Raw genomic sequence first — 72,089 nt, forward strand, 5'->3', positions numbered from 1 at the left:
TGCTTATACTTCAGGGCACCATGAAACTTCCTAAAATTAAATGGAGGAGGTGTTTTTTTTGAGAGCCTCCCCCAGAAGATTAAGTACCAGTGCATTGTCTAACTTAATCTTCATCAAAGCTCCAAAAATACTTTATTCCCATTTCATAGATACAGAAACCAAGGCTGAGAGAGATGTCATTGTTGCTGGTCCCATGTAAATTGAAGTGTCAGAGGTAAGATTCAACTCTGTCCTCTGGCTTCTAAATCCAGGACCCATGGAGTAAAATCTAATTTTGCCTTTATTCCAATTTTTTTTTTTTCTGATTGAAAGTATGGACTGTTTCCCCCTCCTAATTCAGTTTGGCCCTCTTGTTCCTAGAAAAGGATTATAATTAGAGGGCATCACAATTGAATTCAGCTAATGTGATCAGCAACATGGGGGCCCCGCTGGAGCCTGTGGTCAGGCTCTGTGGAGGCGCTTCAGTCTGCTCCCTTGCTTTGGAGACCCCCTCCCCACTCTGAGGGCTGCAGGCCAGGGGCCAGGAAGAGGCAGCTGTGGGGTGCTGGCACATGCTCTAAATCCCCTAAGAAGTCAGGGCTCAGTTCCTAACTCCAGGGCTGACTTCCTGGGCCTGCACCATGTTTGCGGGCTGAGAAGGGCTCCACATTTGGTTCAGTGCTCTAGTGTCACCAATCCTTAGTATCTTTTGAACAAGGACTCTACATTTTCAAGTTCCCTGGCCCTGCAAATTATGTAGCCACTTCTGTATTCCCTCTGGGACTCTAAGACAAGTTATTTCGCTTCTCTGAGCCTCAGCTCTTCATCTGGGAAACGGGGATGAGATGTTTTACTCTCTCAGATTCTAGAGGGTGATAAATGAATGCATGCCCAAAATGCGTTTTACATTCTGAAGCCCAGGGCCAACGCCAGGGATTTGTATCAGAGTGTTGTCTTCCAGTGTCTGCACCTTCCAGCTCTCCTGGGAGGGAGCAAGAGCTGCAGAAGGACGACCACAGGAGACTGAGTGTCCAGAGCTCTTTCTCAGCCCCCTTGACCCGCATCCCAGGGCAGAGGCGTCGAACAAAGACCTAAGTCCATGGATGATCCAAGGCAGTAAATGCGCTCCGCATTCTTGGCTGGAGGTCTGGGAGGTTAGCACCGAAGCCATCACACGGGAAGCTTTAGGGTTTGAGAAAGCACCACCATTACCTATGTGTTTTCACCCCCCAGGCATGCTCCCTATTTGTTTTGAGAAGAAAATGAAAGAAACAAATTTTCTGCACAAAGTTTCCACCTGGCAAACATTTTTCCAGCTGTGAGACCTTGGACACATTTTCATCTCAGAACTGTTTTTTCTTTTGTAAAATGATGTAATAATTGCAGTTATCTCCCTGGGCTGTGGTGGGTATTAGACAAGAAAATGCAAGTAGAACTCACAGAGATTGGCCTGTAGGAAGCACTCAGTAACAGTTAGTTTTGCTTTGTCTTCTTCTTGTGATTGTTATTCATTAATAAAATTTATGCTGCTTACAGAGCTCTGTTATTTATTTATTTTTTTGAGACAGGGTCTTGCCCTATCCCTCAGGGTGGAGGGCAGTGGTGTGGTCATGGCTCATTGCAGGCTCTGCTTCCCGGACTCAAGCAATCCTCCCATCTCAGCCTCCCAAGTAATTGGGATTACAGTGGTGCACTGTAACATCTGGCTAATTTTTGTATTTTTTATGGAGACGGGGTTTTGCCATGTTGCCCAGGCTGGTCTTGAACTCCTGAGCAATCCCCATGTCTCGACCTCGCAAAATGTTGGGATTACAGGCATGAGCCACCACACCCAGCTAACTCTGTTATCTTTGACAGAGTGGATGAAGGGTTAAGGTTGGAGTGAGAAGGTGGAATTGGTCTTGTCACTCTCGGCCTGCCTAGCTCCTCTTGCTCACTTACCTCCCCCATTTTCTCACTCTGTTTATCCTCCCTGAGTATCTGGGGAGACTTGCACCCTACCACCTCCAACCCCCAACACCTGGGGAGGGAGTTCAGGTGGGAGCTGGGCTACCACACTGCAGGCTGCTTCTTTTCCCCGGAACCTTGATTTTTACTACTCAGACCTCATCTCAGTGATCTTCCTGCACTGGGATTGTGGTTAAATGTCTGTACTCAGGATCCACATGAGGGTGAGCCGCTTATGGAGGGAGAGCACTTTTCCTCCACCTCATCCCAGGCCTAGCTCGGCACGGGGCCTGCCCTGGCTGATTCCCAGTGAACACTTGTCGAATAAACAGGGAAACCGAACCTTGAAAGGAAAGGGGCGTCTGCATCTAGACAACACTTCTTCTTCTTTTTTTCTTCTTTCTTCTTTTTTTCTTTTTCTTTTTTAACCCTCTTAACCATTTCCAAGTGTACAATTCAGTGCATTAAGCACATTCGCAGTGTTGTGCAACCATCACCACCATCCGTTTCGAGAACTTTCCTTCATCCCTTACAGAAACTCTGTACCCATTAAGCAGTAACTCCACATTCTCTCCTCCCCAGCCTTTATTTTACTTTCCATCTTTATGAATTTGCCTATTCTGGATGCCTCACATAGGTGGAATTGTACAAGATTTGGCCTTTTAGATCTGGCTTCTTTCATTTAGTATGTTTTCAGCATTTATCCATGTTGTAGCAGATATCAGAATTTCATTTATTTCTAAGCCTGAATAATATTCCCCTGCATAGATTTTGGTCATTCATTTTGTTTATCCATTTAATTGTTGATGGACACTTGGGCTGTTTCTACCTTTTGGCCATTGTGATGAGTGCTGCTATGAACATTGGTGTACAAATATCTGTTTAAGTGACTGCTTTCAGTTCTTTTGGGTGAAAATTACCTAGATGTGTAATTGCTGGGTCATTGGTAATTGTATGTTTAACTTTGTGAGGAGCTACCAAACTGTTTTCCACGTGAACCGCACCATTTCACATTCCCACCAGCAATGTCTGAGGATTCCAGTTTCCCCACTTCTTCACTGACACTTGTTATTTTAGACAGCACTTTTAATCATTGGGCAAATAATTGCCTCCTTCTTCACAGGCATCTTTACTTGAAGCAGACTCTAAACCAGGAAGAGCAGGTGCAGGAAAGGAGAGGGCCTGGGGAGCCACAGTTATTTACTTTTGCTCAGAGACACTGAGGGTACCCTTGCTCTTTAGAAAATAGCTGGGACAATCTCTGGTTGAAGCTGCTGAAAGCCCATGTTCCTCTCTGCTCTTCCAGCAACAAGAGCAACAGGGAAACAGAGGACATTATATGAGTGAAGATGGCGGCCACCTTCTGATGCCATTCTTGGCTAATTCTGACTACATAATGTGGGTAAAAGTCTGTCTCCATATGACCTGCTGCAACAAGTACTGAACCATTATTCTCCTGGACAGAGGTGTGGTCAGGGTGTGTGGCTGGGACTGTCACCGTGGAGGCAAGATGAATGTACCAAGTACTCTCTATGCTGAGGACCCCATTGTTTTGGAGTTATAACACCCTAGTCGCTTTAGTCGTTCATGAGCTTCATGATGACATTGAGTCGTCTGACTACTCCCACCCTTTGTATGGGGCTCCACTGGGTGCCAAGCAGGGGCTGCTGTGTGCAGATGGTGTCCTGGGATTCTAAAAGACACAAAGTGCCCCCTGTCTCGTCAGGATCTCTTTCTGCATCAGGGACCCTCAATAGACGTTATCCAGCCCCTTTGGTGAAGCCTCAACCTCCTGGGCTCAGGCAGGTGATCCTTTCATCGCAGCCTCCTGAGTAGCTGGGACTATCAGCATGTACCACCATGCCTGGCTATTTTTTTTTTTTAATTTTTATTTTTTTGTAGAGACTAGGTCTTATTATGTTGCCAGGGCTAGTCTTGAACTGCTGGCCTTAAGCAATCCTCCTGCCTCAGCCTCCCAGTGTGCTGGGATTACAAGCATGCACCACTGTGTGTGGCCAGGATTTGCTCATATTGCTGTTCTGTTTCTGTGCCCTGCTGTGGCCTGGGTTTGAATCCTGATGGAGGCAGAGACTACGGACAAAGGGGGTGAGAGTAGAGCAGCCTGCCCAGCACTCTCCTGTACCCTTAGCCCATCCTGGGCAAACAGCTTGGGGGACACCCCTCCTGACAGTGGAGACTGGTCCCAAGGCAAGAGCATAGCAGCATGTCAGAGGGGCAGTCTCCCCCGAACCAGGGGTGTCTCTCTAGGGGCCTGCTGACCCCTCCTCTTTGCGAAGAATCAGCTCCAAGCTCCACACCCCCATGTCTGTTCCCAAAGAGACCAGAGACAAAAGGAAGATGCGTTTTCTGTTATCAAGCCACGAAATCCTTATGCTTAATTAAAATGTGCCATGGCAACCAGTGAGGTGTGTGTAGCCTGGCGTAGAGTGGCCATCACCGCCAAAGGCGATGCCCACGTGCCACCCCTTTGTTCTCGGCTCTGGGAGAGGTGACCACACTGTTCCCTTTGTGAGTATGGCCTTTGTCTGCAGCACAGGGCAGAACCGCAGAGCCTCGGTGGGGCCGATGCCTGGGGCCTTCTTTGAGCCAGTGCCCTTGCCAGGCTGGGAAGCTGGGCAGTCCCAGGGCAGACATAGCCCAGTGTGTGTCAGCTGAGGGCTGTGCTGGGGACACAGGTGTGGTAAGACATGGTCCCTGCACTCTGGATGCTGCTGAGGGAGACAGACACACAGCCAGATTGCTATGTGACAGGGCTATAAGACTTTGGTAGGGCATGAGAAGCAAGGTACCATGGAGCCTAGGCAGGGGCCTGAGGGTGGAATCAGAGGCAGCTTCCTGGAGGAGGGGTCATTCGAGTAGTTGAGGACTAGTCAGGAGAAGGGAGATGAATGTGAGTGAGATCAGAAGTGAGGAGGGAAGGGATGCTCCTGGCAGAAGGAGGAGCACAAGCCAAGGTGTGCGGTCATGGTGTGCAGGGGCCGGTGCGCAGGTCCAAGCTCCTGGACCATAAGGATCAGGAGGAAGTTGCGGGGACTGCGGAGGCTGGAGCAGGATCCTGGAGAGCCTGTGTGCCAGGCTGAGAGACCTAGATGTGATGTGTCGGCAACATGAAGAACAGAAGGTGGCTAAGTGGATCAGAGTCAGATGAGAGGCTGCTCAACCAGTGGCCACCATTGTGCCCTGGAGAAACTCAGATGGCTCCTCTGTCCCCCTGTGAGGCTGACATGTGCAGGGGCCACAGGGGGGTCCTGAGGGACAGAGGGGGCGACCTGGGAGAACACTCACTTCCATTACGGAAGGACAGCGCGAACTGCAAGCCCGGTGAGTGGCAGATCAGCAGGGCCCTAGGAAGGAGGTAGCCCGGCATCCAAGGACCAGAGCTGGTCTTGGAATCAGGTACCATTACTGCTGTGTGACCTCAGACAAGTCACTTGACCCCTCTGGGCTTTGGGTTTCTCTCCCTCTCTCTCTCTCTTTTTTTTTTTTTTCTTTTGAGACAGGTTCTTGCTCTGTAACCTAGGCTGGAGTATAGTGGCAGGATTATAGCTCACTGCAACCTCCACCTCTCAGGCTCAATCGATCCTCCTGCCTCAGCCTCCCGAGTAGCTGAGACTACACACGTGCACCACCATGCCTGGCTAGTTTTTCTATTTTTCCTAGAGACAGGTATTCATTATGCTGTCTAGGCTGTGTTTCTCATTTCTAGCGTGAAGAGGAAATGAAATCACTGGCATGAATGGTCTGTTTCATCCACTGACCATGAGTAGAGATCATCAAATATTGACAGAATGAGTGAGGGAAGGTGGTGTTGACCCACAGCACTGGGCACTCACCAGGCCCAGCAGTTTAAATTGTCAGGAGATGCCAGGAGAGTTGTGACAGCATTGGCTGCAGCAAAAGGGTCATTAGACTTGAGTTTAAAAGCTAGGAGTGTGAGGTCACTGCAACTGTCTTAATATCCTAAATTAAAATCATATTAAGGCTTCATGAATGTTCCAGCTGCTTCTTAGTTGCCTTTGAACTGCTGCATGAAGAATGGGAGGGCCTTGGGTTGTTTTTCACAGGCTCCTGGCTTAGACTGGGCAGGAGAAGGCACAGCTGGGTGTGGCATGCATAGGGCCAAGGTAGAGAGCCCAGAAACCTCACTTGGGAAACTTCATGGTCCAGAGATAGAATATATCTCAGTACAAGGGCTGTTGCTTGTGTGGGGTAGATTTCCAGGATCTTTTAAAAGCCATCAATATAGAGGCTCCAGAGCCCCCGGACCGTGATTATTTAAGTCATTTATTCGACATGAGGCTCCCTCTCCCGCCCCATCCAATTTACCCTCTGTCTTCTCTAGGTCAGCCTAGAAAGGAGGAACTGATTTTCTTTAAATAAATATGGGTTGCAGCTTATGATTCAGAGGGTCTAAGGACTCTTGTGATTTCTCAGTCCCGTTGTAAGGTTTAGGTTTGGAACCGAATTAAAACACCAAAGGCAAGAAGTCTAAAAGGGAGAGATGATTCCTGCCGATTCCTTCTGGCACCTGCAGTGCCTGTGACAATTTGCCCCACGGGGAGCCCATGCCACTGAGAGGGAAATGGTTCAATTCAGGACGGGTAAGAAATTGGGCGCATATACCAGCCATTAGGGAACTTTACTTGATGAGAAAATGAGAACCTTTTGTAGTTGCTAAAGAGAGCACCATTCTTAATTTGACCTCTTCTTGGTCATGGGAGATGGGCACTTTATTGGAAACTCAAGTGCTCAGAGTAAGAAGAAAAAGGAAGCCGCTGGTGTGAGGAGCGGAGGCCAGCCACATCTTATTCCCTTGTGTCCATGCTGTGTTCTTGGTGTGCGGTCCCTGGAGCAAGTGCAAGGAATAAGACAAAGACATCAGTGACTGTGTGGAGGCTCCGATGGACAGAGATGCTAGTCTTTTGTAAGAGCTATGATGGGACAACATGGGGATGCATGAGAGCTCTCTCATGAGCAGCAGATGAAAACTGTTTTCAGAGCAGGGAAATCTATATTGGCATTTGGCACAACATTTGAATTATTTGATGAACTAGATAAGGTATGACATCCTTTTGGTCAGATTGGTTGCCCAAGGATTATACATGGGAACAGTCCAGTTAGACAAGTAGACTGAAGGGAAGTGGGATGAGGTTCAGAAGTGGGGTCTGGGAGGTTTGGGTTCTGCAGCTTGATCCATTTTGAGTTGTTTGACCTTGAACTATGTACTGTAACTTTTTGGACTTTATTTTTCTGAAAGATGAAACATGGATTTATGATCAAAATTGTTTCCAGGTCCAGGTATTATGAGTCTGTAATGATTTCCACTGCCCTAGATTCCCACCAAGGCACAGGTTGGCTTCCAGAAAAATTGTTCTGATGATCTCCTCCCTCTAGGCAGCCAAAGAGCAGCTGCCAATTAAGTCAGGGTTAACGGTGTCTATCTACCTCTCTGTGGAGTGCTGTGGTATGGTACACAGTTGGCTTTAGCAGGGCTTGTTACTTGACAATTTTGAAGCTGGAAAATGTGCTTTAGGACACCACGTATATTGGTCTAAACCACCGACTAGTTTAGTACTTGCAACAAATGGCCTTCACAGTCAACATTTGAAAGATGCGATTTTGCAGTAGCCTGGGAGAAAGCCCAAGTCTAGAAGGGAAGGAGAGCTTTGAGGGAGCCAGAGTAGTGGGGTGGAATTGTTTAAAAGAAGAATTAGAGGAAAAAAAACCAAGAAGCTTGCATGCATGCTACTTCCAATCCTGAGACTTTGTGATACAGAGCAGGGAATCAGCTTTAATCTGAATGCCTACCAAAAAAGTGGGAGGATCACTCATAATACGAGTAAATTTCTTATATCTAAAACAATGCTCTTCTCAGTTACATGGAGACAGTCACTGTCAGAACTGAATGGAGTCAGGGTGGCTCTCTGGCCCCTTCCTTATAATCAAATAAAAGGACACTTTTAGCAGCCTTAGCCTGTGTGGTAGATTTGTAGGGTAGCTTGTTGGTGACTTTCATTTGAATTTCTTGATTACAAAAGAGGTCAATTACCTTTTTATTAATATATATTTACTGGCATTTAGGTTTCCACTGTGTAAAATGTCTAGTCAAGTCTTCAAAAAAAAATACTGAATTGTCTGAGTTTCTCATACCGATTTCTGAGGCTTCTTGATATATTCTGGATGTGAGCCTTTGTTGGTTTTATGTGTTGGAAATAATTTCTGCTCTGTGGCTTCCATTTCCTTTCTCTTACTAGTATGTTTTGATAAACAGAAGCTTTTAATTTGGATGTAATGAATGTTACCAATCTTTTCCTTTATAATTAATGTTTTATAATTCTTTCTCACAAAGACAGTCTTCTGTACTATTTTGCCTTTTACATTTAGGTCTATAATCTGCCTGGAGTTGACTTTTGAGTATGGTGTGAGGTAGAGGTCCACTTTAATTTTTTTCATATGGATATCAAATGGTCTCAGCTCTATTTATTATCCTCCCCCATGGATTGGCAATGCTAGCTTTACAATAAATCAAGTGTCGATATATGCTGGGATTTGTTTCTTGGTTTTATATTCTGTTCCATTGGTCTATTTGTCTCTCTTTGAGCCAGTATACTGTGCTATGTTTAATAACAGTTTTATTTTCTGATCTTAACAGCTAGCAGGAAAAGTACTCTCTCTTGTTCTTTTCAAGAGTTTCTTAACTATTCTTGTCCTTTTGCTTTTTCATATAAAATTTAGACTTGCCTTTCAATTTACACAAAATATCTGTTGGGATTTTGCTAATGGTATTGCATTGAATCTATAGATCATTTTAGGGAGAAAATTAGTATCTTTGCAATAATTGAGTCTTCCAATCCATGAACATGATGTGTATTTCCATTTATTTAGGTCTCTTTTTAACTTTTATCTTAGGTTCAAAGGTATATGTGCAGGTTTGTTACATAGATAAATTGCGTGTTATGAAAATTTGGTGTACAGATTATTTTGTCACCCAGGTAAAACGCATAGTATACTTAGGTCTTCTTTAATAGTCTCATAATTATGTGGTTTTATCCATGGAGGTCTTGAAGAAGTACTTGCGGCTTTTGATGCAATCGAAAATTGTATCATTAAAAAAATTATTTTTTGTATATAGAAATACAATTATTTTTTATATATTGATTTTTTAAAAAAATGTAGTAGGCTTGCCAAATTCCATTATTAATTATAATAAACTATCTAAGGATTTTAAAAGGTTTTAAAATATAAACAAATGGTATCATTCACAAATAATGACAGTTTCATGTCTTCCTTTCCAATCCTTTCACTATTTATTTATTTGCCTTATTGCACTGACTAGAACCTCTAGTAAAATGTTCATAGAAGTAGTGACAGTGGACATCATTGTCTTGTTTGCAATCTTAAAAATAAAACTCTCATAATTTTACCATTAAGCATAATGTTTGGTGAGAGTGTATATCCTTTATCAGTTTAAGGAAACTTTCTTCTATTTCTGGTTTATTACAACTTTTTCCTCCCCCCATCATGAAGGATAATGAATATTATCAAATGCTTCTTCTGTACTATGAAAAAAAGTCACTTAATTTTTCTTCTTTAATCTGTGAATGTGGTAAAATACACAGATTTTTCTAATGTTAAACCAACCTTGAATTCCTGCTCTAAACCCAACTTGATCTATATTGCTGGATTTGGTGTGTTAATATTTGTTTAGGATTTTTATATCCATGTGAATGAGAGATTGGGATATGATTTTCTTTTATTGTACTGTATTTATCAGATTTTCATGATGAAGTTATACTAGCCTAATGAATTGAGTATATAGCTACAGTGTTTTAGTTGTAATAGTCTTGCCAGGACACTGCTGTTTCTGCTAGATATTACCACTGCTACCACTGCATTTGGATTCTAACTTTCTCTTATTTTCTCATTTGTTCCAGATTCAAAGTCCTGGGTGGAAGTATCTGATTGGTTGAGTAGGCTATTGGGAGACGGTGAGAGGGAGGCTCAAGTTCTCTTGTTGTTTATGATTAGGAAGGGTATACTGCTTTCCAACAAGGCTGGTGTGGATTGTATGCTATACAGATTGTCCTGTCTGCCCCCACCCAAAACCCCACAAATGTCCTGTACAATAACGCTGTACAGTACAGTTATTCTTTTCTTTCTTTTTTTTTTCTGAGATGGAGTCTCACTCTGTTGCCCAGGATGGAGTGCAGTGGCACAATCTCGGCTCACTGCAACCTCCGCCTGCTGGGTTCAAGCAATTTTCTTGCCACAGCTTTCTGAGTAGCTGGGACTACAGGCATCTGCCACTATGCCCAGCTGATTTTTATATTTTTAGTAGAGACAGGGTTTCATCATGCTGGCCAGGCTGGTCTCGAACTTCTGACCTTGTGATCTGCCCACCTGGGCCTCCCAAAGTGCCTGGATTACAGGCGTGAGCCACCATGCCAGGCCAGTACAGTTATTCTTGTGCTCATTAACGATTAAGAACACTGTGGCCTGGTGCAATGGCTCATGCTTGTAATCCCAACATTTCGAGAGGCTGGGGCAGGTGGATTGCTTGAGCCCAGGAGTTCAAGACCAACCTGGGCAACATGGTGAAACCCCGTCTCCACTAAAAAAAAAAAAAAAAAATTAGCCGAGCATGACGGTGTGCCCCTCTAGTCCCAGCTACTTGGGAGGCTGAGGCAGGAGAATTGCTTGAACCCAGGGGGCAGAGGTTGAAGTGAGCCGAGACGGTGCCACTGCACTCCAGCCTGGCGACAGAGCGAGACTCCATCTCAAAAAAAAGAAAAAACAAAAACAAAAAAATACAAAAATTTGTGGGGCATGGTGGCGCATGTCTGTAGTCCCAGCTAGTTGAGGGGCTGAGGTGGGAGGATCACTTGAGCCTAGGCTGTTGAGGCTGCAGTGAGCCGAGATAACACCACTGCACTCCAGACTGGGCAATGGGAGTGAGAACCTTTAAAAAAAAAAAGTAAGAACACTGAGTTGGACCAAAGGAAGGAATAAAAGAAAATGTATATACAGATTGACAGATTTTTGGGTGTTCACACTGTTCTGCATTTAAGATAATCTGAAATCCCTGGTGGTGAAGTTTGGAATTTGGGTAACCCAAGGGGTTCTTGCTTGCTTGCAGGATTTACTCTATTTTAATTCAACATCACCCTCCATAATCATCATCCTTAATACACATTAAAGCATTTGTGAGTTGTGAGGAGTTAGTGAAGTGATAAATGTGAGAGCACCATGCACACTATTCAGCACACAGTACCTGCTCAATAAATGATTGTTTTGAGTATTAAACTTCCTTGATAAATTCCACATACAATGGTTTTTTAAAATGTTATACAGGAGAGCATGGCTGCTGCTTGCATTTTCAAGTTGACTGCACAGTGGAGCTAAACAGAAAATGCTGTCCCTCTTGCAGCCTTGGCCCCTGGGCTTAGGATGCCTGGGACAGGTGAATCTTCTCTAATGGTCAGGTTCTAAGGTAGTTCCTAAGTTAAATTTGCATTTGAGATGCCACTGATTTACTTTTTACCACTAATTATTTTATGGATTTCAAACACATTTGTCTTTAACTTTCTGTTTTTCAAAAATTACGAGAAGCTTATGTTTCCATTGCTCTTCCCAGGCAGGTGATTGATTTTGGATGCATATGTGATCTCCCGTTTCCATCACGGCTGGTTTGCATACGTCCAGCCACACACCTGTGTATGATATTCCAGGGCATACTCGACGTGGGGGGGGGTCAGGTTTTTGTCCCCCTCCCTCCCCTACTCCACACCATTGTTATTGATTCCCAGAAATCTGGTTATTTTTATGGTCTCAACAGAACAGTGTGTTCAGAAAACAGTAGATCCTGGAGCCTACATCTGGTATATAGAATCCTGGTGTAATCAAGAGCTTCAAGTCCTAAGTCTTTTAAGAGGGCTGCATCGTTATTATTTTTTTCTCCAGATTTCTCTTCCAGCTGCCCAGGATCCTCTCAGCCTCTCGTGAAGCCCTGGAGATAGAGCTCTTTATCTTCATCTCCATTGAAGAACTGGAAATCACAGCGCCCCCCTAGGCATGGAGGTGTTAGTGTTCCGCTGTTTTAATTGTTCATGAAGTGATGATTGCCCCATCCTGAATGTTCAGGGGGTCTCCCAGTGTGCCCCCTGAACAAAGGAAAACAGTTAATTTAAAGAGTTTTTGTTCATTTGCGAAGATTATTTATTTGGTTATGTTGGTCTCTCTTTTGCTTGTTCCTGTGATTATAAAGATAGCATACATGATTATTAAATGAACACTATCTCTCTTTTTTTTAACTTTTAAGTTCAGGGGTACATGTGCAGGTTTGCTACATAGGTAAACGTGGGGTTTACTGTACAGATTATTTCATCACCCAAGTATGAGGCCCAGCACCCATTAGTTATTTTTCCTGATCCTGTCCCTCCTCCCATCCCCCACCCTCTGATAGGCCCCAGTGTGTGTTGTTCCCCTCTATGTGTCCATGTGTTCTCATCATTTATCTCCCACTTCTAAGTGAGAACATGTGGTATTTGGTTTTCTGTTCCCATTAGTTTGCTAGGGATAACGGCCTTCGGCTCCATCCATGTCCCTGCAAAGGACATGATCTCATTCCTTTCTATGGCTGCATAGAATTCCATGGTGTATATGTACCACATTTTCTTTATCCGGACTATCAGTAATGGGCATTTAGGTTGATTCCATGTCTTTGCTACTGTGACTACGGCTGCAATGAACATACACGTGCATGTGTCTTTATAGTAGAACAATTTATATTCCTTTGGGTATATAGCTGGTAATGGTATTGCTGGGTCAAATGGTATTTCTGTCTTTAGGTCTTTGAGGAATCACCACACTGTCTTTCACAATGGTTGAACTAATTTACACTCCCACCAACAGTGTATAAGTGGAATGAACACTATCTCTTAAGAAATATTTTATTTTTCATATTTGCAAAAGGCCTATGTTCTTTGTAGAAAGTTCAAATAATATACAGATGTTTGAAATACAGTATAAATATCTCCTTGCCCTCTACTTTAGTATTACTCCCTAAGGGTTACTATTGACAAAAGTTAGGTGTATATTATTCTAGATTTGAGAAATGTAAATAGAAGCTTCATGCACAGCTACTTGTGAACACAAACACTCATACCCACACACTTACACAATGCATATATTGAGATTTTTTTTTTTTTTGAGACAGGGTCTTGTTGTGTTGCCTAGGCTGGAGTGCAGTGGCATGAGCATAGCTCACTGTAGGCTTCATCTCCTGTGCTTAAGCAATCCTCCCGCCTCATAGGTGTGAGCCACCATGCCTGGCTAATTTTTGTTTTTTAAATGTTTTTGTAGAGATGGGGTCTCATTATGTTGTTCTGGCTGGTCTCATCCTGGGCTCAAGTGATCTTCCTGCTTTGGCTGTCCAAAGTGGTGGGATCACAGGCATGAGCCACTGTGCCTGGCCTGAGATTTTTCTTCTCCTTGAAAATTGGATCATCCTATAGTAATATTTTTCAGTTCTCTTTTTTTGATTCCCCAATATATCATGGGTATCTTTCCACTTTAATTAATACTCATTGATCCAGTTCTTTAATGGCTGTATAATAATCTATTTAGTCAATCCCATTGTTTTGCTATAGCAAATGATACTGCAGCCAGCTCCTTGTATAGCTGCCCTTGCACAGCTGCGTGAATATCTCTGTTGCATAGATCCCCAGAATAAGATAGGACCTTTTAATTAAAGCCCCCAGCACAGGCCACAAGCCTTAGAAGGTTGCTCCATAAATATTGGTTGATGACAATACTATGTTGTCATATTAATTAAAACAGGAAAAGACCCATTAGGGCAACAAATGCACATTCACAGGGCAAACTGCTTCTAAGGAAGGCAGATATAACACTTAATATTCTCATCTGCGAAAAGCCAAACCACATTAAATGTAATAAGTAGCAAGTTGCCTGTGTACTAGCATGTAAAATATTCCCAAAGGAGTGTTAGCTTGACAGAATGCATAGAGATACTGCATTAAAGATAAAACAGAGGGACTATTTACCCAGCATAGGTACGTAGAAAATATACAATTTGATCTAGATAGAGGCTTTTACTGTATAAATTATTGTGGCCCTTACTTCAATCACAAACAGCCTTCAAGTTGGGCAATTGCGTTATAGAAAAAGGAGAAGAGAACAGTTTTCAATTGTCTAGAATGAGCTTCAAAAACAGGCAACTTGGTTCTGATAGAACAATTTAAACTGCCTGTCTCCTTATCTGATGTGGACATCATTTTTCAGAGGGGGCAACCAGCTTGAATTAAATAGTTTTGCTGCAGACAGTCTGTCTGTCTATTTTTCCCCCCCTTTCCTTCCCCATGCAGGGTGCTGCAGGCCTCTGCTAATTTAGGAAGATTGGTCTGGGCAGTGGTAAAGTGAGATGAATAGAAACAACTTTAACAGAGAAAAAATTGAGTGATATTAAAAAAAAAAAGAATAATAATGGATAGTCAGAGACTGATTTGACACTGGAGACTACATTCCTGCCTGTTTGATTGTCTCATAAACCCTTTAGAAACCCTGAGCTTTATTTGCAAATGATCTTCACTGTGGACCAAGAGTTCAACAGGAAAAATAATGAGTAAAATCTATAAGTTGGCTTGAGCCAAATAGGGCTATCGTGCCTTTGTGAGAAGAGGTGAGAGAGAGCATCTCAGAGACCATTTTGATCAAATTGCCATGGTTCAGGCAGGGGCTGCTTATTTTATTGTCTCAGGTGCTTCCCGGGCCTCCTGCATTCCCCTGGCCTCTTCCTTCCATTTTAACTTAGGCCGAGTGAGCTGCAGCTGCAAGGACATGAGGGGTCTCTTCTTCCAGCCCCAGTGGAGCATTTGAGCAGACAGAATGCTGGGGGGTGCAAAGAGCCGGGCAGGCATTTAGAGAACTTGAGGACATTCAGGGACAGTTTCTTTTCTTTCTTTTTTGTTTTTGATTTGCTACAAGATGCTGCAACTCAGTCGGCCTAAAGCTGCCTTTCCTCCCAGAATACAAATGTATATGTGTATGATTTTTAAAAGCCTTTTTATTTTGAAATAATTTAAAATTTACCGAAAAGAACTCCTGTGTACCAGTCACCTAGATTCACCAGTCAGTACCATTTTGCCACATTGCTTTGTTTCTATAATTCCTCTTTCACATGTAAATACTTCAGTGTGTATCCCCTGAACACAGGGACATTCTCCTGCACATGGTAGTAAGGTTATCAACACTGGGAAATGTAACAGTGATACCTGCATGTATGCACACACACAGTCCACATTCAAATTATAGCAAGTGTTCTATTTTTTAATCTTCTTTAATCTAGAATGATTCTTTAGCCTTTCTTAGCGTTTTAGGACCTTGATATATACTTTCTTAAGATAGAGTCTTGCTCTGTCACCCAGGCTGGAGTGCAGTGGTGTGATCATAGCTCACTGCAGCCTCAAACTCCTGGGTTTGAGTAATCCCTTCACCTCAGCCTCCTGGGTAGCTAGAACTACAGGCATGCAACACCACACCAGGCTAATTTTTAAATTTTCGTAGAGACAGGGTCTTCCTGTATTGTCCAGTCTGGTCTTGAACTCCTGGCCTCAAACTATCTTCCCACCTCACTGCTCCTGGCTGTAGCTTGATATTTTTGAAGAATAAGGACTCGTTTTGTTTTGTAGAATATCCCTCACTCTGTGTGTGTCTGATATTTCATGATTAGATTCAGATTATGTGTTTGGGCAGGAAGCCATAGATTGTTGTTCTCAGTGCATTATATAAGTGGCACGTGATGCCAATTTATCTCATTAGAAGTGATGTTGATTTGAATTAGCATCAGGTAAGAAAGCTAGTGTCTGCCACTGTTAAATTACTATTTTCTTTTTTGTAATTAATAAATAATCTGAATCTTGTAAATATCCTGTTTCCCATTAAACTTAATAGCTGTAGCATCCTGGCAATTCTCACATGTATTATTTTTATAATTAGTGGGACACAACAACCAGGTTCCTGGAGATGCAGTTGTTTGGCAAAAGACTGTATTTCTGAGCAGCCAGAGTGGATCTAGTCAGATCAGAAAGAAGCCAGCTTATCTGGGTGACTTAAAATTTACACTACTTTTTCTTGTCTTAGGCTGTGACATTCTTCTCCCATGTGGCCCAGGTTGTTCTGTGATAGAACCAGGGTTGCAAGTCATACCCTCACTTAGTCATTCAACAAATATTTACTGAGAATCTACTTGTAACCCAGGCACTGTTTGAAGAGATACAAAAAAGAAAAAGAAGTCCTAGCCCCTGCCCAGAGGCTGGTGGGAGAATAGATATGGGGACAGGGCTGCGGATCAAGGGGCAGCCCCTTTAAGAAGGTGAGGGTCACTTCACAGAAGAAGTACATTGTTTTTAAACTCATTATTGCAAAGGTGATACAGGAGTTGGGGTTGGTGGTTCCACACACCCTTATCCAGTTTATCCCAGTGGTTATATTTTACATAATTATAGTACAACATAAAAAATGAGAAAATTGACATTAATACAATGTGTGTGTACAGTTCTATGATATTTTATTATATGTGTAGGCTTTGGTATCCACTACTGCAATCAAGATACAGAACTATTCCATTACCACAAATATCTCCCATTTCATAGTTATTTATATCCATTCTCCCACAACCTTCCACCATCTCTAACTTCTGGCAACCATCGATATCTTTCATTTTGTTTCAAGAATGCTCTATAGATGGAATTTTGCATTATGTGATCTTGAGATTGGCTTTTTTCACTTAACATAATACCCTTGAGATCTGTCCATGTTGTTACATGAATCAGTATTCCATTCCTTCTTCTTCTTCTTTTTTTTTTTTTGCTGAGTAGTATTCCATAGTATGAATGTAGCACAGTTTGTTTAACCACTTACCTACTGAGTGACACTTCGGTTTTAGTTTTTGGCTATTACAGAAAGCTGCAATAAACAATCATGTACAGGCCTTTGTGAGGACATAAACCTTCATTTCTCTGAGATAAGTGCCTAGGATGCAATTGATGGGTTGTATAGTAAGACTGATTTTTTTTAAGATTGTTATGTTTTCATGGTAAATTGACCCTTTTATCATTATGTAATATCCGTCTCTGTCCCTGGCAATTTTCTTTACTTTGAAGTCAACTTTTTTTCTTGTGTTAATATAGCTACTCCTGTTCCTTTCTTTTGATTAATGTCTGGATGGTATGGTCGTTTCTTAGTATCCTTGGGGAATTGGTTCTAGGACCTTCTGTGGATGCCAAAATCTGCTGATGCTTAAGTCCCTTATATACAATGGTGTAGTATTTGCACGTAACCTACACACATCCTCCCGTATACTTTAAATTATCTCTAGATTACATATAATACCTAATACAATGTAAATACGATGTAAATAGTTGTTATACTGTATTACTTAGGGAATAATGACAAGAAAAAAATCTGCACATGTTCAGTATAGGTGCAGTTTTTCTTTCAGATATTTTCAATTCACAGTTATTATGTTGGTGCAAAAGTTATTGCAGTTTTTGACATTAAAAGTAATGACAAAAACCACAATTACTTTTGTACCAACCTAATAGTTGACTCCATAGATGCGGAACCTACAAATACTTTCAACTTATATATATCACTATATTTGAAGAGAGTTTCTTATAGACAGCATATAGTTAGGTCATTTTTTTGAAGTCAACTCTGACAATCTCTGTTTTTTAATTGGTGTGTTTAGATCATTTACATTTAATGTGACTATTGCTATGATAAGCTTAAGTTTGCCCCTTTTTTTGTTTTATGTTTCTTCTCTTTTTTCATTTTTCTGTTTTTTTTTTTTCTGCCTTTCTGTGAGTTGCTTGAACATTTTTTAGAATGCTAATGTTTTTGGGTATATCTCTTTGTATGACTTTTTTTTAGTGGTTGCTTTAGACATTGCGCTACATGTACATAACTTATCTAAATTGACTAGCGTCCACATTTACCAGTTCAAGTGAAGTGTAGAGACCTTATCATCTTTTATATCCTTTTGTCATTCTTGATTTATCATATTATTGTCTTAAACATTTTCTCTACATACACTGAGAACCACATTAGACAATTTTATAATTTTTGCTTCAACTGCCAAACTAATATAGAAAGCTCAAGAGAAAAAGGAAACACTATTGTATTTATCTGTATTTTTGCATTTTCTGTGCTCATTCTTCCCTCCTGAGGTTGCAAGATTTCTTCTTTAATCATTTTCTTTCTGTTTAGAGAACTTCATTTAATTATTCTCTTAGGACAGGTCTGCTGGTAAGAAATCATCTTAGTTTTTTTTTTTTTTTTTTTAATCTGGGAATGTCTCGACTTCCTCTCCATTCATGAATAATGTTTCTTTTTTACTGGATATAAAGTTCTGCATTGACAGGTCTTTTCTTTCAGTACTGAAAAATGTGCCAATTTCTTCTGGCTTTTATAGTTTCTGATGAGAAATCTGTAGTAATTTGGATGGTTTTTCTCTTATAAGCAACAAGTTACTTTTTTTTCTGGCTGCTTTCAATATTTTTTTCTTGTCTTTAATTTTTAGAAGTTTGCCTGTAATGTACGTTAAAGTGGATTTCTCTGGGTTTGTCCTGTTTGGGTTTGCTCAGCTTTCTGAATTTGTAGGTTTATGTCTCTTGCCAAATTTTGTTAATTTTTAGCCATTATTTCTTCAAGTACCTTTTCAGCTCTATCCACTTTCTCCTCTCCTCCTGGGACTCTACTGACACAAATGTTTGATCTTTAGTTATGCAGTAGTCATCTCTTGGTATCCACAGGAGATTTGTTCCAGGACCCCTCTCGAATACCCAAATCCACAGATGTTCAAGTCCCTTAAATAAAATTGCATAGTATTTGCATCTAACCTAGGTGCATCCTCCTATATACTTTAAATCATCCCTAGATTACTTATAATACCTAATACAATGTAAAATGTCATACAATATAATACCTAATACAATATTAATAGCTTTATACTGCATTATTTATTTGTATAACTTTTATTATTGTATCATTTTTTATTTTTTTTCCCCAAATATTTTCAACCTATGGTTGGTTGAATCCATGGATGAGGAATCCATGGATACAGAGGGCCAACTGTATTTCCCAGGCTCCTGATGTTCTGTTCATTATTTTTGGTTTATTTTCTCTCTAACCAATTTGAGTAGTTTCTATTGTTTTGTCTTCAAGTTCATGGATTCTTTTCTCTGTCTTCTCCATGCTGCTGTTGAGCCCATCCATTGAGGTTTTATTTGGTTATTGTGTTTTTTGGTTCTAATATTTCCATTTGATTTTTCCTTATAGCTTCCTTATAGCTTTGGTAGTATTTTCTGTTTCTTTGCTGTTATTTTCAATTTTTAAAAATTTGTTGCATGTTCTTAACTGCTTATTGAAATATTTTTATAATGACTACTTAAAAATCCTTATTAGATAATTCTAACATCTGTGTCATTTTGGTGTTGACATCTGTTAATAGTCTTTTTTCATTTATTTTGAGATCTTCCTGGTTCTTGATATGAGCAGTGATTTTGAATAAAACCTAGGAATTTTGAGTATTATGTTATGAGACTCTGGGTCTTACTTAAAATTTGTGTTTTAGCAGGCTTTCTCTGACACTACTCTAGTGGATGAAAGAAACCACCATGGCTAGGAGGGGCATTAGTGCCTCTTTTCTACACCCTACATGGTCTCCACTGCCACTATGTATGTATGTGTGTTGGGTGAAGGGGTGGCCTTGTTCTCTCCAATGATACCACCCCAGTGGGGAGAAGGAGCACCTTTTTATACCTGGATTGAGTGAAAGTCTAAGCTCCCCATGAGGTCTCCACTGACACCTTGGTGGTAGTGGGGCACCTTGCTTTCTCTAGGTGGGATGAAAGTTCAAGTTCTCTCTCAGCCTTCTTTAACACCTGCCTAGCAAGGCTAGGGTGGGGGTTGGGGTGGCTTGTTGCAGCCTGATGAGGGTGGATGTTTAGGTTCCCCACTTGGCCTCTGTGGGTCCACTGGAGGGCTTTGAGGTGTGGCAAGATCGGATTATAGTTTTAGAAAGTTCACCCTTATTGCCTTATGAAAAATATTAATAGCTCAGGCATGGGGTGGATCAGAGGGTGGAGCAGGAGAGCAGTGAGAAGGCTATGGTAAGATCCAGGGTCAGATATGGTGGCTGGGAGAAGGACAGTGGAAGCCAGAGTGGTGGTAAGAAGTGAGACTCCATATCTACGGCAAAGGTTGAGTTGGCAGCATTTACCAAGGGACTGGATGTGGATGTGTGAGGAAGATAGGAGAAGAAGTGGTCTGACTGAGCCAATGTGGGGTGAGAGCAATGGTTGATCTGGAAGTTGCTTTTTTTTTCTTTTTTTAAGTAAGAGAAAGTTAAAGCATTTTCATTTGTTTTTAATGGGAGCAAGATGTTCAGGGAGCCGTCTTCTCACAGGGAGCAGGAGAGCAGGATAGAGCCCTGGGTGGGGGAACAGGCAAGATGCTTGTGGAGTCATTTGTGCAGCTGCGTGATCTTGGACAACTGCTCCGGTTCATTTAGTTACTTAGATGTGTAAGCCTTTGTTTTTATCATCTGGAAAATGGCAATAAAAGGGGAATCAGCCTCATAGGTAACCCTCTGTGAGAATTAAAAGAGATGAAGGATACACTGAACATAGTGCCTGATGCCTACAAGGAGAGCCATGATGTTCTTTCTCTTCGCAATGGAAGTAGGATGGAGCTGCCGGTTCTGCTCCCTGATTCTGGACCACGGTTCCACCCTTGTCCTGGTGTTGACATCCCTTCAGGGGTAGGGGCATGGGCTCTAATCCACATCTTTGCCTCTGATTTTGCAGCCTGCTGAAGGGCCTTCACCTGATCTGGCAGGTGCTGTGAACACCCTGAAAGCTGTTGAGGGTCCAACATGATCACCCTTGGTGTGGACCGACCTGGGCACTATTGACAGTTTGAATCAGATAATTCTTTGTTGTGGAGGGCTGCTCTACATACAGTAGGGTGTTGAACAGCATCTTTGGCCTTTATCCACTAGTTGCCAGTAGCACCTTTCCTGCATGTGACAATCAAAAAATGTCCCTGGACATTGTCAGATGCCTCCCAAGGAGCAAAATTACACTGATTTGAGAACCACCAGTGTAGACTGATTACTGAGGTGTAGTGACTGGGGGATGGCAGAGGAGAGGGCCCTTTGTGACCTTGGATGGGGCCCAGGGTGGGAGTTTTCTGCCCTTTAGAGTGAGCTTCAGGCTGTTCCTCTTGGCCATCTTCACACAGAAAAGGTCACAGGACCTTTGTCTCAGGGCTGTGGTGTGCTCTGGAATGGGGAGCAGGATAGGAGTGTGGCTGCTGTCCCCAGCTCCTCCCTCCTTTCCCCAACTACACCTTGACCTCCATCCCATTCTCCTCCTACCCCTGCTGGTCCCTCATGGCTAGCCATGGGGCAAGTGTTACAGGATGAAAAGGTCAGAGAAGTTCCAGAGCCATCACCAGAGAGGAGAGGGCCTCTATGCAGTCCTTCCACTGAAGCATCCGTTTGTAAATAAGGAAGAGCTCAAGAATTGGGCTTTAGAGTCATTGGAACTGCAGGCAGTGCCCGTCACTGCCATTTCCTAGTTGTATGCCCTCAAGGGCAAGTAACTTCTCCTCTGGGCCTCAATTTCCTCATCTGTAAACTGGGATAATTACATCCCTGCCTAATAAGGCTGCAGTGAGGCTAAAATGCCCTGATGGATATAAAGCATTTAACAGAGTGTCTGCTACATAAATATTAGCTATCATCATCATCATCATCAAACACAATCGTATGTGAAAGTACCTGGTGGATTGCGGGGCTCTATACACATGGTAGTTGTATGTGTATACATACAAGGAGGTGTTCTGTTGAGAGACTCAGGGTGTCTTAATGCTGTGCATGTTATTTTGTAACCAATCAGATGCATGTTCCCAGCCTTAGAAACTGTCACATGACAGTCTTAGGACTACCAAGGCATAGGACAGGCAGGGAGAAAGGAAAGACAATATCATCTACTTTGCTAACAACATACTTCCTTGGAGGAGAATGGGCTGAAGGGAGCATGAAGTGTGTTATTAAATAAATTTTCAGTCATTTCTTCAGAAGAGTAAGGCATTCAGAGAAGGAAGGGCACCCTTGGAGATGGAAAACATTTATCATGAGGATGTCCAAACTTGACACCTGCCCTGCGTAGATTTGAGCCCCTATCTCCCCAATGTCCGTCACACCTCAGGAGATACTTCTCAATGTCTAAGCGAGACACAGTGTCACTTTAACCCAATTCCGCAGACCCTGTGGCCATAGCTCAGTTGCTTGAGAACAAACTAGGAGAAGCAGCTGCCAGCTGAAAGTTACAGGTTGCTTCCATTAACCCGCCAATGACTACACTTGACACAGAAGAATGGGTCTCAACCTCCCACGTCTGGTGATAGATTGAAGAAGTTCAATTTGCTTGAAATTACACTTGGTGGGAACTTTATTACCACATCTGTCTTGACAATCTTCTGTTCTGTCTGCTTGCATGTTCCTGGAGAAGCTTTGAACTGCAAAGTCAAGTCTCTGCTTTCTTTGAGCTCCTGAATTCTCAGAGGTGACCAAGAAATGGCTATTCTCAGATTGGGGTGGTCTTATCCTGGCATTGATTGGAGAACTTAACAGGGTAATGTAGTGGGGTAGTCTCCTTAGCCACATGGCCTGTGGATTGGTCCCTCTCTCTGGGTTGACACTCTGAGGCCACATTTACCGTTACAAGCCAATTTAATGCATTCAGCTTGAATAGGGGTTCATTCAATTCAGGAGAACAATTTGTTTGTGTGTGGAAGGGGGCAGGGGGAGGGGTAGATTGAAAAATTATTATTCCAATAATTTTTTTTTTTGGTTGCTAGTAAGAAAAACCCAATGCACACTGCAGTAAATAAAAATTTACTGGGATTGTGCATGTCTTTTGCAGCAACATGGATGGAACTGGAGGCCATTATCCTTAGTGAATTGACTCAGAACCAGAAAGTTAAAAACCACATGTTCTCACTGATAGGTGGGACTTAAACAACGGCCACACACAGACATATAGAGGGGAATAGGAGACATTGAGACTCCAAAAGTTAGGAGGGTGGGAAGAGGGTAAGAGATGAAATACTACTTATTGGGTACACCATATGGGTGATGGGTACACTAAAAGCCCAGACTTTATCACTATGCAGTGTTTCCATGTAACACAAGTGCACTTGTACCTCCAAATCCATAAAAATAAAAGATGTTTTAAAATGAGATTATGTTATAACAACACAAAGGAATTGTAAGTAATTCAAGGATACTCAGTTACTGTGGGCCCTCATGTGGGAGAGGAAGCAGGATTGGAAAGGGCCATGTCCAGAGGCTGCCATCTTTTTCACTTTTCTCCCAGTCATACCTCATGGCTGAAGATGGCTCTCCTATAACCTGGAGAGTTTACATGTCTCCCTTCTAGCCAGTCTCAGGGACCAAGACAAATATACTCCAGCTTCAATTCTAACCTCCATCCCAAGGCCAATAATGTGGTCAAGGGTGGAGTTAAGTATGACTAACAAGGCTGCTGGGGTCTTTCCCCTTGGGTTGGGAGAAGTATCTCTCACAGAAAGGGGCTTTTGTGAGTTTGATAGACACCTGTTTCAGTTATGTATTATTGTTTAGGAAACTAACCCAAAACTTAGTAGCTTAAAATGACTGCCAACTTTATTATTTCTTATGATTCAGTGAGTTGAGAATTTGCACAGAGCATAGTGGGATTGGTTTACCTCTGTTCCACTTGAGGTCCATGGGGGCTGGAAGAGCCAGGATGTCTTTTTCACTCACTGTCTGGTAGCTCAGCTAGAAGGTACCCAGGGCTGCAATAGGTCCTGGGTATGGGGCTCATTGTCTCAAGGCATCTCTCTTCATAATAACCTCTCCATCTGGAGTCTCTAGCAGGGTAGCTCGACTTCTCATATGGTGGCACTAGGCTCCCAAGAGATTAAAAGCAGCAGCTTTAAAACCTTCTGGAAGCTGAGGCCCAGAATTGGCATGGTATCAGTTTCTCTGCATTTTATTGGTTAAAGCAGGTTGCAGTCTCAGTCCAGATTCAAGGGGAGGGAACTACACAAAGGCCTGAATACGAGGAGGTGTGGTTCATTGGGGACCACTAAGGTAGTAGATTACCCGTATAACTCAAGAGCTTCCACTACAGCAAATGATCAGGTTGACTTTATTTAATTAACTAGCTGAAGGTGTAAGATGTACACATATTAAATACAGCTAACTTCACTGACCATGGAGAAAAGCACTAATCTTCAGCCTTATCCTTAGTCCAGAAGGCAAATCCCCACCTCGAAATAAACTTGTGAAATGACACTGAGTTACTGAACATTGATTCCTCCCTTATCTCTGTTAAGCCTTCACACCTTGTTGGCAGATTGTTTCCATTACTTCCTAAGTGGCCTGCCCCCTTCCAGCATTTCTTTGTTGTAATCTGTCCTCTACCCTGCTTCCAGGCTAATCTTTCTAGAATGGTACTTTTATTGTGTCATTCTCCTGCCCTAAAACTTTCAATGATTTCCTTGTATCTACCAATGAAATCTAAAATCTTTTTTTTTGAGACTGAGTCTCACTCTGTTGCCCAGGCTGGAGTGCAGTGGCATGATCTCGGCTCACTGCAAGCTCTGCCTCCCAGGTTCATGCCATTCTCCTGCCTCAGCCTCCCGAGTAGCTGGGACTACAGGCGCCCGCCACCACGCCCGGCTAATTTTTGTATTTTTAGTAGAGATGGGGTTTCACTGTGTTAGCCAGGATGGTCTTGATCTCCTGACCTCATGATCTGCCCACCTTGGCCTCCCAAAGTGCTGGGATTACAGGCATGAGCCACTGCGCCTGGCCAAAATCTAAAATCTTAACCTGGCTTTCTATGCTTTCTGTAGTCTGGCTCTGGCCAACCATTCCAAAGTTATGGCCCATTGTGCTTAGACTCAAAATCATTCTTCCAGCCACTGCAATTTTCTCTCTGGTCCTCGTTCTGGGTCTACCCCTTTGCTCTCCCTGGTTCCCTTACCTGGAATGTCCTTCCTCTCTCAGCTGCACCCTTATTGGCCCCTCTCACAAGGCTTTGCAGGTCCTTGTTTTCCCTGCCACTCCTGGCCACAAGGATCTCACCTTTTACAATCCCCTCAAGAGAACCCTGGATTTTAGCATAATTACAGTCATGCATCAATGACTGACCAGCTTCTCATAAGATGATTTTAATGGAGCTGAAAAATTCAGCTATGACCTAGTGACACTGTAGTTGTTGTAAATGTCTAGCACAATGCATTACTAAGGTGTTTATGGTCATGCTGGAATAAACAAACCTACTTCACTGCCAGTTATATGAAAGTCTAACATACACAATTATGTATAGTACATAGTACTTGATAATAAATGGCATTGTTACTGGCTTATTTATTTACTATATTATACTTTTTATTATTATTTTAGAGTGTATTCCTTCTACTTATAGAAAAAGGAGTTAACTGTAAAACTGCCTCAGGCAAGTCTTTCAGAAGGTATTTCAAAAAAAGACATTGTCGTCATAGAGATGACAGCTCCATGCATGTTATTGCACCTGAAAACCTTCAAGTGGGACAAGATGTGGAGGTGGAAGACAGTGGTATTGATGATCCTGACCCTGTGTTGGCCTAGGCTGATGTGTGTGTTAGTGTCTTAGTTTTTGTTTTTAATGTTTTTTAAGAGATGGTGTATTAGTCCGTTTTCACGCAACTGACAAAGACATACCCAAGACTGGGCAATTTATAAAGAAAAATAATTTTAGTGGACTCACAGTTCCACGTGGCTGGGGAGGCCTCAAAATCATGGCAGAAGGCAAAAGGTACATCTTACATGGTGGCAGACAAGAGAGAATGAGATCCAAGTGAAAGGGGTTTCTCCTTATAAAACCATCAGATCTCATGAGACTTGTTTACTACCACAAGAACAGTATGGGGGAAACCACCTCCATGATCCAATTATCTCCCACCAGGTCCCTCTCACAACACATGGGAATTATGGGAGCTACAATTCCAGATGAGATTTGGGTGGGGACACAGCCAAACCATATTATTCCATCCGTGGCCCCTCCCAAATCACATGTCCTTACATTTCAAAACCAATCATACCTTCCCAACAGTCCCCCAAAGTCTTAACTCATTTCAGCATTAAGTCAGAAGTCCATAGTCCAAAGTCTTATTTGAGACAAGGCAAGTCCTTTCCGCCTATGAGCCTGTAAAATCAAAAGCAAGTTAGTTACTTCCTAGATACAATGGGAGTACAGGCATTGGGTAAATACAGCTCCTCCAAATGGGAGAAATTGGCTAAGACAAAGGGGCTACTGGCCCCATGCAAGTCCGAAATCCAGCAGGGCGGTCAAATCTTAAAGCTCCAAAATGATCTCCTTTGACTCCATGTCTCATATCCATATCATGCTGATGCAAGAGATGGGTTCCCACAGTCTTGGACAGTTCTGCCTCTGTGGCTTTGCAGGGTACAGCCTCTTCCCGGCTGCTTTCACAGGCTGCTATTGAGTGTCTGCAGCTTTTCCAGGTGCACAGTGCAAGCTGTTGGTGGATCTAGCATTCTGGGATCTGGAAGACTGTGGCCCTCTTCTCACAGCTCCACTAGGTGGTGCCCCAGTAGGGACTCTGTGTGGGGACTCTAACCCCACATTTCCCTTCTGCACTGCCCAAGCAGAGGTTCTCCATGACAGCCCCGCCCCTGCAGCAAACTTCTGCCTGGACTTCCAGGACATCCATCTGTTTCCATACATCCTCTGAAATCTAGGCAGAGGTTCCCTAACCTCAATTCTTGACTTCTGTGCACCTGCAGGCTCAACACCATGTGGAAGCTGCCAAGACTTGGGGGCTTGTATCTACTGAAGCTATGGCCCGAGCCATATCTTGGCCCCTTTTAGCCATGGCTAGAGTGGCTGGGATGCATGACACCAAGTCCCTAGGCTGTACACAACAAGGGAGCCTTGGGCCTGGCCCATGAAACCATATTTTCCTCCTAGGCCTCCAGGCCTGTGATGGGAGGGGCTGCCACAAAGGTCTCTGACATGCCCTGGAGACATTTTCTGCATTATTTTGGTGATTAACATTTGGCTCCTATTACTTATGCAAATTTCTGCAGCCAGCTTGAATATCTCCTCAGAAAGTGGTTTTTTCCTTTCTATTTCATCATCAGGCTGCACATTTTTCAAACTTTTATGCTCTGTTTTCCTTTTAAAACTGAATGCTTTTAACAGTACCCAAGTCACTTCTTGAATGCTTTGCTGCTTAGAAATTTCTTCCACCAGATTCCCAAAATCATCTCCCTCAAGTTCAAAGTTCTACAAATCTCTAGGGCAGGGGCAAAATGCCATCAATCTCTTTGCTAAAACATAGCAAGAGTCACCTTTACTCCAGTTCACAAGTTCCTCATCTCCATCTGAGACCACCTCAGCCTGGATTTCATTGTCTGTATCATTATCAGCATTTTGGTCAAAGCCTTTTAAGTCACTAGGAAGTTCCAAACCTTCCCACATTTTCTTGTCTTCTTCTGAGCCCTCCAAATCATTCCAACCTCTGCCTGTTACCCAGCTCCAAAGTTTCTTCCACGTTTTCAGGTATCTTTACAGCAGCACCCACCTTACCAGTACCAATTTACTGTATTAGTCTGTTTTCACATTGCTGATACAGATATATGTGAAAATGGATAATTTATAAAGAAAAAGAAGTTTAATGGACTCACCTTTCCACTTGGCTGGGGAGGCCTCACAATTGTGGTGGAAGGCAAAAGGCACGTCTTACGTGGCGGCAGACAAGAGAGAATGAGACAGTTCTCTCTGTCACCCAGGCTGGAGTGCAACAGCATGATCATAGCTCACTGCAGCCGCGAACTCCTGGGCTCAAGGGATCCTCCTGCCTCGGCCTCCTGAATAGCCGGGACTAGAGGCCTATGCCACTAAGCCCAACTAATTAAAACAAAATTTTTTTAGAGATGGGGGTCTTGTTGCCCAGGCTGATCTTGAAATGGCCTCAAGTACTCCTTCCACCTCAGCCTCCCAAGTAACTGGGATTACAGGTGTGAGCCACTGCACCCTGCTGTCTTAGTTTTTAACAACATATTTTAAAAAGAAAAAAAAAAAGCCAGATGTGGTGGCTCATACCTGTAATCCCAGCACTTTTGGAGACCAAGGCAGGTAGATCACTTGAGTCCTGGAGTTCAAGACCAGCCTGGGCAACATGATAAAACTCTGTCTCTACCAAAAATACAAAAAATTAGCGAGGCATGGTGGTGCACACCTGTATTCCCAGCTATTCGGGAGGCTGAAGTAGTGAGGATTAACTGAGCCTGTGAGGTTAAAGCTGCAGTGAGCTGTGATTGTGCCACTGAATTCCAGCCTGGGTGACAAAGTGAGATCCTGTCTCAAAACAAAAACAAAAACAAAAACAAGAAAAAAGAAAAGAAATTAAAGTAGAAAAAAGCTTATAGAGTAATAATATAAAGAAAGGAAATATTTTTCTGCAGCTGTACAATATGTTTGTGTTTAAAGCTATGTTATTACGAAAGTATCAAAGTTCTTAAAATAGAATTAAAACGTTTATAAAGTAAAAAGTTTACATAAGCTAAGATTAATTTATTATTGAAGAAATAAAATAAAAATACGTTTTTATAAATTTAGCGTAGCCTAAGTGTATGATGTTTAAACGTCTACAGTAGTGTGCCGTAATGTCCTAGGCCTTCACATTCACTCTCCACTCACTCACTGACAGTCACTCAGAGCAACTTCCAGTCCTACAAGCTCCAATCTTGGTCAGCAATCTATACATGTATACCTTTTAAATATCTTTTATATGGTATTTTTACTGCACCTTTTCTATGTTTGGATATATTTATATGCACAAATATTTACCATTGTGCTATAATTGCCCACAGTATTCAGTACAGTAACATGCTGTACAGGTTTGTAGCATAGGAGCACTAAGCACTAGTCTATCCCATATAGCCTAGGTGTGTAGTAGCACATCTAGGTTTGTGTAAGTTCACTCTATGATGTTTGCACAGTGACATATTTCTCAGAATGTATCTCCATGGTTAAGCAAATCATGATTATATATTCACTTTGGGAGTTCAAAGGAATTTAGCAGGGATAATTGAGTCTGTAGGAATCCCTTCGGTGACGAAAGTGGATGGGTTATCTAGTTGTTAAACTTGTGAGTTGCAGAGTTGAACTAGCAGGGTTGAGTCTTAGCTTTGTCAGTTATTAGTCATTAGCCTTGGTTTTCCTCTTCTGAAATTGGTGATGATATCAGTACATACTTAGAAGATGAAATGAGTCTAGACCTGTCAAGCAGGTACCAAAGAGCTTGGAAAAAAGTAAACACTTGAGGACCGGTCACAGTGTTCATCCCATTGTCACCTACCTCCAGCCTCTGCTTGAGAGATGGCTATCTCAGTTTTCCTGGATGCTCATTCCTTAGTTTGGTAGCCTGAAGTATTAGAAAGTTCTTCATTTATGGAGCTGCAATTTGTCTATTTCTACCTCAAAGTCATTGGTCCTTGTTTTGTCCTCTGAAATGACACAAGAATCAGGAAAATCTCTTCTCTGTAAGATGGTTTCTCAAATATTGAAGGTGGTGCTATGGTATGAATGTTTGTGTCCCCCCTAAAATTTATATGCTGAAACCTAATACCCATTGTGCTTGTATTAAGAAGAGGGGCCTTTGGGAGGTGAGTAGGTCATGCATGGGCTTAATGCCCTTATAAACGAGACCTGGGGAGCTTCTTTACCCTGTTCTATCATGTAAGGACACAGTGAGAAGGCGCCATCCGTAAGAAATAGGCCCTCATATAACATAGAATCTCCTAGCTCCTTAATTTTAGATTTCCCATCTTCCAGAACTGTGAGAAATAAATGTGTGTTATTTATAAACCACCAAGTTTATGGTATTTTTGTTATAGCAGCCTGAATAGACTAAGACAGGTGGCTATTATGTCCCCATGAAATCTCTTCTCTAGATATAACTCTCTGTTTCCTGCCATCATTTCTCAAATGCATGGTTTTGAGAGCCTTGGTGTTTGGTTTGAGTAAAACATTGGTCGGAGCAATACCCTGCCACTCATTCCTTTGGAATTTAAAACTTATTGATCCGTCTTCAGCTGCTGATAGAACGCATCAGCACACCAGGTACCCCTTGATGACCAGAACCTCTCCGTACCAAAAAAGGACAAAGTGTCAATTTTAGAATACAACGTAATGGACACACAGCCCATCTCATCCTCTGGGAATTCTAAATTCTACATTTTCCATCATGTTTTACAGGTCATCAGAAAGCAACACGCCCAAATCACGTGAGCATATGGTCTTACATGATGTTTTTCTGAGTTATGTTGAAAATCCATTTCTCATTCTTTTCATATGAAAGCAGTGCTATCAAATCCTGTTTCCTCTTTTTATAAAGTCATTTGTGCCAACTCTCTCTTCTTTTTGTCCCTACAGTTCCCCTGGGAATCTGTCTGTGACTACGGAGACCTCACACCATGAGAAAGGACTATGCCCCCTTGGCCCATGCACCTGTTAGGCTCCCTTATCTGACCATTAGAGAGCACCTTGACAGAGAGCTGTTAGGGGCTGCCCATCCTTCTCTGTGTGTCCGATGATCAAAGTAAAGAACTCTAGTTTGTCTTAGTTTTTAAACTCTTTAAAGTTTTTCTAAGGGTAGCTTCAGGCAGAGGGAAAGGAAATGTTTTCATAGATCTGCTGGGCATTTGGGGATTTCGAATTTCTTTGGAATTCAGAGACCTTAGCATTTTGTGGTTCCCATCCCCTTTGGGTATCTTTATGTTATGCCTGTTCCCATTTGCTTTCCTCTGTGTAGCTAATTAAGCACTTCATGCATTAGTTGCATAGAGGTTAATTATGACAGATGATGTTTTAGCTAGGGCACCTGTATGTAGAGCTCCCTCTAGACAAGATGGCCTGTTTGTTTTTGCAGAGACCAAACAATCTTAATTTTGAGAATACCAAAATGAAATGGAAGACATTTTTGCACACACAGTGAGGAAATAGTGGAAGACACTGGCAATCCACAGCCAAGTCCAGTAGCAAAAGGGTTTCCAGAAGGACTCAGACATTTCTTCCTAAGGAACCCATTGGCTGTGGTCCTTTAGGAATTCTAAATGCCTTAACTGAAATATTTGTTAATATTATAGAAAAGAAGTATTAGTCCATTTTCACGCTGTGATAAAGACATACCTGAGACTGGGCAATTTACAAAATAAGGAGATTTAATGGACTTACAGTTCCACATGGCTGGGGAGGCCTCACAATCATGGCAGAAGGCAAGGAGGAGAAAGTCACGTCTTACATAGATGGAGGCAGACAGAGAGCTTGTGTGGGAAACTTCCATTTTTAAAACCATCAGATCTCGTAAGACTTATTCACTATCACGATAACAGGATGGGAAACACCCACCCCCATAATATAATTACCTTCCACTGGGATGTGGGAATTGTGGGCGTTACAATTCAAGATGACATTTGGGTGGGGACACAGCCAAACCATATCAGAAATCCACAATTATTTTGATAGAGAAAAACTCTTTGATGCAGTGCAAAGGGTAGCCTTGGTAGGTGCCCCCCATCCAGCTCAGTCCCAGCCCCTTGTGAGCCCCCACCCTGCTCACTCTCCCCCTCCTCAAAGACTCATTTGTCACCATTATGTGGGTGTCATGTTCGGTGATGAAGTGCATTCTCGCCCTTTGCCTTGGCAGCTGTGTGCAGGAACAGGCATGGCCACAGAGGTGAGAGGGAGGCTGGGCTTCTCGTTGCTCAAGGCTCATGAATCATGTCAGGCGGGTTGGTAACCTGAGCCCATCTCACCCCTTGCCACAGACCTCCATGACATTCCTTCCAACTTAATTTCAGCCTAAGGGATGCTTTTAAGAAGATTTTAGAGCACGAAAACATCTCTTTGAAAGAATTGTAGTTGCATTAAAAAGTAATTATCAGAGCTTAGGGGTATAGATCTGCTGCCATATTTTACGTAGAGAGTAATTCATCTCCCAGACCCTGAAACATCATTACATAATAGGTTAAGGACACCAACCCAGGCGATACTGGGAAAAAGGTAGTAAAATCACCAAACCCCCGGAAATGATGAGCAATATGATTATGACAAAATAGCTCTGCCCTCCCACTACAGCAGTTTCTAATATAACACAATTTAAAAATAGCACATACTCAATGAGCCCATGCATAAAAGTGTGGGCAAATGCAGTTTATCTGGGACCCCCAGGCTAAATGTGATATTTATCTTTGAAAGACTTGGCCTTTTGGGCATAAAGAACTAGATATTATAATGAGAAAAAAGATGACATGTTTCCAAGTGTCCATGTCATATACAGCACTGTGCCAAGTATTCACATGTGTTATTTGAGTCTTACAGTAAACTAATCAAGGTGACTATTGCTATTTATTGCTATTCTACAGTTGAGCAGTCCATGAGAATCAGAATGTTTTTGGTTGTAGATAACAGGAAACAACTCCAATTGGCTTAAACAGGAATGTATTGTTTCAAGTAACTCAAAGATCCAAAGTGAATGGTAGGCTTGAGTCAGAAATTCAACAGTGATATCACAGACCCAGTTTCTTTTTATGTCTCTGCTTTCTAGAAGTGCCACTTCATCCTTTCATGGTTCCAAGATGGCTGCCAGAAGCTCCCAGGACACCATGCTTCCTTGCTTACATCCAGTGAAATATCTTTGTCCCAACATTTTCTTTGAGTCCTTCTGATTGGATTAGCTTAGGTCACATGGTTATGGTGGAATCAGTGACATGGTGTGGGTGATGGAATGAGTTGATTGACTTAGTTTAGATCACTTGTGCTACCCCTGGAGCTGATTGTTAGAGTCATTATTTGATATGGTTTGGCTCTGTGTTCCCACCTAAATCTCATCTCAAATTGCAAACTCCACGTGTTGAGGGGGAGACCTGATGGTTGGTGATTGGATCATGTTGATGGTTTCCCCCATGCTGTTCTCAAAAGATCTGGTGGTCTTAAAAGTGTGGCACGTCCCCTCTCTTGCTCTTTCCTGCTGCCATGTAAGACACGCCTTGCTTCTCCTTTGCCTTCCTCCATGATTGTAAGTTTCCTGAGGCTTCCCCAGCCATGTGGAACTGTGAGTCAATTACATCTCCTTTCTTTATAAATTACCAAGTCTTGGGTAGTTTATTTAAGCAGTGTGAGAATGTACTAATACAGTGTTCTTCAATCCATGAGGATCCCAAATGGAATCCCAGGGAATGGTAGCTGGGGACAACCCCAGATGTTCACCGGGGACAGGGACATTAAGTAAATGGTCCATGATTCACACAGGTAATTTGTGACAGAGCCTGAATTTGAACCCAGGTAGTCTTACTCAAGAGCCCTTTCTCTGACCTGTGGTCCTTCTAGATTCTCCAAATCTTAAAGTCTTGTAATAAATATCTTACACGTGTATCTTATGGTTTCTTCACTAAGAATGTCACTCTGTGCCTAAGTGATACTAACTTTTGGCAAACAATAATTCCAGAAGACCATAGACTGTATCATCTTATGGTGTGAAGTGGTAGTAAGGGCACTGGATTAAGAACTAAGACTTGGTCCCCTGTTAACCTTGGACATGTATCTTACCTCCCAGAGCCTCTGTTTTCCTCATTGGCAAATGAAGGGTGATGACTCCCTTTACATACCTGGCTGTGTGGTTCTAGGGGTCAAGCAAGACAGTTTGAAGAGCCTGAAAAGCACTAAACGTTTATGAGCACATAAATTATTATCACTATACATAGGATTGTGATCTATTTTGTTCCAAATATGAGAACATAACACTTTTTTTTGAATTTGTTAAATTTGTTAAATTTTCTTCCTTTTTTTCCTCTCTCTCTAGACTCTCTCTCTCTATATATATATGTATATATACTGTCTCTCTCTGTCTATATATATATATATATATATATATATACTTGTACCGCTGAACTTAAACATATACATATACATACATACATATATATGTGTGTGTGTGTGTGTTTAAATTTAAGTTCAGGGGTACAAGTGCAGGTTAGTTACATAGGTAAACTTGTGTCATGGGGGTTTGTTGTACAGATTATTTCATTACCCAGGTATTAAGTCTAGTACCCATTAGTTATTTTTTTGAATCATCTCCTTCCTCCCACCCTCCACCCTTGGATAGGCCCAGTGTCTGTTGTTCCCCTCTATGTGTCCATGTGTTCTCATTATTTAGCTCCCACTTATAAGTGAGAACATATGGTATTTGGTTTTCTGTTCCTGTGTTAGTTTGTTAAGATTGATGGCCTCCAGCTCTATCCATGTCCCTGCAAAGGATATGATATTGGAGAACCTGACACTTAAAGGGCCTCTTTTAAGCCTCACGCACATACTTTAATTCAATAAAGGTTTTCATTGATAATAGCCTGTCACTATCACCCAAACAGAAAATTAGTGATCTTCAGCTCCCTTCCCTTCCCTCCCCTCCCCTCCCCTCCCCTTCCCTCCCCTCCCCTTCCCTTCTTTCTCTCCTTCCCTCCCTTTCTTTCCTTCTTTCTTTCTCTTTCTTTTCTTTCTTTCTTTCTTTCTTTCTTTCTCTTTCTTTCTTTCTCTTTCTTTCTTTCCTTCCTTCCTTCTCCTTTCCTTCCTTCCTTCTTTCTCTCTCTTTCTCTCTCTCTCTTTTTTTTTTTTTTTTGGACAGTGTCTCTCTATGTTGCCTAGTCTGATCTCAAAACTGCTTGCCTCAAGCAATCCTCCCACCTTGTACTCCCAAAGTGCTAGGATTCCAGGTGTGAGGCCCACACTGGCCCTTCAGGTATGTTTCATAAAACCCATGCCAAGGTGGCAGGATGTGCATTCATAAGAGGCTCTTAGTTGCCTCTTGTTGAGGTGTGATAATTATGTACATAAATGTTATTCTACTTTTAATTAAACTATGGCCTCATTAAAATGGGAGGTAGACTTTGGGAGGCTGAGGTGGGCAGATCACGAGGTCAGGAGATCAAGACCATCCTGGCTAACAGGGTGAAACCTGTCTCTACTAAAAATACAAAAACAAAATTAGCTGGGCGTGGTGGCAGGCGCCTGTAGTCCCAGCTACTCGGGAGGCTGAGGCAGGAGAATGGCATGAACCTGGGAGGCGGAGCTTGCAGTGAGTCAAGATAGCACCACTGCACTCCAGCTTGAGTGACAGAGCAAGACTCCGTCTCAAAAAAAATAAAAATTAAAAATAAAATAAAATAAAATGGGAGGTAGAAAATCCTGATCAGCTCCATTTCAAGATACAATATACCTATAAGGTAGAAAAAAAGCATGTGGAAAGAGTAGGAATCAGATAGAATTTAGAGATGAGATCTCTGACCTCCCATACCCCCAACTAATCTGCCTTCTCTGAGGTGTCAGAATGAGTGGAGACAGGGAAATGAAGCCCACAATTTCAACAAAATGAAGGAGACATCTAAAGATTTGATATTCATTCTCAATAAATGGTTTCAAGAATAACTTGTGAGCTTTTAGTAGTCATGTGACCACCAGGCACAGGCATGTGCACAGGTTACTGCATTTGTTGTTGTTTTTGATAGGGTGGCTACAGAGGTGAATCAGGCAGGGAGGTTAATTGTATCCTTCTTTCCTTGCTTGCTTTTTAAATTTTTTTGACAATTATTTATTGAGTGCCTACTACTGCCAGGCACTGTACTAGGTGCCAGAGATATGGCAGTAAACAAAACAGGTAACACCCTATGTCCTTTGGAAGGTTGCAGTCAAACGAAGGACTTTAGTATTGCATACCTCACTTCAATAAGGTGTTAGACCAGGCCTCGCTTGGAATCCCTGGAACAAGATGGAGACACCACAAGTTGACTTATGATCATATTGGAGGAGAGATGATTCATGGACTGGGTGGGTGAGGCCTCTGGAGGTGTGCCAAGGGCTCTGACCCGTTTCATCTAGGGTATTGGATAAGAGCAATGTGCCCCAGCCATACCTAGCTTCACGCAGCTCCTTGAGTATACAAAGCTCCTCTCATCTCAGAGTTTTGCACATATTCTTTCCGCTGCCCGTACCATGACTTGCATCCCAGTTATCTATGTGCCTTCCACTTGCCCAACTCCTCATTGTCCTACAAATGTCAGGTTACCTGTTACTTTCTCTGGCAAACTTCCCCTGAGCCCTCAGGTCTGTGTTAAGTGTCCCTGCTAAATGTGTGCCGGTGTTGTTTCAAAAGACCTGTCTTCAAGTTCAGAAATTCTTTTTTTTTTTTTTTTGAGATGGAGTCTTGCTCTGTCGCCCAAGCTGGAGTGCAGTGGTGCAATCTCGGCTTGCTGCAAGCTCCGCCTTCCAGGTTCACACCATTCTCCTGCCTCAGCCTCCCAAGTAGCTGGGACTACAAGGGCCCGCCACCACGCCCGGCTAATTTTTTGTATTTTTTAGTAGAGATGGGGTTTCACCCTGTTAGCCAGGATGGTCTTGGTCTCCTGACCTCATGATCTGCCGGCCTCAGCCTCCCAAAGTGCTGGGATTACGGGCGTGAGCCACCGCGCCCGGCCCAAGTTCAGAAATTGTTTCTTTTGCTTGATCTAGTCTGTTGTTGGAGCCCTCAATTGTGTTTTTCATTTTGTTCATTAAATTCTTCAGCTCTAGGATTTTGGGTTTTTTTTAATGATATCTATCTGTTGAATTTCTCATTCAAATCATGAATTGTATTCCTGATTTTGTTGAATTGTCGTATCTGTATTCTCTTGTATCTCACTGAGTTTTCTTAAGATTATTATTTTGAGTTCCTTTTCTGGCATTTGTATATTTCCTCATGATTGGAGTCTGTTACTGGAGAATTATTGTGTTCTTTTGGAGGTGTCATATTTTCTTGCTTTTTCCTGTTTGATATGTTCCCACATTGATTTCTACATATCTGGTGGGACAGTCACCTCTTCCAATTTTATAGGATAGGGAAAGACTTATTCATAGGCCTTGGGATGTCAGTATGGTGGGGCGTGTTGGTTATTCATAGGCCTTGGTTCTACGTGGATGCAGTAGTGTAGTCTCCATATGGTTTCTTAAGCTGTGATCCATGTTAGTGGCATTTGTGAGTATCTCAGGGGCCTAGGCTGAGAGAGTTTATGGTGATCATGGTGCTGCTTTTCTGGGGGTGGACTCACCAGGCTGTTGCTCAGATTGGGGACATGTACATGCACACAGTAGGTAGGCCAATTAGGGGTCTGGCTTGCTGAGACTGGGGACATGGAACTGTTACCCTGGCTGGGGACATGGGTGGGTGTGTAGTTGCTAGGCCAGCCTGGGGTGTGTTTGCTGGGAGGTGGCCTATGGGGCTGTTTCTTAGGCCTTGAGCATGGGTGTGTAGCTGCTTTGCCAGCCTGGTGGCATGTTAGCTTCTTGGTGGCTCAAGGACCTCTCCCTCTCAGGGGAGGGTTTGGCTGGCTCAAGGATGGGTTCACCCTGGCCAGGACTGCCAGACTGTTCTTCCAGCTGTAAGTCCAGGCAGTGGGGGGTTGGTTTCCCCACTGAACAAGACCAGAGTCATAGCCGATCCTGGGCTCAGGCTCCATGCAGTTGAGGTAGTGACATTCAGCCACTCGTGTGGGCTTCTGTGAATGAAGATGGAGCCCCAGTGCTGAATAGGTGCAGTGGCTACTTATCCCCAGGGGAGGGCACAATTCAGAGAGGCTCTGGACTTAAGAGAGCGCTGTATTGCAGCAGCTTGGCTCACAGTGGGTGAGTGGGAGGTGGGGAGTGCACACTTTGTGCTCCAATCTGGAGTAATGCAGCTGCATTAATTCTTGGCAATGTTCCAAACTGTACTCAGGGCTTGCAAGGACTGTGGGATTCTCCTATAGTAAGGACTGCCAGTATTTGTGGTGGCAATGGGGGCTGGTGGGGTTCTTCTACTTACTTTTTCTCTGCAAAGGAAATCCCTCCTGTCTCCGGGCTGATCTGATCCAGGTGCTGTTGGGAAGATGGGGCTGCATAGGCTAGGTTCTTTCATGCTGCCCTCTTGGGGGTGGGAGGTGCAGTGAAGATGGAGTGCAGAGGCCAGGTGCCTCCATGCTGCCCTCCTGGGTTTCAATCACCACAGCATCTCTTTACTTTTCCACTGCACTTCAGCACTCTCCCTTTGACACTCCAGTAAAATCTTAGCTTTTATTCATTGCCTTGGTTTTTTCTTGTGGGGGTTTCAGGGGTGGGACAAGCACCAGGCATCTCTAATCAGCCATCTTGCTCCTCCCTTGTTTCTGAACCATTGTTCTCTGCTGGTTTTCTTCCTAGCTCTTTGGTCGTCCATCTCAGCCTCATTCTCTCAGGAAGAGTGTCCACTGTCAATTGGCATTTGTTGGTGGTCTCCTAAACATCAATTATCCTTTCTCCTCTCATCAGCTTTAATTTCCTGGAAGGATTCTTGTGGTTCAGGAGAAGCTGATACCACCCCATGTTCTGAGGGTGAAGCCTGTGGCCTGGGTTAGGCCAATCAGCACATTTCATGCCCCTGGCCAGGGTAGCTGCTTCATAGGTGGGCATCCATTGAGCCAATTCAAATGAAAGGAAGCACTGGACTTGTGCTGGGCCAGAGATCCTCCTTTTTTGAGGAAGGGTGTAGCTCTGAGAGCCATGTTTAAGATGAAGACTATATGGGCAGGGTGGTGTGTGCTTGTAATCCCAGACACTTGAGAGGCTGAGGTGGGAGGATTGCTTGAGGCCACTTGTTTGAGAGCAGCCTGGGCAACATAGTGAGACTTTGTCTCAAAGAAAAAGAGAAAAAGATGAAGACTACACTCAGGAAAGCTAAGCAGAGAAATGGAAAGAAAATGGGCTCCTGCAGACATGGCTACATCCTTGATCAATTCTTGGCCCAGTAAGAGATTATCTCCAGACTTTCCAATTTCATAAATTTATTTTATTGTTTGGTAACAAGTAACTATTATGTTACTTGCAACCAAAAGCGTCCTTACTGACACACGTTTTCTTCCCATCCCTTGGGGGTTGCTGCTCTGCAGAGGGTTATCTTTGGCTCTTTTCTTCTCACTTCCATACTTGCCCTGGGCACTTTGGTTTTCTTCTATGACTTAGCTTTCCTTTGTTTTCTCCAGCTCACACATCTCTCTTGCATTCTCTATCTGTAGAACTGGATGCCTGCTGGACATTTCCACTTGGATGTCTGGGTAGCACCACAATCCTGATATGTCCCAAGATGAGCAGAACTCATCTTCACCTTGTAAGCTGCTTTTCCTTTTGTCTTCTCTCTTTTGTTTGTTGATTGGCATTGCCATCATCCTGGTTTCTCTAGCTAAAGCCCAGGCAAGTTCTTGTCCTCTCCTTCTCTCTCACTTCTCCCCCTGCCCATGAACTTATTCACTCATTCTGGTTAATACTTTCCCCCTAGTTAACTCTCAGAAGGATCTGCCATTATCCATGGTCACTGCTATTGCTGTAGTCATAGCACCACCATACCAATATGAACCCTCTAATACCCCTATCTCTAATCTTGCCCATCCACTCAAGAGCCAGAAGGATCCTTCCAAAATAAGGTCCCTCCTTTGCTTAAAATATTTAGTGACTCTTTATCATCCAGAGAATCAGCAATGCTACTCATAATGTGGCCCAGACCCAGCTCAGGGTTTCTTTCCCACTTTTCCTCCCATATCCCAGCTTTCTTTACAATTCACAGTATTATAAGCCATCCCTGCTCTCCACGACATTTGCACCTGGGTCTTTGCATGTGCTGTGCCCTTTTTCTGAAATGCCCTCCCTCACCTCCTTTCCTTTTATCTTCTTGGCTGTCTTCTGTTTGACCTTCAGGACTCAGCTTAGGGGGCTACTTTCTTCTGGAGGCATCTACAGATCCCTGCTCCAAACTCATACCAGCTGATATCAGCTCAGACTGGCTTAAAATGGTACGTGAGAGCCAATACTGGGCATCTCTTTCCAGCTCCAAGTTCAGTGATCTCACCTTGATAGCTTAAAATCAGAACGGTGGAAGTATTTACACCATCAAAATCTGCAAATGCTACAAATCAGGGTGTTTTTGTTTGTTGATTTGGTTTTTCCCGGAGAGGCAGTTTACCAGCACACCAGTGGGCATAATTGCCTGTTGATTTTCCCACTTCCCTCTTTAACTGGTAAGACCCTTCGGGGGCAGCCTCAGCAGCCCATCCACCCTCTGCCCCCAGTCTCTGCACAGTGCTTGACCTACAATATGATGCAGGAGTTGAGGATGATGTGGGCACGCCACCCTCCTCTTTCCTTACTAGTTTACCACACAGAAGCTAAAAGCTGGCATTTTTTTCCTCCAGATTCTGAAGACCTAGAAGTTATTTCTGAGAAAATATTATATTCTAACAGTCTGGAGTCCTTGGGTGTTCCCTGTAGTGGATTTTTATCTGTTGGTGCACTCCATTCCAATTGCCATTAGCATGGTCCAATTTTCCAAAGGAGATATATTTCCATTCATTTTAATTTAGAGTAAACACTTTACCATCCTCAGGGATGTGCAGCTTGAGCAGAAACAAAGGGGGTTAAAAGAAAGGATATTAATTAAACATCTACCCAGGATTGATGTTTTCTCAAGAGACAGCGTAATCTTATGGTTAGAACATAACCTTGGAAAATCGGTTTGTTTCTTTTTTTATGGCGAGGCCCCACCACTGACTTGAGTGACCACTTGAGTGGTATGGACTCTCTTGCTTCTCAGGAATAACATCCGTCCTCCTGTGACTCCAATGACACTTTAAAGGGCAAACTTACCACCTAAAACGTGCTCAAATAATAAATTCAGCTTATTTGCTAAAACAATTTGAAATCTTGATTTAAAGACTCTCAAGACTCCCTTGGGAGGCTGAGATGGGTGGATCACCTGAGGTCAGGAGTTCGAGACCAGCCTGCCCAATATGGCGAAGCCCTGTCTCTACTAAATATACAAAAAATTAGCCGGGCATGGTGGCAGGCACTTGCAATCCCAGTTACTCGGGAGGCTGAGGCAGGAGAATCGCTTGAACCCTTGAGGCGGAGATTGCAGTGAGCCGAGATCCCAGCCTGGAAGACAAGAGCGAAACTCCATTAAAAAAAAAAAAAAGGGACTCTCAAGACTATAAATTGGATAGTTACCTATTTATTGAGCACATACTATGTGCCACATAGTACTAGGGGCAGCAGATTTAATTTAATAAGACATAATCTTTTCTCAAGGGAACTTGTGGTCTAGTCCGAGAGGCAACACACATAAGCATCTGCTATTTAAGAGAGTGGCAAGTGCTTATAAAGGAGCTCCCTGTAAATGAAGTTCAGGGAGGCTGTGGATGTTAATTCACTCAGCACATATTTGTTGAATGCCCCTCATGTACCAGGCTCAGTGCTGGGCTCCAGGGATCTGGTGCTGGACTCACAGCTGAGAGAAGACTCAGGGAAGTAAATAATTACAGAACAGACTGATCAATACTATAAAGAGGTACAGATTCAGTGCTCTGAGAAGTAACTGTAGTAAGGTTCCTGGAAATCAAGGAAGGCCTCTCAAGGGAGGTGACCTTAGACTTCTGGTCTGAATAGATGTCTAGGAAAGGTGCTACCATAAAACAACCACAGGAAAGAGAGAGGAGAGAAGAAAGAACCTGCTAAGTGAGTGAGCAGCAGACCCAGAGTATGGAGGGAAAACTACACGTGTAATGTGGGAACTGTGCTGGCCTCGGGGGCAGGGGCTAAGCTGCCTAGAAGACATTCTGATGGGCTTCTTTCCCCAGGATGCCTAGGAGGTACAGCCTTGGAAGCCCCCATGTTTCTGCATCATCATCATCATCATCATCATCATCATCATCATCATCATCGTCATCAAAGGCCAGAGAGAGGATCTCCGGGGGGATTTTGTGAATCCAAGTTCCACTGATCTCAACTGGAATAAGTTTTGCTCTTGGTCCTTTGGATGGGCCACCTGGGATTTGTCTGGCTGTGTGTATCACCTGTGATTTTACACATCCATCAGTTAAATCAAAGATGCAGATACAAAGTCGAGAGCCAGGGCATGTTGGGTGGATTCATGACACTCTCTGGAGGACCCTGGGTACTTAAACGAATGAATGGATTTTGTTCAGGACATAAATATAATTTTTTCATCAGTGACAGCTATGCCTAGAATCTCTCACCAACATGTGCTGGCTGGCTATTGAGCTGAATTGTTTTTGGAGAAACTTGCTGAGATATTGGAGGGTACCAGGGCAGCTTTGGGGCCTGGGAGGCTGGCTTACTCACATGAACCTAAGGCTGGTGCTCTGGGCAGTAGATGGATGGGGCGGTGGGGAAAACTGACTCCATTTTAAGCCAGAGGTGAGTATAGCCTGAGCCTGTTTAATCAACAAATATTTATTCAGAACCTACTACATGCCAAGTTCTGATCCAGGTACTGATGATACAAAGGTCACTAAGACATGACCCAGCCCCCAAGCCACTTGCTATCTAAATGGCTACAATAATATGTAATATTGGAGGTCCTGGGCTCTGAAACCGTGCTCTTCCAAGTTCATATCCTGGCCCTGTCATTTACTGTGTGATCTTAGGCAAATTACTGAACCTTTCTGTGTTCCAGTTTCTTCAGCTGCAAAGCAGGGACAATGATGGTAGGTTTGCTATGAGAATTGAATGAACTAATGTGTATGAACAGTTTGGCACAGGGCCTGTTTCATAGCTAGTGCTCACTAAGGGTCTAATGTTGTTTCTGTCTCAAGAAATAGAAACTCCTGGGAGTCATAAGAGCTGTGATAGTGGTGTATATAAGAAGCTAAGGGGCCATGAGGAGGAAGTGGTTAAGTAATTCTGTATGTCACTTACTCCTCATTAGCTTTTTTTCAGATGTGTTGATCTCTGCACCTTGAGGGTGGGGCTGTGCTCTCTGCTTTTCTGCTTGGGCACAGGTATGTCATAGGAACTGCCTGTTTGCTTATTGGTGGAGACCAGTTTATTCCAGTTCAGTTACCATCGATGCATATTTCCTGACAGTCCATACATTTGTTCGTCAAATGTTAGTGTATCCTTCAGTGTCCCAGGCACTGGGGATGTTGAGATGAATTTTGTTTCACCTTTGATCTTCTTATGTTTAGTACAGGACCCAGACTTGACAACAGGCTGCTGTAATGCAGGCTCATGACTGCTGTGGTTGTCTCTGGGCAGCAGAGACAACCAACAGCCCCAGCTATAACAGCTACTGCTTATTACATTATGTGCTTACTGCGTGCCAGGCACTGTTCTGGGGGCTTCGTAGGCATGACTTCATTTTACCTGCACAGAAACCCTAGGATGTGGATACCACAGTGATCCCCATTTTACACCCAGGGAGTCTGAGGAGCTTGCTCTGGCCTGCACCTCCTTCCTGCCCTGGGTTCTGTTCCTCAGAGCCTGTGGCTCGGGCAACAGCAACACTTAGCCAGAACAACTGTATTTTGAAACATTCGTAATAATTTCCTGTTACCAAAAGAATGTGTGCTCACTGTAAAAAATAAACCAATACAGCAGCAAGTGATGTAAAAAATGAGCTCTCTTATCTCCTCTTAGCTTTTTTATTCCTCAGTGATAACCAGTGGAATAATGTGGTTTGTACCTTAGAGATTTTTTTCTGTGCGTTACAGGGGGGCACATGCATCCATATCATAGATGTGTTTACAGATGCTATTTTAAAATGTATTTACTTATTTTAAACTGTGAATGTGGTACATATACATTCCATAGTGATTCTATGAAAATTCATTGTACTTTACCTACTTTTTTATTGATAGATATTTGAGGTTGTTGACAGTTTCTTTTTTCTTTTTTTTTTTTACTATAACAACAAATGCTTCAATGAAGTTTTTTGTACACTCTTGTAAGTTTTTTCTAAGATAAATTTCTAGAAGTGTAATTCCTGGATTGAAAGGTTTGTTTATTTCAAATTTTTTTAAATGTTATCAAATTTCCCTCCAAAAAGTTAGCACCAATTAATGCCAATTCAACTATACTGTTGAATTTAAACATCAAGTTGGTTGGTGAGTTTGCATTCAGAAACGACGGTGAGCTTTCTCCCGTGGAGCTGGAGGGTAATGATTTAGGGAGAGGGAGAAGTGAGGAAAAGGTCTGTGTGTGAGGTGGGGAAGGGCAGGAGTTAGGGAAAAGACACCTCGTTCTTGAGACCTAGGACCAAGGGCATAGTCCTGATCCTGGAAGAAAAGTCACCACCGTCCCCCATCATACAGTAGTTGGTGCTTCCAATTTCCAATTTCATTCTTCTTGACAGTGGCATGGCTGGGCCTCCTCATTTGGATTCTGTTTTTATTTTAGCATGACCCTAAAACTGCCAACAAAATATCATTGTCTCAAGAAATGGATGTGAGCATCAGAAACAACATTTATGCCACTCTTCAGATGCCAAGGATAATAATTCATTGGCTCCTCCAGCAGGCTGATGATCACATCCCTGCATGATGCACTCGGGGCTGCCAAGCTGTGGGACTGCTCTGTCAGTGTAGCCACGATTTAGTTTAAGAAGGGAAAGTGGACAGTGGAAGTAGGGGCGCTCCCTAGCATGGCTCTAGGAGAATGAGTGCTGACTACAATCACATTCAATCTACAAATATGTGCTAAAAGGAAGGGGCAGGTGAGTGATCTCATGGCTGCCGAGCATCTAGAAGAAAATAAATCAGAAGGGACCCCAGCAGAGAACCTTCTACAAGCCACACCTGACTTAGAGTTTCCAAGTGTTCCGGGGGCAGAATGAGCTAGAAAGTAATCTTGGAACCTCATTGTAGGGCATTTGTCTGGGGAATATTAATTCTTGTAAATCCACTGTGTAGCACACTACCTAAGATTCTTACCCCACCAGGAGAATTCAGGAATTCTCAACCAAGCAACTTCACTGTCTTCATAAATCCTGGAGTTAAGGACTCTCTCCAGTGCAGCTATAATGGGAATGTTTCACACTGGCTCTTACCTCACCACTGCAGTCACATTTTTGGTGTTCAGAATGGACAGAGACCGGAAAGCAGGATGCTGGTCCTGGTTGGATTCCATCTGGGAAAGCTTTATGCTCATTTAAGATTTCATTTTATCATTGGGTATGACTCACGGTCCATAAGCTAAATATTATGATCTCCCTTTTACAGATGATGACACAGAGAAAACTTATTGAAGAGTGTCCCTTGAAAGATTCTTATTTTGCATATCAAAGCTGTCCTAAAGCGGGTTGTCAGGGCACATATTTGGAGTGGTTTTCTGTTTTTGTGCTCATCTGGATCTCCTGCATATTTCTCCCCTGGTGACGAGGAGCCTCTGGGCTATCGTCCTGGACATTGGTGAGTCCAGCCACAGTGTGGTCTCAGTCCAGGGCCTGGGGTCTCTGGGCCTGGAACCAAAGGTTAATAGGCAGAAGGTGAGTCAGTACTGAGTCTCCTGCCTGACAGACTGGGAAACACATGCAGAGACTACTGTCCACTCCCTGGGCACTCTCACTGATTTTGATGAGTATTTGCAGAACAGGCCTTGTTAAGCATGACTTACCTTTCTTAAATCACAAGTTTCCCTATGATTTTGTTATTTACCTCAGTTTGACCATAAAAACTGCAGACTAAATACTCTCCCAATGTACTGGTTATCTGTTGCTGCATAACTATACATATAGGCTTAAAACTATAATGAACATTCTTTATATCTCACAGTTTCTGTGGGTCAGAAATTTGGGAGCTGTTTGGCTGGGTGGTTCTGGCTCAGGGGCTCTCATGGGTTGCAGTAAAGAGGTCTGCTGGGGATGCCATCATCTGGAGGCTCTACAGGGGCCCCACTTCCAAAATGGCTCGCATGAGACTGGCAAGATACTGCTGGCTGTTGGCAGGACACCTCAGTTCCTCCCCAGGTGCACTTCTCCATAGGGCTGCTTAGTGTCCTCACGACATGGCACCCGAACTCTCCCAAAGTGAGTGAGCCAATTAAGGGCAAGGTGGAAGCCACCATGTCTTTTTTGGCCCAGCCTTGAAAGTCACACACTATTGTTTTTGCAATATCCTATCAGTGACACAGGTCAGCTCCATTCAGTGTGGAAAAAGATTACATGAAGACACGAATACCAGGAGGCAGGAGTCACTGAAGACCACCTTGGAGGCTGGCTACCACACACCCAGGAAAGTGTATGCTTATCAATTCCGCAAGAATCCAAACAAGAGGACTAAAGGGCATCTCATGACTTAAGAAAAGAAAGTGTCTTAGAGAGCAGGTAAAATGGCTTCTGTAGTACTTGCCACATGTGAAGTGATATGCAAATGCAATGTAGCTCATGTGATAATGGCTATGAATGGCTAAAAGGATGATATCCTGAGTAGCTGGGGCCAGAGAGGGGACTTAGCAGCATTGTGAAGGAAATATGGCAAGGATGTGAATCTGTTTAATGGGAGATCTATTTCCAGCCTGGACCCAGGCAAGAAGTACACCTCTCACAAGTAGCATAGGGTAGAGTTGTATGGCGTGTCCTACAGCAAGAAGCAGCAGCAGATAGACAAAGCAGCTGGAGACAAAAAGGTAAACTCGTAAAAATACCCCACTGGGTCGTATATATTATATTACATATAATATTTTTCTAATGTACTCATTTAAAGTTTAAAGTGTGCTATAAATACTTATATTGTATGTTGCATCACGATTTGGTGCTTGAAGGATCTCTGCAAGGGCACACAACAGATAATGAGACTTTTCTGCCCTTAGAAAAAGGGACCTCGGCCCTGAAGATGTTGGTAGAGACTGTCAATGCATGAGCACAGAGGGGAATGCACAATGCAGTTTTGACCCACTAGGGACCAATGAGCAAAGGGCCAACTTACCTGCATCAGAAAAGAGCTCATTTTGTAGAGTTCTGCCTGCCCAAAGGGCTTCTCCAGCTCCATGGTGAGGAGCACTTAGACATCAATAATAGGAGTGCTGCCTGTCATTTGTAGTTGTCACGTACAATCTTGCACAGGACTTCTCATTCCCGATGTGGAGATGTTGTCATTCTCAACAAATCCTCTTGTTGTCTTCAGAAAGCCCAAGTTAAGAAAACCTTTTTCAGGTCTTATTATAAATGTATGCATGAACCAAAGACCACCTCTGACTATTGCAGATGTTTGGGCTCAGGGTTAGCCAGCTATTTTGAAGTTCACCCAATTCCACAGGTCTATTTCCATATTTTACTCATGAATTTGTTACCATTTTGTTGTTGTTGTTGTTGTTGTTAGAGATGGAGTCTGTCTCTGTCACCCAGGTTGGAGTGCAGTGGTGTGATCATAGCTCACTACAGCCTCAGACTCCCAGGCTCAAGCAATCCTCTAGCCTTAGCCTCTTGAGTATCTGGGACTACAGGCGCACACCACCTTGTCTAGCCAATTAAAAATTTTTTTTTTGTAGGATGGGGGTCTTACTATGTTGCCCAGGCTGGTCTTGAACTCCTGGCCTCTAGAAATCCTCCACCTTGGCCTCCCAAATTGTTGAGATTATAGGTGTGAGCCACTGTGCCCGGCCACTATACATATTTGAACACAATAGAATTATAGTTCTTTAAAAATCTTCTGTGATTCCAGTTTTAGTAAGAAAGACTGCTCTTGACTTCAACATTTGAGGTTTCAAACAGTAATGGGTATGTTTTAAAGGGATATTTGCCAGGCTCATGAGAAGGCCCTGGGGAGTTGTGGGATTTCAGAGAGCAGTCAGATCTTGGGATGAGTCAGACTTAAGGACAAGAAAGTGCTGGTTCAGGACAAAACCCAACCAACCAAACAAACAAATGCAGGTGATCCTTTGTGAGGGAAGGCAGGGATTGAGGGAAAGACAAGAGTGCTTATTTAGTACCTACTGCCTACCCAGCACTGTACATGTGTAATCTACTACAGTAGTTTGTGACAATTAAAATTTACTTCACAAAAAGTTAACTCTGCCCCTCTATCCAGAAACATTGTTAGCCTAAGAAAGGAAAGAAATGCTGAGAAACCGTGTGATGTGATAGAGGAGTCACTGGCTTTTCGGCTGTACAAAGATTTGGTTTGCTCAGTGCTATGAACTGAATGTTGTATTCCCCAGCTGATTGATAGAACTGAATGTTGTATTTCCCCCCGTTGAAGCCTCAGCCCTGCAGTGTGGTTATATGTGGACATGAGGTCTCTAAGGAAGTAATTAAGACTAAATGAGGCCATAAGGGTGGGGTCCTAGACTGATAGGATTAGTGTCCTTATACAAAGAGCTGAGGGCTTTCTCTCTCTGCATGTGTACCGAGGAAAGGCCACACATGCACATCGTGGCAAAAAGCTGGCCATCTGCAACCCAGGGGTTGAGTCCTTGCTAGGTACCTTGATTTTGGATGTCTTTTATTTATTTATTTATTTTTGAGACAGAGTCTCTCTCTCTCTGTTGCCCAGGCTGGAGTGCAATGGCATGATCTCAGATCACTGCAAGCTCCACTTCCCGGGCTCAAACAATTCTCCTAACTCAGCCTTCCAAGTAGTTGGGACTACAGGTGTGCGCCACCATGCCCAGCAAATTCTCATATTTTTCATAGAGATGGGTTTCACCATGTTGCCCAGGATGGTCTTGAACTTCTAGACTCAAGCGATTCATCCGCCTCAGCCTCTCAAAGTGCTGGGAGATTACAGGCTTGAGCTACCGTGCCCGATTGATCTTGGACTTCTAATCTCCATAATTGTGAGAAAATAAATGTACGTTGTTGAAGTTATCCAGTAGCTGGTATTTTGTTATGGTAACCTAACCAGCCTAAGACACCTAGCAATCTCTATTTCCTAAAGCAGGGATTGGCAAACTTTTCAGGCTAAGAGCTAGATAGTAGATATTTTAGGTTGTGTAGGCCACACAGTCTCTGTCTCAGCTACTCGATTCTGCTGTTGAAATGTGAATGCAGCCATAGACACATATAAATGAATGGTCATGGGGCTCAGTTTCAGTAAACTTTTTTATGGACACTAAACTTTGAATTTCATTTATTTTTCACATGTCTTGAAATATTCTTTTGATAAACAAGAAACTTTTAAAAATGGAAAAAGCTATCTGAGCTTGAAGGCCATACAAAAACAGGTGGAGGACTGGATGTGACTGGTGGCTATGGTTTGCTGACCCCTATCATAAAGAAAAAACGCTTTATGCTAAATCGTAGCTGGGTATGCTAAGTCAAGCCTGATTAATAATAAGCCTGAAGCGGAAAAAGGTGAGCTTTAGGACAGAAGTCTTTGGGTCACCCTAATGACTCTTGAGAAACAGATTGCCATCTATAAACCCAAATATTTATGTCCTATTTCCATGCTGGTTCACCTGCTTTCAGAGCAGATAGCAGGTTAAATAGCTTGTTTTCCAAATTCTAATTCAGGAATGTAAATATATTCAGGATTTTCATGAGATAGAAAGGTGAACTGGATGCAGTGGCTCACGCCTGTAATCCCAGCACTTTGGGAGGCCGAGGTGGGCAGATCACCTGAGGTCGGGGGTTCAAGATCAGCCTGGCCAACATGGTGAAACCCCATCTCTACTAAAGATACAAAAATTAGCCAGCGTGGTGGCAGGTGCCTGTAATCCCAGCTACTTGGGAGGCTGAGGCAGGAGAATCACTTGAACCTGGAAGGCGGAGGCTGCAGTGAGCCGAGACTGCACCATTGCTCTCCAGCCTGGGCAACAAGAATGAAACTCTGTCTCAAAAAAATAAAAAAAATAGATTAAAAAAGAAAGAAAAGTGAACTTGAATCTGAGACACATATTTTCCCAATTACCTTGACCTTAGCTCTGCCTGCCTCAGAAGCAGGAGCTGATAGCTAGCACTTGTGGGATGTGTGAGAGCTGGTGGTAAATGTTTGTCACTGCATGCACTTCCTGTGCTGTTCGTCTTCAAGTTTACCTTTCTGTGCAGACACTAAGCCATCTCACCTGTTGCCCTCAATTGGGAGGACCACTCTGAATGGGGTTTCCATGATTACCATTTCTCTTCTATTTAGAGAGAATCTGCCATCTTAATATCCCGAAAACCAACAGACTTGAAGAGGCTGCAGACTGCACTGTACGGGAAGCCATTAGCAGAAGGAAAATAAGCTTAGCAAAGTATAGAGGAAGTTGGAGCAGGGGGGTAGGAGAAAAGGGGAAACAAGCAGCTTGAATTTCAGCTTTTGTTGAAGGAAATAATTGAAAATTAAAATCATTTTAATTTTCCTGGGAAACTGAATTGACTGGGAGCCCACCTGATATGTGAAAAGCAAGCTCGGGGTTCACCTACCATGCTGAATGTGTTCTGGTTTCTCACCAACCACCCCGTCTTCCTTTGATGAACAGAGCTTTCTCTTAAGTAAACACTTAAGGCCTAATTGGATCATTGGTGTGGTGTCACAGTAATTAACGCACAGCCTGGAGTAGTTACACAAATGTCGGTCTGAGCAATACCAAGTACTGCTGAGAAATCAGAGGGGCCTGTGGGATCCAGCCAATGAGCCTGGTGCTCGATTTTTCTTGGTGATGAGGAAGAAATAGCAGGAATATCTCCAGGATACAAGGTGTATTATTCAAAGATTAAAAAAAAAATCTCAACAATGGCTGACTAGTGATTAGAGCTTTATTATTTTGTTTAGCTAAGAATAGATTAAAATGACCCCAAAGAGAGAGCTCAGTGTTCTCATTGATTTTATGTTTTGTTCTTCGGTTGAGATTGGGATGCAGAAACTAACTTGAGCTAGTTTAAGCCCAACAAAGGAATTCACTGTAAGGATGCAGAGGTTTTTGCTGGAACCCAAGAGTGGAAGTACAGCTAGGCTTCTGGAAAGGAATGATCTTAGTATAGGGAAGCTGGGTGTGTTGTCTCTAACTCTCCTGCCTCTGTGCTCCAAACAGCCACTACCTCATTTTTCCCTCTCCCTGGAAATTTTGTCCACGGGTGTTGTAGTAAATGTCTAATACTCAATTCCCTGATGAAAGAGATGCCCCGATTTGCAGTGGTTGCCAATTTCCATGGTGTAAATATTTCCACCATGGCTGATTCAAAGCTACCAATGTGGAGGCAGAGTTGGGAAGAGATGTGTAATAGTTCATGATTATATAGTATTCCCTCCTTACAGATATGGCTGTAAAGAATCTCAGGAGCATAGATTATAATAAACTATAATAAAATAATTAGCAAGTGGTGCATTTCAGTACTTATTACCTTTGTTTTAAATATAATTTAAATTTATATAATTTAATTTTTAATAATGGTTGTGTTCACAATTTGGCTTGCAGAATTCCTGCTAATTTAAGAAATCAGTCCTTGGGAGCTGTTACTTATGAGCTGATTCTAGCATACTACATTTCTTTCCCACTTCAATGTACAACACAAGGCAGCACATGGCTGCCCCACAGCTGTCTCTCCCAGAGGGATTCCACATTGGAATATGGCCCAATTCCACATTATAGGGAGAGAGAACGTGGTTGGTTGAGTCTGGGTCAGGTGTTCTTGTTTGGTCAATCAGCTCTGGCTGGGAGTGTGTTGGAAGCAGGTCTTCCCTGGAAGGGGCAGGAGATGATGAATGTGTTAAAGAAATTTCCAGCAGCTTCCACGTCAAAGAGTAGTGCTTGTTCAGGATTTGTTATGTGCCAGGCAATTCAAAGACATTTTCTCATTTTTTCCTTCAGACTTCTGTGATCTGGACACTATTGTCCCTATTTTACAGCTGAGGAAACAGAGGGCCAGAGAGGTTTAGTAACTTATCTAAGGTCACATGGCCAGTAAACTGCAGAGCTGAAATTCACATCCAGGCCCCGTTCTACCCCAAAGCCCTCTTTTCACCAACCAGGTTATCTCTCATGCAGAGATACCATGCAAAATGGGAGGCCTGAGCAAGAGTAATAACGTTCCTCAACCTGTAGAGGAACAGCTACAGCTGGAATAGAGAATAAGGAGGAAACACACACACACACACACACACACACACACACACACACACACACACACAAAACAAAAAAAAACCAGAATGTGAATAAGAGGAATGAGAGCAAGAGCATGTATTATTTTTACTGAAAAACTCCAATCTTGCTGCAGTTGCTTCTCTTCTTTCTTTTAATCTCTGGGGGTGAGGGGCAGATACTGATTTCTTTGTGATTTACGGTTTTGTTGCAGATCATGTTGAGTTGAATAGGGGTGTGGATGCTCATTTTTACTTTATTCATTGTTTGCCTTCCCCGGTCACTTTTGTGTGCTTCTGCCCCCAGGTATTGGGCACAGTTAATTCTTCCTGCAATTAGTATTCATGGTCAGCTAAGCAGAACTAATGCAACAACGGTTTTTACTTTGAAGATTATATTACATGTTTCCAAGGTCCTGCGGAAGAGGCTCTTTATGAATAAGATATTCTTGACCCTCTCTAGGAATTTAATTTTCCCTTTTCCGAGTTTCCAAGCCCACCTTTTGAATTCTTTAATGTGATTCCTTAGGAAGCACCCAGAGCCAGACAGGCAACAGGATATAGTCAAATCAAAATGCAGTATTTTAAAATGTTTCCTTCTCTGGGGATGCAAGACCAGAGTACATGCTCTGCTTGTCTTAGAGTGGCTGTCTCTCCATTTTACTGGTTCCTTTGAGATATATATATATATATATATATATATATATCATTACTATAAATTGCTTCCATAGGAAAAAAATGCTCACTAATTTAAAATAGATTCAAGGAGGGGACTGAGAATTCTGACTTCGGATCATTTCAAAACTATATGCAATTATTGCAGGTAATTTCCCAGATAGCAGAAGCAGCAAGAAATATCCTTTAAAAAAATCTTAAACTTTTTTTTGGAAATAGCAAAATATGACTTTTTCATACTGAATGCGTGACATCAATTAATACTTTAAATGGCCCAACGTGGTCAGAAAATTCATTTAGCTGCTTTGGAAAAATTCTAATGACTCCAAAAACATAAAGCAGACCATTTAGAGTCATTTAAATGTGGTTCAACATAGTGAACACATACTATCTCCCAGCTGTTCAGCTTTTAAAAGGTGCTGACAATACTATTTTGTCCTTTTTTTTTTCTTTTTATACTTCTTATAGTTAAAAATAGCATTGGAGTTTCAACTGATGATCTTCAGAGATTTATATTACATGAAAAAACAAAATCTAGGAAAGAAGTAATATCTGACTTTTTAGGACGATGCCTTTATTTCTTGATTTCTGAATTTTAACGTATAAGATTTTGTTTACATTTTTCTTTTCAAATAAAAACATCATTTTTTTTCCAAAATTTTAAAATTTACATTTAATCATTTGGAAACAATGAGTTTTATGACCATACAATTGTATTTCCCATTTTGCTTTTGCCACTAGGAAGCTCTGAGCCCAAATTGTGGCTGGCTTCTAGCAATTTGTAGGACCCTGTGGTGCAGAACCAGGTGTCTAGACCCTCTATGCCACCCCCACTTACCCTATTCTTTTCTATTTGTTAATGGTTTTGTTTATGGATTTCTATAAGCCTCCCTCCACCTTTTAAAAAGATAAGGTGAAGTATATAGAGTGTGATACTAAAAAATCGTCTACTGATAAAGTGGCGAAGGACTTCCCAGCCCCTTAATAAGGCCCCATTTTTCTGCTGGAGTTGAGGTCTCCCACCCAAGCATCTCTGCTTCATTTACAGCCCACCCCAGGACCTCACCCAGAGCTGAGCCCTCCAGTGCCCAGTGGGGAGAGTGGTAGAAAAGAGAGGGATGATAAGGTGGCTGAGGAGTGCTTAGCAAGGAGGCCCAGGAAGCTCACTTTCCAAAGGACTCTTAATTATGCCGGGAGGAAGCAATCCTCCTCTCTGTGAATGAGGTCTTGTGAGTGTCCCGGCTGTGGAACAGGGCCTTGGCAAATGAGAAGGGCCTTTCTGGCTGGCAGGTGGGGGTTCTGCACCAGCTCAGGGACCAGAGTCTGCAGACCTTCCTGTGGCAAACTACGCACACACAAATTTAAAAACATCCTTTCTCCTCCCTCTTTCCTTCCCTCCTTCTTTCCCATCCATTCTCCTTGTAAGGCAGTTCTCTCTAGAGACTGCATCCACTTGGAGGGAAGGTTGCTGAATCTTGAATTGTCTACTACCCTTGCCTGGTCCGTGCAATGCCCTCACCACAGGGGAGAAGGGTGGTTGTGTTTGAAAAATATCTATTTTCCCTAGAGGATTCACTTTAAGAACTGTATAAACCCACAGCTGCTTCTGAAAGAAAAGTAAAGGAGAGTTTTTGCTCTGAAAATCTTTTTAGTTAATAAGATTCCTAAGCAAATAAACACACACGTAAAATGCAAGGCCATCATTTGCTCTGATTAAACATAAAATCTATTCTCTTGCAACATACCAAATGATCATGGTTTTTTCTTCTCCCTGAGGATGCTGCAGATGTGTAATACAGTCCACTGACTGTTCATTTCTAAAAAAAAAAAAGGCCATTGGTGGATTTTTTCTGAAAATGTGTAGTGTGGTCAGGACATCAGAAATTTCTGACGAGTCAAGTACAGGTGATTAAAGCTTGCAATGTAAATCAGTTAACATCTGTAATTTTCCTTGTTCTCCAATGCTATTAGTTATTTCAAGGGTAAAAAAGGATGTTTTACTTAATTTTTTTGAATCTTACTAAGTACCCGTAGCTTAACTTAATGATTTGTATAAGTGATAGTAATTGCTGGGACTACAGTTGAGTATTATTAGCTATAAAATGAACATGGTTATATGTCCAACAGAACTAGCAAGGGACAGAAATGCAGTTGTATCCAAGAGAAAATAATTACAGCAATAATCAGTGTAATTCATGATAATGGCTGAATTGAATTTCACACCATAGCTCCAAGCACTTACATTTAATGAATGTAGTTTGTGCTTGTTTACTAAAAAGGTTTTTAGCAGAAAATCGATAATGTAACTTCAGTGTTTCTAATTGCAAATGCAATTATTTTTTTTTTAAAGTAGTGGTTCAATAAGGATTTTGTAGAGAAAATTGAGGTATGTGAGTGCTGCAGATGCTGGCGCTTTAATTAGTTACCTGTACATTAGTGCCATGGTGCCTTAATATCTATTTATTACAACATATTGATTTAAATGGATTTGTATTCAATTTTAAGGCTAGCTAATGTAATGGACATTGAAACTTTTCTGGAAGCATTGGCTGGGATTACAACATGTCACTGGGTAATGAGGCTTTCTTCAAGAGGTGATTTCAGAAATCATTTTACAAACCCAGTGGTGGGGCCATGGAAGGGAGGGCCAGGACACAAGCCAGTTTCCACAGAGCCAGTGGCAGGGCATATGTGGCCTTTGGTAAACAGGAGCTGTGTGGATTTATATAGTCCTTAGACATTCTTTTTTACTTGGCTTAACTTCTGTTTATATCTTTTCCCAGTCCAAGATATGCCTAAAATGGTTATTTTGGAGTTGATGATCTTCTCCACAGTAAAACCTGTTGATAGACTTCTGAGTTTTGGATCCCCAGCCAGTCTAGCCTGACCCCCTTATTTTGAAGCAGCTGAGGGAAAGTGCGTCGCCTCAGATCTCAGGACTTGGAGTCAGCCAGTCAACTCTAGGTTCCCTGTCATGATTCATGCTGATGTTAGGTGGATTTGCATTCTCTGTCTAACTGGATCTCTTGCTCAAAACTGACCCCAAGCCTAACCTTCTTTCCCCACTTACACAACCATTGTCACCATCGCACCACTACTATCATCATCACCACCACCATCATCACACCACCACCACCATCATCATCATCACTATCATCATCATCATCACACCACCACCATCACCACCACCATCATCACACCACCACCACCACCACCATCACTACCATCATCATCATCACACCACCACCATCACCACCACACCACCACCACCACCACCACAACCACCGTCATCACACCACCACCACCACCACCATCATCATCACACCACCGCCACCATCACCATCATCACACCACCACCACCACCATCACTACCATCACCATCCTCACACCACCACCACCACCACCACCATCACTACCACCACCATCATCACACCACCACCACCACCATCATCATCACACCACCGCCACCATCACCATCATCACACCACCACCACCACCACCATCATCATCACACCACCACCACCACCATCATCATCACACCATCGCCACCATCACCATCATCACACCACCACCACCACCACCACCACACCACCACCACCACCACAACCACCGTCATCACACCACCACCACCACCACCATCATCATCACACCACCGCCACCATCACCACCACCACACCACCACCACCACCATCATCACACCACCACCACCACCACCACCATCATCATCACACCACCGCCACCATCACCACCACCACACCACCACCACCACCACAACCACCGTCATCACACCACCACCACCACCACAACCACCGTCATCACACCACCGCCACCATCACCATCATCACACCACCACCACCACCACCATCATCACACCACCACCACCACCACCATCATCACTATCATCATCATCACACCACCACCATCACCACCATCACACCACCACCACACCACTACCACCACCCCCACCACCATCACACCACCACCACCACCATCATCACACCACCACCACCATCCTCATCACACCACCACCATCACTACCATCATCATCATCACACCACCACCACCACCACACCACCACCACCACCACAACCACCACCACCATCATCACACCACCGCCACCATCACCATCATCACACCACCACCCCCACCACCATCACACCACCACCACCACCATCATCACACCACCACCACCGTCCTCATCACACCACCACCATCACTACCATCATCATCATCACACCACCACCACCACCACCACAACCACCGTCATCACACCACCACCACCACCACCATCATCATCACACCACCACCACCATCACCATCATCACAGCACCACCACCACCACCATCATCACACCACCACCACCACCACCACCATCACTATCATCATCATCACACCACCACCATCACCACCATCACACCACCACCACACCACTACCACCACCCCCACCACCATCACACCACCACCACCACCATCATCACACCACCACCACCATCCTCATCACACCACCACCACCACCATCACACCACCACCACCACCATCATCACACCACCACCACCATCATCATCACACCACCACCACCACTACCGTCATCATCACACCACCACCGTCATCATCACTATCATCATCATCATCACACCACAACCGTCACCACAATCATCACACCACCACCACCATCATCATCACTACCGCCATCATCACTGCCACTATCATTATCACCATCATCACACCACCATCATCACCACCATCACCATCACCACCACCACCACCACCACCACCATCATCATCACTACCACCATCATCATTACCATCGTCACACCACCATCATCACCATCATCATCACACACCACCATCATCACACCACCATCATCACCATCATCATCACACCACCACCACCATCAGCACCATCATCACACCACCACCACCATCGTCACCATCACCATCATCACACCACCACAATCATCACCACTACCCTCATCACACCACCACCACCACCATCATTACACCACCACCACCACCATTATCATCATTACCACCATCACCATCACCACCATCATCACACCACCACCACCATTATCATCATGACCACCATCACCATCTCCATCATCACACACCACCATCATCATCACACCACCACTATCAGCACACAGCACCATCACACACCACCACCGTCATCACCATCACTATCATCACACCACCATCATTATCTCACCACCGCCATTGTCATCACCATCACCATTATTACACCACCACCATCATCACACCACACCACCATCATCATCATCACCATCACCATCACCATTACATCACCACTATCATCACCATCACCATCACACACCACCAGCATCATCACCATCACTCTCATCACACCACCATCATTATCACACCATGACCATCATCATCACCATCACCTTCACCATCACAATCATCACACCACCACCATCATCGTCATCACCATCATCATCACCACCACAATCATCACACCACCACCACCATCATCATCACCATCATCACCACCACAATCATCACACCACCACCACCACCATCATCACACCACCAGCATCATCATCACCATCACCATCATCATGCCACTACCATCATCATCACCGTCACCTTCACCATCACAATCATCACACCGCCACCATCATTGTCATCACCATCATCATGCCACTACCATCATCATCACCATCATCATCGTCATCACACCACCACCATCATCACCATCATCATCATCACACCACCACCATCATCATCACCATCATCATCACCACACCACCACCATCATCACCACCATCACCATCATCATCACACCACCACCATCATCATCACCATCACCATCATCACACCACCACCATCATTACCATCACCATCACACCACCACCATCATCACACCACCACCATCACCATCACCATCATCACACCACCACCATCATCACACCACCACCATCATCACCATCACCATCATCACACCACCACCACCATCACCATCACCATCATCACACCACCACCACCATCACCATCACCATCATCACACCACCACCACCATCACCATCACCATCATCACACCACCACCACCATCACCATCACCATCATCACACCACCATCACCATCACCATCATCACACCACCACCACCATCACCATCACCATCATCACACCACCACCACCATCACCATCACCATCATCACACCACCACCACCATCACCATCACCATCATCACACCACCACCACCATCACCATCACCATCATCACACCACCACCACCATCACCATCACCATCATCACACCACCACCACCATCACCATCACCATCATCACACCACCACCACCATCACCATCACCATCATCACACCACCACCACCATCACCATCACCATCATCACACCACCACCACCATCACCATCACCATCATCACACCACCACCACCATCACCATCACCATCATCACACCACCACCACCATCACCATCACCATCATCACACCACCACCACCATCACCATCACCATCATCACACCACCACCACCATCACCATCACCATCATCACACCACCACCACCATCACCATCACCATCATCACACCACCACCATCATCACCATCACCATCATCACACCACCACCATCATCACCATCACCATCATCACACCACCACCATCATCACACCACCCCCACCATTACTATCACCATCATCACATCACCACCACCATCACGCCATCACTATAATTACCACCACCATTATCACATCACCACCATTATCATCACCATCATCAACATCATACCCACCACCATCATCATCACATCCTCTTTCTTGATGTCTTATCTCCATGGCGTGTACACTGGATGTAGAATATAGTCTTGCTGGGTACTACGGGAGCTTTATCCCAGTAGAAGAAATGAGGACTAGCTCTTGATAAGCTGAAAATCCCTTAATAGCCTACATTCTAAATACGCATATTCATTGTACCAGGGGTTTCTAACCTTGCTTTGATGATATCCTAGTGTCACTGTCTCAAAACCAAATTATTTTTGGACTTGAGTATGTAGAGTTGGGAGGAGGAGTGGAATTGTATATTATTATAACCAACATTGATATGCTGTTGAATTCCAAAAGGACGTTTTATTTCTTTTTATTTTTTCTAGAGACAGGGTCTTGCTGTGTCACCCAGGCTGGAGTGCAGTGGCAGGACCATAGCTCACTGCAGGCTCCAACTCCTGGGCTCAAGTGATTCTCCTGCCTCAGCTTCCCAAGTAGCTGGGACTACAGAGGTGTGCCACCATGTCCAGCTAATTTTTCTATTTTTTATTTTGTAAAGATGGAGTCTTGCTATGTTGCCCAGGCTGGTCTTGAACTCCTGGCTTCAAGTGATCCTCTCACCTTGGCCTCCCAAAGTGCTGGGATTATAGGCATGAGTCACTGTGCCCAGCCCCAGAAGGTTTTAAAGTTCTAACCTTTAAAACCGTATTGGTAGGGGTCTATGTGAGAAGCAGGCATATCTACAAACCTGAGGTCCAACGGGGTCTTTCATCATGGTTTCATTAAAAATTAGCTCCTGGCAGGAGACTAGTTGAGTTTCTGAACCACGATGACCAGGCCTAGGGTGCTAGCTTTTCAGAGGACCGTCCCCCTACTCTTCAGGTGCCAGCTGGGCTCCCACCACCTCCAGAAAACCTTTTGTAAGAACACAGGGCCCATGAATCACTCCCTCCTATGGTTTCCTATGGCACATCAAATGAGGGCCACTTGCTCAGCACTTCTGATATACCATGCACTATGTTAGGTGCAGCACAAGTTGTAAAAGTCTCCTACTTTTACAACTCTTTGAGCCAGGCAGTATTGTTATTCCCATTTTCTAGATGTGATTTAATCCAATCCATAGGAAAACAGCCCAAGGGTGCCCCATCGTTTGCCACCCCTAATGAGGAAACAATCCAGTCCTCTGATAGGTGGAGTCGTTCATCTCTGCAGTAAAAAGCTAATGCTTAGTCTAGCTTTATTCATCCTTTTTGGCACATAGGGTATATACAATATGGCTCCATGGAGCCAACCAGGAGCCTCTGCCTGGTGGAATGATCTGTGTGCCAGGCTGGAAGAGACAGACACTCTAACTGTTTGACCAACAAATGTATAGAAAATAGTGGCCAGTAAGTAGCAATTACGTAATAATCTTATCCAAAGAAAATGTGGGCTCAAATTAAGATGATTTCACTGGGAAAACATTAAGGTATACAGAGTTCTTAATAAATAGAAATAAATAGTGCAGGGTTTGCGCCATGGTGATTTTCGATGGTTATCTGCCCTCGCCGCTGCTGCTCCGGCTGCATCTTCCGCGGGGCTCAGCGCAGCATTTTGCTCTACAAAAACAACTAGCTCCTTTCCAGCCAATGATTACTTGTAATTATGCTTTCCCCTGCTATTATTCTAATAGACCTGTCATGTTGCTTGGAGGACTCTGGCATTTGGAATATACGACGGCTTTTATGGATGGACTGCTGGAACACTTAATATAGCTCTATTTTTGAATTATCAAGTTCTATCCTTTTGAAGTCTGTGTTAGTGGAACTCCTATTTATGAGATGTGCTGTGCTTAAAGGTTTGCTATTGATGAAGAGGTCCAACAGAGCCTTTATCATAAGTACGGCAGCATTCTCCCTGAGAGATAAATAGCCGTGCTAAAAGGTATGCTGTGTACCTAGGCTGCAAATTACTAGCCAAGTACCTCATAACAGTATACTTCAAAAATACCTTTATGCTTCTTGTTTGTTCTCTTTTCCATAGAGACGAATGACATTTCTTAAAACACAGAGGGGTGGAAGTGTGTTGGTCATTGTTGGTCATCGACATTAATTGGGTTTGAGGAACATGTTTGTTCTGGCACAGGGTGTCTGAGTAGATGCACGAACGTGGCTTACATCTCCTGTGCTTGCTGTTGTGAGAATTTGCTTTTCTTTATGTTCCTTTAACCTAAAGGTGGACTAGGTCGGATTCAAGCACTTTTTGGATGGGAAAGAGGGTTTATGAAAAAGTGTAATTCAGGCAGTGGTGCCTGTTCTGGAGTATTCCAAGAGCAACACTGGGGGCAGAGCAAGGGCCCGCAGCTTTAGGCTGGTGTGGGCAAAGAGTGGGTGCAATGTTCTCTGTCCAGCAGGCAGAGGTCTTAGAAAGGGGAGGCCTGATACAGAAGCTGGCATGAAGAGTGGTCCCCAAAGCTCTGATTATCTGGGCAATTTGACAGACACTAAGTCGGGTCGGAGCTTTCTTTAGCAGCTCAACCAGCTTGTTTTTTTGTGGGCCCAAAGGTAGAGGCCCTTTTTGGACAGTACAGGCACTGTTTTTGGCCCTGGGCAACAATCATATGGAAAGACACATTGTGTGGTTGGATTGTGAGTAGGAATTTGAGGAAATGTATGTCTCCCTTATGTTATACAGAAATGTATTCAAGAGACTCCAAGCTGCCAGCAAGCATCCCAGAAGCAGACATAACTCCCTTAGCAGCCAACGTTGCAAACAGAGGCAGGACTATGGAGCAGCTCTTGCCTAGGTGGCAAGAATTTATATCCATTCCCCAAAGAAGGTAGGCTGTTGCTCCAGAGTGTTTGCCTGGTGTTTTTCATTTGGAACTTTCACGCATCAGAACCTTGACTACGCACTCCCTGTCTAATTCATCTTCACCCATATATTTTACCATTACAGATAGCCTTCCCCCTAAGCTTGTCTATTTACTAGCTGGTTTGACAGATGACAGCTACTCTGAGCCATGTTAGATGGCATTTGTATGGCTCTGGTGCCAGAAGCATTCTAAGAGCCGGTGTTGCATATTTATTGATCTTCATATTCCCAATAATCTGATGCCCGTCACATTTGACAACATTATGTGGAGAGGTCAGCTAGATGGGGCTAATGAAACTGTTTCCAAGATGGATGTTGTTTTCCACAACATTACCCTTGCAAATAGCTGTCAGTGGGGTATTTCACTGTTGGGCTAGGCATTTGAGAACCCTTTTTTTTTTTTTAATAGTTGACGTTAACATTAAACAAAACCTGAAGCTATTAAATCTTAGTATTTATATACAATAGAAAACATGGAAGCCCTGGCATCTTTCCAAATGAAAATCTTATTAACAGACATGGTGCTTGTGGCAAAGTCCTCAGCAATTGGAGATTGGCTTGGCTGTCTGAAATGTTTGACAGATTAGCCTGAGATGATATGAAGGACCAAATGGGAAACAGCTGAAGTCTGCAGGATTATACCAGCAAATAGAAAAGCTTGCTGCAGTCCAGAGGCAGGCGGCACTTGTATGACTGTTTCCAAGCGCCCACGCTGCTGTGAGCAGCCAACACAAAATGTGCTTGGTTTAGATAAAGATTTACAAGAAAAGAGAAAAGAAGGAAGAAAAGAAAGAAAGAGGGAGGGAAGAAAATAAGAAAGACAAAAAGAGAGGATTTGCAAAGAGGACCTAATATAATGAAATGCTTCCCATGAATTAATGACACTGAAAATGTGTTGGGAGCAATAATGAAAATGATAAAGACAGATTTCCTGCACCTGAATCCACAGCCCTGCAAAAGCCCTGCAAAGGGGCATTTAGGGGCTTTGCCCACTGTCTATCCTGATGGTTACCATGTTGGACAGTGATCCTCATGGCTCTTTCTCATGAATCTGTGCTGGTTTAATTCCAGATGAATATTTAATCGGTGAAAATTCATCAAGTAGTTGTAAGCACCTGCCTGCCAATGCAATTTTTGATCACTTTGTTGCATATCTTAATAGGGCCACTGAGGACTTTGAATTCTTCAAGAAAAGCATAGTAAATCTTCAGTCTGAAATGCTATGTTTCACAAACCCATGTCTATTGAATGGATTTCTTCATAGCAATGTTCTTCTTCCAACTCTACTGTTAAGCAGACACAAACAAGAGTAAATAATAGAATTAATAATACTTGGCTACTGGCTCATCCAGAACTTTCTCAACAATGAACTCAGTTTTCCAGTGCTAGCATTTAGGAGCATTAACTCACCACATTGCTGACAGTCACAAACATTGAAGAACTTCTCAACTTGTTTATTTTGTGGGGTGGAAGGAAGAATGTTGGAGAAGAGACGATTAACTATTGTGCCTTTTTCTTTAGTGGATCTCAGTATCTCTTCCCATTACATCCTTTTTCAGGTTATGCCTTTTGCATTGTGTCAAATGAAGAAGTAGAAAAGAATTGTTGAGTTCAAGAGCAGTGAAGTTCAGTGCTGGGCAGATGCTTATGGTTTTTTCAGATGGAAAGCTTGTTTCTCTTTCATCCTCCACCTCCTCCACCCTCATGGAATATATATATATATATATATATATACAGTTAATAAGTATGTTCTCTTTTTGGTGAATACCTAAAACTAATAAGGGAAACAAAGTCAGGCAAAGGTGGAAGTCAACTCCAAGTAAGGTAGAGTGGTAAGCATCCTGCCTACAACTTAAGAGATAGAATTTTCATTAAAGAAAAACACCATCAAAAAGTAATACGTGAGAGATGCAAGTAAAGCTACCCTAGGTAGCTTTAATTTAGGCATGAGCAAATTATATGGATAGTAGTTGCTATAGTAACTAGTAGACAATATGGTGTTTATGTTGCTATTGAGATATCTTGTACTTTACCAAAATAAGGGGAAAAAAAGACTTCCAGAAGCATGCCAACACTACAAGAAGGGAACCCTTCTCATAAACATTTTACTTCTCCCATTTTAGTGTTTATTTATAATAAAATGAGTATCCACAATTAAGTACAGCTCGTGGGTTGGCTTGCTGCTGTTATTAATGTTTTTCCTAACTGAGATGTCCCTTTAAAAGCCTTGTCCCTGTGGCACAGCTGAGGGCACCCTGGTGGCCATCTTGGATGGTTTCCAGGAGAATTCTGGGATTCCACGACATGCTGTGAGGTGTAGACCAACATGAGTCTGTTGAGGCCAGACCTAAAGACCAAGAATGCTAGAGGATTCAGGGCAGAACAGATGCGGTGAGAGGTTGTAATTTTATGCATTTATGATGTGTTTAGTAGTTAACAGAATTTTGAAACATGTTTGAAGTTCTTTCTGGAGATAGTTAAGATGTTTCAAAGGGGGCTTGTGCTGAAATGCAGTTGTCTCACATGTAAGCTGCAGCGGATGGAGAGGCAGTGAGGAACACAGGGTAGTGGGGAGGTGCCGTTTTGCTGTGGGTGCTTGACTGGTGGACTCAGATAACTCAGGTCCCAATTTGGGTTTAAAGACCTGAGAGCTAATTCGATTGCAATTCACCCAGGAGTTGCTCTGACTTTTCACAGCACCAATTTCAAAGCTAGGTTGGGAAATCTGAGGGGGCTTCCAGTGCGTTCAAATTCTTAAAGCAAAACTGATGTAAATTAATTTAATTTAAAAATGTGTGTCAAAATAAATTCTAAAAGGCAAACAAAAATTGTATATCAATCAGGCTTCCTGGCATTTGAGATGGGAAAGGGGATTCCTAAGAAATGGAATGCAGAGGTAGGGTTCGCCATGCCTAAGTCATGGGAATCATGGAAACAAAGACTGAACACACTGAGATGTCTTAGCACACACTTTTCTTAGCACATATCCATATGCGGTTCTCTGTTTATAATGCATTGTGGAATAGAGGAGCAAGCATTACTTTGGAGCTAGAAAACCTGAGTTCTAGTCCCAATTCTGCCATTTCCTAGGATTGTGGCCTAAGGGAAGCAATCCATTAATATTTCCCATTTGGGAAATGCCCCTAGTAATACCCTCTTGGTTAGCTGGGGCTGGATTAAGCCGAGCGCAGAACACTCGGGTGACATATTTGGGGAGCTCCACCTCTCCACAGCTGTTCTTTAATCCCTACTCCTGCTTTGGCTATTCCTGGCTGTGGGTGAGTCATTTGATTTCTCTGGCCTCAGCTTTCTCATCTGCAAAGTGGTATCATTGGCCCTGCCAGCCTCAGAGGCCCCTGCTGCTCCTCACATTCTGCAATCATATGGCATGTGCTTTTCCAGGCTCCTCAATGCTTTCCCTTATGGAATGTATGCAGAGAACTCGTCACTCTTCATGGTTAAAATGCCTCTTCTTTTCCTGGATTTGAAGAGCTGCTCAAATGAAAAGTTGCTTTGAAATGAAGTCATGTCTATACTATAGACAAAGCAGAAGAAATCATCAATTTGAGCACTTTGCTTTTAGGCTGAAAATGTTCCCACTTTATAAATGAAAAGTTGGATTTTTTTTTTTCCCCAGGGTTTGTGACCAATGCAAGGCCTCATGACCCTCAGTATTTTGATGGCCTCTATCGGCTATAGTGTATACTCCAAGAGGGTTCACGAGAAGGAGGGAGGCCCAAGGAAAAATGTTTAAAGGGTGAGGCCAGTGAATCTTTACTCAATTACTGTTATAACAAACGCTGCATCACTGGAGAAACAGATGATGAGCCAAGAACATACCGGAGGTGGGAAGGAGGAGGAGGAGCTGGAGGGGGAGCAGAAGAGGCAGAAGGAGAGGGAGTGGGAGAAGGGTCGAATTGCTTGAAGAGCAGTATTTAGTCACCTGGTCCATAATTCCAATCCCTCTCCGAAGCCTCAGGACGTGAGATGCTTCAGCACCTCATCCAGGTGAAACTCATTAGATTGTGAAGTAAGGCGAGTAAGAATCAATTTTTTGTCTAGCCCCAGAAATTATTTGGAATAATATGTCAAGATGGTTCTCTTCTCTGTTGAAATTGGCTTGAAAAGATCAGAATTTCTTTAGATATCTATGAGATTTCCACGAACTGCCTGGCTCTCTACACACGAGCGTGACTACACAGGTGCCTGGAGAATGTATAGGTGGCTGCACGCATTTATTTTTACAGAGGGTAATTATTACAGTCTCTCCTCCCAGAAATGAGCCTTTTGTTTTATGTTTTCAGCAAGAACTTGTGAAATATTAAGATATTTTACTGCCTTAATGTTCTGAATTGTTTGCCTCTCCATTTTGCAATCTAAAACTCATTAACAGTTGAACAATTTAATCAGAATGAATCAAATTGTGAAATGGATACACAGGCAGTTCACATAGCCATAAAGCATGGCTGAAACTTTTCTGAACAGCTTAATAAAACTTAGAAGGCAGCAGGAAATAAATGATGATCCTGGACAATATCAGGGCAAACAGAACCTGGAGCCATGAACCTGGTAATTGTTCTTCCTCACTCAGCACATTTGCCAGGCCTTGGTCTTAATTCATAGGATGGACCAATGATTAGAGGGATTTAAGTTGCCAGTCTTTCTGTAAAAGATTTCTGTTTATAATGGGCATGATCTGGGAAGCCAAGTGAATGTCTGTACATTAACCCTGACTTTAATTCCAGGAGTGTTCTTTCATTACAAATAGATCCCAGGGAGGCTGGGGGGGCGGGGCTCTGGCTCCTTGCTTTTAGGAAAGACTTCAATTTCAAGAGTGACCTTGTCATTGTACTTTAAAAATTTTATCTATCGCAGAATTCTCTCTGCAGAGGCAGCTACGGGTGTTTTGTGGAAGTAGGTTCTTGTTTCATTCCGGTTGTACCCACATCAAATACTCTGAATTGTCTGGCAGAGTCAGCGTATTATGCATTTGGGTTCAAGGCCATCAGTAGGGTGACCAACTTGATCTGGGTTGTCCAGGGCTTTCCCTGTTTAGCACTGAAAGTCCTATATCCTGGGAGCCCGCTGAATCTCAGGGAAATTGGGATGGTGGCCTGAGAAAAGTCCCATGCCAAGATATTTCCCGGCCTCAATGCCTGAAATCACGCTCCCTCCCAATGCCAGAATTTTGTGTACAACTTATTAAGCAGATTTATATAATACCCATCATAATAATAATCCAGAATTATTATACATTTCTTTGTTCATAATTTTTATCCCATCTTCTGAGGATGAACTGAAGTATCTCTTTGGGATTCCAGTATATGCCTGGGTATTTGAGGTTTCCCCATCTCTATATTGTCAGTGAGATCTTAATTTTTAATTTCTTAATATTATAAATTCAGATTGCACCCCCATACCATGCCTGTTTTATTTTTGTAATTTCCACCAGCAATCCACCATTCCTCTCCTGCACAGGCTTAGGTGGCCCCAGAACAAGACACTCCCACAGTCTTGTCACTTTGGTTTCTTTCTCATGATTAAGCTTTTGCCTCCACCATTGTTCAGATATGGGCTTTTCATGGGTTTTTTTCAGATAGACATGGGCTTTTACACAACCATTCTTACTCTTTTGACTGGTCAATGAGATGCATCCTGATTCCACCACCTCCTAACTGTGTCTCAGAGGGTAAATGCTGCCCCGTGTTAGGCCTCACTTTTCTCACCTGTGAAGTGGAGATGGTAAGACTGATGCTGTAGGGTTGCCATATGGATGGCAAATAGACAGGTACAACCCATAAAGGTTAAGTGCTTTGGTGCTCGAGAGCATGCCTGCTGACACTGACCTGGCCAAGTCGGCCTGGGTGCTGTGAGTGGTGTGGGTTGGCAGGGGCCCATTAGCTACTGATCTGAACATGCTGATTTTAGTGTAAGCACAGACTCTTTCCATGATTTCCACGGGAAACTCATGGCCCATGGCCAGAGAAAGGGTCAACTCACTTCTTCATGAATGATTGCTGGGCTTGCAGAATGTTTCAAATTCAAAGTCAGGTTGCTTGTTGTATAAAAGTTTGTATATGGAATAATTTCTTAGTTCCCTTGCTTGAGATTTTGGTCTACATGGGTTTACTTCTGAAAATTTTTTCTAATTAATCTCTACATTGAATTAAAGTGATATACGTTATTTCTGTTTGTTTAGTGGCTACTCTTAACATTTTAGTGTGCATACTCATATTAACAAATGAAGTTTCTTTATCCTTCTTCTAAATAATGGGAGGTCATTAGAACATTAACTATCAACCAGCAGTAACAATTAACATTTGGTAATGTTATTTCATCTACCCCTCTCATTACTACTATTATTTCTGTTGCTGTTATTATTATGGGATATTTTATAGCAAATCTCAGAGATCATGTCGTTTCACCTAGAAATACTTGGCGAACAAGAACTTTTTCCCTGTTAATATAATCACTATACCGTTATCACAGTAAACAAAATTAATAATAGTATGATCTCCTGTCCCCTGCATATTTAAATTTTCCTAGTTGTCTCTAAATTTCTTTTTACAGATGTTCTGTTTGAATAAGTACCAAATAAGTTTCACATATCACATCTGATATTTTCTTAACTAAAGTCCACCCTCCCCCCATTGTATTAAATTAAATTAAATTAATTAATTTTTTTTGTAGTCATTTGTATTTTGAAGAAAATGTAAAATGCCCAGTGGTCCACATTTTGCCAGTTGCTTCTATTTGGTGTCCTATAGCTTATTCTTCTATTTCCTAAGGTACTGTGAACCAGCATTTAAATTCAGTAATTATTTTAAATTCAGGACTTTCTGGGTTATAACACTTTGGAGATATTGCCATTTACTGAATGCATCATGTTGAGAAGCACAGAAATGTCTGCTGTCCTACTTTATTCATTGATCAACATTCAGGTGGTATCAGCTGAATCTCTCATTTAGGAAGTCAAAACTTTCGTTTAATGCTTGTTTACTGTAAAATACACAGAAAATATACATTACATAAAACTTACCATTTTAACCATTTTTAAGTAGTTTTAAGCATACCACAATGTTGCAACCATCACCGCCATCCATCTCCAGAACTTTTTCATTATTCCTGCTGTGGTTTCAATATGTCCCCTTCAAGATTCAGGCTCTACCTCTTAATACTGCCAATGTGACAGTATTAAGAGGTGGAGTCTTTAAGAGGTGATTAGGTCATTAGGGCTTCCCCTTCCTGAGGGGGACTTAGGCCCGCATAAAACAGGTCTCACTGTGAGTGTCCTTGTCCTTCTGCCTTCCGCCATATGAGGCACAATGTCCCTGCCCTCTAGAGGATGTGGCAACAGGGGGCCATCTTGGAAGCAGACAGCAGCCCTCACCATACAACCAAACCTGCTGGTGCCTTGATCTTGGTTTCCCAGTCTCTAGAACTATGAGAGAATAAATTTCTGTTCTTTATAAATTACCCACTCTCAAGTATTTTGCTATAGCATAATGGACTAAGGCAATCCCCAACTGAAACTCTGTACCCATTAAACAACTCATTATTCCCTCCTCCCCCCAGCCCCCGGCAACCACTATTCTCTCTCTATAAATTTGATGACTCCAGGTACCTCATATGAGTGGAATCATACAGCATTTGTCCTTTTTCTGTTGGCTTATTTCACTTAGCATAATGTCTGTAAGGCTTATCCATGTTGTTGCATATGACAGAATTTCCTTATTTTTTAAAGCTGAATCACATTCCATTATATGTATGTACCACATTTTATCCATTGATGGGCACTTGGCTTGCTTCTACCATTTGGCTATTGTGATTACTGCTGCTATCAACATGGGTGTACTCAATTACTGCTTTTGTCATTCACTTATGATATCTGTTTAGATCCATTAGTTCATTATGGGTTACAAAATGGTGATTTTCTAATATTTTATCTTTACCAGTTTTCAGGATAATGAAGTGATAGGTCAGTATTCCACAAAGGTGACCCATTTTTTTTTTAAACCAACTTTTTTTTTTTTTTTAAATAGCTCTTTGAGTTGGCTTCTGTATCCTTTGGCACAATTCCAGTAGCCTTTTATCACTACTTTGTTTCCTGGCAGAAAAAGAGGTACCAAGTTAATATTGTACATTTTCTACCCATCCCTTAAATCCACCACTTCCCCAATAAGACCTGGTTCCTTTGGGATGGTATTTAGAGACTATATCTGGGCACTTGGTGTGCTCATTACTAGGGGATTGTCATTGTTTCTAGGTTTTTCAGTAAACAGAGCTAAAATATGTATTTTTTAAAAGATAAATTATGAAGTCATACTGATATTTTAAATTCAAATTTAGAGTCAGTGTTTTTACTTCTTTGATTCTATATTGTATCTCTTTTATGATGAAAATCTTCTTTTAGATTAACATAATTATTTATTTTATTCTAGACTGTATTACTAGTGGCTTCAAAATAACCTTAGCAATATTCATGTGATAAATAAGCTATTGAAAACAGTTTAAGACTTCTTTTCAGTTCTTTTTGTTCTCAAATTATACCTCATTAGGGTTACACAGTAAAAACACAGTGCTTTAAAGTCAATTAAATTGCTTTGTGTGTCTACACCACCAATCTGATAGGTAGTTAGGTTCATTCATTTCAGTGTTTTTTCAATTTTTAGGATTTCTTAAAAAGATTTTTTTAAGCATGAAAACATTGCTAATAATTCTAAACCGAAAAATAAAACCAAAAACCTCAAACCATATAATAGGGTCCATCTACAGAAATCTTGCTTCCATCTTTTTTTCTCTCTATTTCATTTCTTACTTCCTTCTATTTGTAATCATTTTCATTAGTTTTTGGTTTACCTTCCCATTATTTCTTTTTGGAAATATAAGCAAGTGCGTGCACGTGCACACACACACACACACACACACACAGTCTTTTCTTAGTCAAAAGATAGCATACTTTTTAGTGTGCATGATACCGCATTGTGATATCACTCTAAGTGTTGGGCATTTGAGTCATTTGTATCATTTAGCTATTATAATAAATGCTGAAATCAATAGTCTTGTACTTACATGGCTTTGTATTTATTTCTCGTGTATCTTTGGGATAGATTCTGAGAAATGGGATTGCTGGATAAATGGTAACTGCAGAGTGAGTCCCCTTCCACAGGGATTATCTCATTTCACACCCCCCACCGCATCAATGTTTGAGCTGCCTGTTTGTCCACAGCATCATCAACAGAGTGTACTGTGGCACTGCCTTAGCTACTGGAACAGTTACAATACTGTTTTCTTTTAAGATTCCCATACCGTGTGGATAGTACAGATTTGAACACCTCACTTATGCATGCTTGGGATTTTGATTTCTCAGAGGATGGAGGACATTTCCCCACCACCCAGAGTCTCATCAAATGCATTATTTCATTGTTTCTTCCTAAGGTGGGAATTTTCTAGTCCCATTTTGATGGACGGGCAGCCTTATTAGGGCTCCTCTATTGTGTTGTGTCTTTTCTTTTCTTGAGATGGGGTTTCACTCTTATCGCCCAGGCTAGAGTGCAATAGCAGGATCTCAGCTCACTGCAACCTCTACCTCCTGGGCTCAAGCGATTCTCCTTCCTCAGCCTCCTGAGTAGCAGGCATGCACCACTGCGCCCAGCTAATTTGTGTATTTTTTGTAGAGATGGGGTTTTACCACATTGCCCAGGCTGGTCTTGAACTCAAGAGATCTGCCTGAGCCCAAGCGATCTGCCCACCTTGGCCTCCCAAGGTGCTAGAATTACAGGTGTGAGCCACTGCGCCTGGCCATATTATGCTGTGTTTTAGTCCAGGATTCCTTTTCAGTGTGGGCCAA

This window comes from Pongo pygmaeus, chromosome 8, assembly GCF_028885625.2.
Source record: "Pongo pygmaeus isolate AG05252 chromosome 8, NHGRI_mPonPyg2-v2.0_pri, whole genome shotgun sequence".
In the NCBI taxonomy this organism is placed as follows: domain Eukaryota; kingdom Metazoa; phylum Chordata; class Mammalia; order Primates; family Hominidae; genus Pongo; species Pongo pygmaeus.